The sequence below is a fragment of the Megalopta genalis genome, chromosome 2 (assembly GCF_051020955.1).
Source record: "Megalopta genalis isolate 19385.01 chromosome 2, iyMegGena1_principal, whole genome shotgun sequence".
NCBI lineage: Eukaryota > Metazoa > Arthropoda > Insecta > Hymenoptera > Halictidae > Megalopta > Megalopta genalis.
The window spans coordinates 35,314,020-35,386,108 of record NC_135014.1 but is presented as its reverse complement, the minus strand read 5'-3'; the positions used below and the strand labels follow the sequence as shown (position 1 = coordinate 35,386,108).

Below are 72,089 nucleotides of genomic sequence, written 5' to 3'. Positions count from 1 at the left end.
TCCTTTTTCTACTTATCACTTACGACTTATCTCTTCCTTGTGAACCGCTTTCCGACAGCGTATTCATATTCAGATTCTGATTCGCTCATTTTTCAATATATATTTTACTAAAATATAATGTAAAATAAAATATAATAACAATAACAATAATAATAATAATAACAATAATAGTAATAATAATAGTAATAATAATAATAATAGTAATATTCTGAAAATTAGAAATCATACCAATTGCATAAATATCCATTATTTTTGTATTTTTGTAATTTTCTTGCCAAGACAACGTTCTAAATTGTGTTTTTTTACATTAAAAAAAATTGATTTCTTTTGGCCGGCCTTTTTCAAAAAAACTGTGCATTAAGGGGTTAATAACTCTGCAAAACAAGCTGCAAAAAAGGCCACCACTTGAAGGTTAATTCTACAGTTCAAGCTCCGAACAAAGCTGCCAAACGTAAACGACCAAAAGAACCGAAACGCACAGATTACCGCTGCAATAAAAAATTACGCGACCAGCGGCCAATTAAAATAATCCACCAGTGTCGAAACGCATCGGCGTCGCGGCACGCGAGACCGCGGTTTGGTAATTAATTTCGAGACGCGGCAGGAGCGCGCCGCACGAGGGGATGACCGCAAGAAACGCATGATCAAGAGGGGTCGGGTATGGTGAACGGGAGCCGGCGAGAAGGCGGTAGGAAATGCGCGACGGAGACAGAGAGCCGCGGGGAGGAGAAGCACGAAACGCATTACTACGAGCGGAATACCTGTCGGGCGGCATCCGCCGAGCGGTTTATTTTTCTGGGGCGAAGTCTCGCGTGCCAACGGCGCCGTCGGCGTACATTGAACTCTTACCTCAGCGTCCCTCGGCTGCATCCAGTGGTGGCGATCGCCAGAGCCCGCGTTCATCCATCAACGAGACGTTACTCCTCCGGATGCATGTCCTCTGATTTCCGGTGCAGAAAGAGAGAGATAGAGAGAGAGAGATAGAGAGAGAAAGAAAGAAAGAAAGAGAGAAAGAGAGATAGAAGAGAGATCGAGAGCGATCGAGGAAGAGGGGAAGGCGTCGACTAGTTAGGAAACGGTTCGTCCAGATGGCCGTGCCTCCGAGCCGGTCCGCTGCCGATCACGCGGCAAACCGTGCTTGCTGTTTCCGCGGTCTCAAGCCACCAAAACCTCACAACACTGACCGTCGCGACCCTCGCTCACTGGGCCCGGTGTTATCTCCATTCGTGTTTGGCCTCTCCCTGCGACGCCACAGTCCCCCTCCCCGCGTAGAGTTCCCGTGGCACGACGGGACCCGTTTTCTCTCCGCTCTAATCGTAAAACCGCACGTCGCGAGCCACGGCGCACGGCAACGGCAACGGCAACGGCACCGTGAACGGCGAACGGCGCGGAAACGAACGCGGAAACGTGCGACGCCGGGTCGCGGACAGGTGTGCCGGGATTCCTCGAGCGATTCGCGCGGCAATTCGGGGTACAAAACACACGAGAGGCGAGGGAAAGCGACCGAGAAAAGGGGGGGCTGGTGCGCGTGCTACCGCTGCCGCAGTAGCGTCAGCCGGCCGACAGGACAAACCACGACAGACTGAAAACGAGGGTAGAAAACGTGGTTACCTTCGCGACGCCCTCGTGCCTCGTCGGCCGGCTCCGCCGACGCTCGTACGTCTCGGCTCAGGTTGACGCTCAGGGCCGTCGCACTCCCGTCGGCACCGGTCGGGTCACGTGGCCGGCCGAGGGGTGAACGACGCGACGAAGCGCCACGAGCTTGTGTACATTTCGACGGCGTCTGCGCAGGCCCGTGTTTCCGAGTTCTTTTTTAATGGAAGTGCGGGAACAACGAAATTCGTGTCTGCGAGCTTGCGTTTTGTTTAGCGCGGACGTTGTTTTACGGCGAGCAGATCCGATCTTGTTTCGATCATGCTTCTCACTCGGGACTTCACAGTGGAATCGCCTTCTGTCGAATAAGTATGTCACGTTTCTACGGTATTCGCCGCTTAACCTAACGAACTGTTTCTCGCGTTGTTTTCGACGGATTTTTTTCTTATTTTGTGTATGATTGATGTAGTCATACTAAGTGCGTTGTACTGAGATTACGTTTTAAGTTATATTACATTATATTACATTATATTGTAATAGCAATAGTAATACTAAGTTAGTTAGAACGTACATTACAACTGAAATTTGTACTAGAATATGTCATGTTATGTAGGAAAACTGTACGTTCATTTAGTACAGTTTTGAACATATTGTTACTGAGAATTAGTTAAAGAAATTGATATGACAACAATTCCGGAAGAAATTCCCAATAATGCTTAGATAAATACCTCTGGTGTACACGTGTGTATACCGAAGAGAAATGTGTCTGATCGTGGCTGACTGTTTCTACGCGATGCATTTTAATCTTAATTTCTCCTAAAATGTAGCCTTAAATGAAAAATCATTATTTCATGTTTCTCCTTGATTTTTTCTGAAACATTTCCTGTCTTTGTACTCAACAGAAATGAGTCTGATTATAATGGCGAGTTAAAAATTGTTTAACTCACCTTTAGCATGATTTGAAGAGAATTAATTGAATAAATTCGTTTCTTTGAACATGTATTATGATATCAATCGCTGAGAATCTGCATAAATATATAATATATATTTTTATCAAATAATATAAAAATTTGAAATATAAATAATGATAAAAATATGAAAATAATAAAAAAGTCTTTCTATTTTAGAAAATAATTCCTAATAATGCTTAGATAAATATCTCTCGTCTACACGTGTGTATATTAAAGAGAAATGTGTCTGATCATGGCTGACTGTATCCCCTTTTCCTACTGGCTCTTGATGCATTAACGCACATTAACGCATTTTGATCTTAATTTCCGCTAAAAGGAAGCCTTAAATGAAAAATCTTCTCACATTTCTGCTTTATTTTTTTACAAACATTCTCCGTGTATCTAAACGTATACTGAACATGAGTATGTCTGATTATAACTAACTGTTTCTCCTTCATTTCTACAATGCACTTCGTGCTGATTTTTCTAAAAAACGAAGACCCCCGATGAAAAATCGCTATTCGACGTTTTTGAATGAATTTCTCATGGAAATTTCTCCCGACTTAATATTATTTCTATGATTATTTAATTAGTATTAAAACAATTTCGATGTATTTGTAAACTAAATGCCCGTATTTGGCTTTCCACAATGACTCTAGGCTATAGCGCGCCTCTCGTTCTGTGGGTGCTAAAGGGAGCATTTTATTGTCCAACCCAGGAGTGGTTTAGCTTTATAAAGGTAACAGCTCGCGAAATTAGTCTATTTTCTCTATTTTATTTGCCTCTGTTCGTCGAGGGAAGATCCAAGCTCCGCTGGACCTGAGCCATAGGGTCGCCGCTACTTTGTTCAAGGACATTCTCGTAATTCCCACCATAATAACCCCATCTATTATTTCACCCTAATTGCAGCTATTGTCTACCTCGTAAAGAACGCTCTTCCTGTACCTGCACTTATTTTCCTAACATTCTATCTGTTCGTTTTTTTATCAGTACATGGCAAAATAAAAATGTTAACACTTAGCCAACCAAATGTGTAAATCTTCCCGTTTCAAATTCGGTCGATTGATGACCGAATGGATGATTAATGAAAAATTAAAAATTATTGCTTAATTTTATTAAGATTTAGAAGAGGTGAGGTGATTTGCATGAGCTGAAGAAGTAATTGATGCAATATAAGTTTGCTTCGTAATTTTTCTTTAATCGAATGAAATGTTTTAATTTTATGAACATTTTTGAGGTTTCTAGCGCGGTCGCGGAAGTGTTAACTATTCAATCGGCACTTGCTGATGACAAAATAGCAACTCGAACATCCCGAAATAAATCGATCCGGAAACGTTGCGAATTAATGACGCGTTTTCTCTCGTAAACACTTGCACGATGTAATGAAAAAATTCATCGCCCGTGTAATAAAGTCCTAACTGAACGGAACACTGGTTTAAATAAAAATCGCCCGTAAGGTCGTCACATTGCTACCCTTCGCTACGGTTATCTGGAATTTATTATTTCATCGATAAACCAGTCCCGGCCGCGGTAGTTACAGCGTCCCCTTTCGTTCCCTGGATAACCATAATTCGGGACACGTGATCCACGTAAGCCGTTTGCCACGGGCATTAATATTCGCGGTGGAATTCGTAGCCAGCGGCGGTAAATATTAACGACCCCGGGCGTCCATTCTTTCCTGCGGGGACAATGTCGTCGCTTCCCCGAAAATCATGAGTTCTAATTTAAACGACGGTAATTAATACGAAACGTTTTCCGGCACGCAACCTCGACCGCATAATTAATAACGTTACACCACGTGACAGGCTTATCCCGATATCCGAAGATTTCCCGGCGGACAGCGATGAAACCCTTGCAAGAGGACACCTGAAGGAAACTGCGCTCGTCCGAGGTCGCTTCATACGAGAAATCGAGTCGTGAGCAAGCCGACGAGTCCTCGCTGTACTCGAGTAAGCAAACCAACTTCTTTCATGAATCTTGAAACATTTTTACTGCGATGATATCGACGGCTACATCCAACCGGTGAGAGTTAATCTGTTTGACCTTCGTGGCGCTTTCACCATTAGCCGCTGGTCCCCGGCGACAGAAGGCAAGCGCGACTTGCCCTAATTGATATTTTCGCCTTCTGAAATTTTCAAAAAGGTCAGGCTGTCCTCTGGACACTCGACCAGATCCTCGCCGGATGCAGCAGATTTTTCGTCGATTCTTTTCGTTTTTGTTAGCTATCGGTTTCTTGGAGTTTCAAAAGTACAAGCCTAGGCGGAGTCGAGTTACTTTCATCAATGTTTCAGCGGTTTTATCCGAGACTGTGAAATCCAATTTACACCGTCGACTTTTCTGTGTTCACGGTGGAACGGGAAAGATCGACGTTTGTCGACGATTTAGTCCTAATTTTTCTTCCATCGACGATTTAATCGTCAGTCCAGATTAATAGGATAACAATATGTAGGTGAAGCACCGTGCGCAACCGCTAGCAAATAGGCGTGTTAGTCGAGAAGTGTGTAAGTGGCTGCGCGTGGCAACCATAAAACTGTAAAATGATACTCGTCGGTGCCATCCAGTCAACTTTGTAGTAATCGTTCCCGCTAACGGCGAGTTTGCAATTGTTAAAAGAACGCTCGCCGGAGCACCGGCGAGAGGACGACGTCGCTAATAATTAAAGAAAAAGTGTTGCACCGTCGAAGCTTGCACATCTCTCGAACGGTATCAAGTTTCGTCCGAACGACATTCTCGTCGGAACACGAGGAAGTCCCGTAAAAAGCGCTCTCCGTGAGAACGGTCCGCGAACAAATTACAAGGTGTCGTTTCCCTCGGCACAAAAACGACGGAATAACATGATGGTATGTTCGCGATTATATCTTCGGGCGAAACACGGTCCTCTAGATGATTAAAAACTTCTTATCGGCGTGCACCGTGCAATTAGGGCTTGGCCAAAGGGGTGTAAAGTGTAATTTTAATAAAATACGACAACATTTAGCCAACGAGATTAGATTGCGAAAATTAGGTTGTAAATTTATGCAGCGATTAGATTGTCGTATGACACATTCAAAATATAATTTTAATATAATTTTAATATAATTTTACATCATATTTAATGCGAGGCACAGATTTTAATGGGTCCAAGGTTGGCTTATTTAAGGGTCCCACCCCAGGACCCGTCCGCCATTTTGGCACGAAAGCTGAGACTTCTGCACGAATGTCGAAGACCCTGTCGGTGATCGTGACGCGGCTTGTTCTGACTGTGCATCGGTTCGTTGCATCCGTTTGCACCGGTTTGCACTGGTTTGCGCCCGTTTTAATCCGTTTGTATCCGTTCGTCCCCTTTTGCATCCGTTTGCACCCGTTCGCATTAGTTTGCGCCGGTCTGCACCCGTTTGTACCCGTTTCAATCCGTTTGCACCTGTTTCAATCCATTTGCATCCCTTTGCACCGGTTTGCAACCGTCTGCATTTGTTTGCACCCATTTCAATCCGTTTACACCCGTTTGCATTGGTTTGCACCCGTCTGCATTAGTTTGCACCCGTTTGCACCATTCTGCACCCGTTTGCACCATTCTGTACCCGCTTGCACCTGTCTGTGCCCGTTTGCACCAGTCTGCAGCCTGCGCTCGTCGTCATGACGACCGAAGCTCGAAGTGAACGCGAACGCCGACACATATTAACGTTACGCTTGATAGATAAGGCCACCGCGCCGTGAGCAACTGCCCCGCCAGATTGCTATCCGGTCGATCGAGAAATGAAACAACCGGCAGCACGAATGCCACAATGTTGCGTGCAGGATTGCTGCACTGCTGATTAAGGAATGTTACACGGCTATGAAGTCTACGATCGTCGATACTTCGCGTGACGTCCCCTTCCTTCCCGTCGAACTCTTCGTAGAACCGTTCGCCGAATCTTCGCGAAGTTCTGTCGCGCAACGACTCCCTGCGAAACATCGATCCGCCTGATCTTTCATTCATGCCGCGTCGTTGGTCATGCAAATCTATCATTTATTCACTCGTTTGTTCGTACGGAAATATGTCCGTCTATATAAATACGGGAAACATGCGAACACGTTACGAAAACATAAAACGTCCCGGAAAGTGCGTTAACTAAAGCAAAAGTAAAGGAGAAACGTGGATCGCCTACTTCTCCGGGCCATGTTTGCGCAAGCACCGTACCGTATGCTTCCTGAAGCTTTCGGAACGCTAACATTTCATAAATAATATACTGCGCGTTGAATAATAGAGTCGACAGTTCCGCGCTTCTTTTGTGCCATTTTGAGAACATTGGTGCAGAAACTAGTTTGACGCGTATGCAGCGTGCTTTGACACTGAACCTACCGATCCCTAATAACTCATGTTGCTTTGTTCTAATGAAAGCACTGTATTTATCTAAATCTTCCGCCATTTTTATTGTGGCGCATGCACGAATAAAGAAATTGATTCGATCGTTTCTTAAGAAAGAATCTTCGCGAATCTTTCGCGTCGGTAATGTTAACGACTGAAGAGAAATGTAGCGTTTTAATTAGTGGAACTGATTAAAATTCTGAAGGCGAACGAAAAAACAGCACGTTCAAGTAAAAAGACAATGCGAAGCCTGCAATTGCGACGCGGAAAAGGGTTCCGCTTAAGACCGCCGTCCGGCGAGAGTCCGCCGAGCGTCGGAATTTCTAAAACAAACAAAAAGATTGCTTAGCGCGAGCGTGGGTCAGCGCAACCCTTTCTGGATAAAAGGGCCGAGTGATTAACAGCGCCGTGACATTTCTGGCGAACATGTGGCGGTATCGGGGGCGCGGCGCGACGTCAGGTGTTGCAAAGTAAATGCGAAGTCGTGAAGAAAAGTCGGCGGCCCGCGAAAGTGGCACGGAAGGAGGGACGATTTATGGTCATTAAATAATGTAGAGAAATTTATTCCGCCGCTGCCATTCCGGGAACCCGCGACGCTAAATTTTCAAGGCACGAACGCGTGTCTACGGCTGCGATATTAATGGGCGGCGTGTAATAGGGATCCGATAACTGGCCGCCGGCCAACAATCGACTCCCCGCGTTTCTCCCGGCTGCGAATTCCGCGCTCGAACGCCGCCGGCCTTTCCGCGGCCGTTCCGCGTCCCGCCGGTTTCGCCGCGTGTTCCGCGGTACGTGCGGTTTTTCACGCGACCCTTCCCGGCCCCGTAGAAAACGCCGTAAACCGCCCCGATGTTTCGCTTCTTGCCGCGCCCCCGTTTCTGCCATTAACGCAGCTGCACCATTTTCCAGGAGTTCTGAAAAATTCAGCCACGCCGAGAAACTCGTTCCGCAGTTTCCCGCACACGTACCCGCACACGGACGCGCACACGCGCGCAAACACACGCTCCGAATACATTTTTCCATAGCCATTACATGGGCCACAGGGTGCAACGAATTTTCTCCTTGGAATGGGATTACCCGGCGACGATGTTTCTTTCGAATTCCCTGTCGTTAGCGACGTTCCCGTCGCACAGTGCATGCCGGTGAAAAATGATCGATTTTCCATTAAAATAGTTACGTCTCGACGCTATTATTAACATAATCATATTTATACTGAGTAAATTTGATTTTTAACGTAATTTTCTGACATCAAATAATTGAAATACGTTGACGGGTAATATAATGATTAAGAAATATGTATATTTCTTAATATATTGAAACATAAGTAAATAAGACAAAGAAAAATTAGTCTCGTTTCTTTTGGCGTGTTTCGCAAAAATAGTTCGAAAAAATCGCTCTTACTGTCAGATTCTAGAAATAAAATATCTCATTAAAAAAGAGAACTCAGGAGCAGATCAGTACACCAAATTAAAGAAAAAGAAATAGGAGAAATTAATTGCAGAAAAAAGATGAAAAAAATCGGGATGTTTCGTTTCTTGTTCATCCTCCCTGAGAGTTGAAAAGTGCAACAAAAATGTGATTCGGTATGAACAACTGCATCTCAACCATAACTATAAATACGATAACTTTCGAATAAGTATGTAACAATGAAAAGAAAACACTTTTAACTTATTTAGAAAACAGAAACAAATAACTTGTGTGTACAACAAAATTTCACTCGGAAAATATTAAGTATATGCAACGTATATTGGCTTGCATGTCTTTTCTCGATTTCCAATCGAATTGTACCTGTTATCTGTGTTGCATTGAAAGTCAATTGTTTTTTTATTCTTGACGTCGATCTTCACACTGTGCGCTGTTCCGTTTTATGTCGGCGATGAAGCGAAACGAGGGAATTTCGGTAGTGGAGTAACCGGTTAATTATTCCGATAGGAAGTTTTCTTACGAGGCCGATGCAGTTTAGGAAAAATTTAGGAAAGTGGACGATGGGGAACGCGCGGCGTTATGTACGGCTCCTGTTTTATGGACGGTACGAGCGATGGCTTTCGGCGCTGATGGTAGAAAATGGCGACAGCCAAGGAGAACGCCGCTAAAGAATTGCTTGCGTTCCGACTATAACTTTTCTGCGGAGTCCCTCTGCCTCTATGTCTTCTTTCCGTGTTGCGAGGCGGCGGGTGATATCTCATTTATGGTTCTCACACGACTCGGAAAATAAAACATTTCACCGGTTCGTTTCCTAACTAGCCCGCATCCAGTCATTTTTCAAGCCACGTGCAACCTATTGCCGCACAATGGCCTCTGATTGAAGTGCATCGGACCGTTCTTCAGACGCGAATGTACGGTCAACGCTTTGCAGCCGAGTGGCAACTTCAAAGATCACAATTAAAAATTGTTACATCGCGTTTCTAAATAATCTCAACATTACGAAATTTGTTAGTATCGTACATATCAGCTTTAATTATTTGGTGTCTGAGTACTGTCCGACTTTTTCAACGCTTTCAAGGTGTAACAGCGACATCAGCATGGCTAGGACCATGGTTCAAATAATTATTACACAATTAATACTTCTTTATATATATATATATATATATATATATATATATATATATATAAAAAGAAGTATTAATTGTGTAATAATTATTATTTATATATATATATAAAAAGAAGTATTAATTGTGTAATAATTATTATATATATATATATATATATATATATATATATATATATATATATATATCTGTACACGTTTTTGCGCGTTTCTATGTATCATACGTATCAGTTTCAAAAATTGATTTGTATTTAAAAGACTGTCAAAAGCGTGACTGTTGTATGAATCAAAAACGTCGATGTCATACGTATAAAATGCACCAGGTTATATAAAATGGTTACGAACGGAAACTATTTTGAATTTCGAATTAAAATGGCTCCGACCACGAATGGCGAATAAAGAACAGGATACGCTATCGAGCAATCAGAAAAACCTGCGTCGACTTCTCCCTTTTATTCCGTCCGCCGTTTCCAAACTGCTGAATTCGCTGTTAGGTATCGCGTATCCCTAGATATGCAATTTCGGTTTCAGCAAACACAGAAATTCAAACAGTGTCGCTGTTAATCTGACGCGCGGAACATGTTCATGCCGGATTGACGCGTATGTACTTGGCGTATAATTATCTTTGCGCCCAACTCGCAGACGGTTCGGATTTCCGGATAACCGAAGAAAATTATAGTCGTCGAACTTTCGGACAATGCATACTTCCTGAAATGTATCCTGGTCATTTTACAGTACAGTTAATGTTCGAGAAATGATTCCGGCGACTTGGTTCAGTTTTAAAATTACTGCTGCGGGGCTGGTGCGTATAAACACGGGATAACAAAGAAACTCGAAGCCTCGAAGCTTCCCAGGAGCGAGAACGGTCGAACGATCCGCTGTTTCTACCAGCGGTCGCGGGATCTTAAAACTTTAATTGGTATTTATCCGCATATTGCTATCGGGGACGGTTACCCCCGGCACGTTTCCGTTTCCCTCGGGTTCCCGATCTTATTACCGGACCGGATTGCAATAATTCCGCCATAATGCCACGCCGGTGCTTAGACCGCGGATGGGCGGTGGATTCCTGCGGAATCGCCGGCGAAATCTCGACGTTATCGTTATCGCGGAGCAGTGCCAGGGAAACTTTTCATCGGGGCGGGTCATTGGCCCGCAATCGAGAGATACTCGGCCGGATAGGGCACGCGATGCATTAAGACCGAATTTAGTCGACGTAGCCGGGGCGCGATTCGGTGCATGCATTCCCGGGGGTTGCATATGCATTCGCGCTCGCATTCGCGCTCGCATTCGCATTCGCATTCGCGTGACCCGGCCGCCAGTAATAAGTGAATTCACCGGTCGCCCACGCTCGAAGACTCTGCTGACAAACTCAGCCGACAAAATCTCGTCTAGTTTCGAGACGGTTTAACGGTTTCCCGTGGGACGACTACGTGGCCCGACCCGGCCCGACACTCGGCCCGGTTTTTCGACGAACCGCATGCAACGCGAATTACGGCCCGTTAACTATGGATCCGCTGGCTGGTTCTCCAGCCCTCTGAACTCTCGGGGCCTCGCGTGCGCTCACCCCCTACGGTCATTGATTTGCAACCTGTTTATTTAGAGTACGGTGGAACCACTGTTTTATGAACACCCGTTACGCGAACCTTCTATTATGTGAATGTGACATTATTTCAACGTTCTATTATTTGAACGTAATATTATTTGAACGTTCTGTTATATGGACGTTCTATTATATGGACGTTCTATTACATGAATGTTCTATTACATGAACGTTCTATTACACGAATGCAGTAACATCACGACAGTGTCAGCAGTGGCAAAGCCGTGCCATCTGATTTCGAAGCATTTCGAGCATTGGAAACAGTGCTTGGATGGTTATAAGCCGGAAAGCAACATAATAATGCGGGCCTACTTGTATTAATTTTAATTAAAAAACTTGTATTAATTTAATCTTAATTTCATTTCTAATTTATTTCTATATACGGATAAACACCCATCGTTACGATAAAGAGCAAACACATACGATATTAATACTGTCAGAGAATCAGCGAATTAGTTGTTCGAGTAAACAGTTTATGTAAACCCATTTGTAAATTACAGAGATTGCGTGACTTGGTTGTCACACAAATTTGCAATCCGTTAGTGTGATTTCGTTAAAACAAATATGGAGAAACGAGAAATACAGTTTCTTTTTTGATTGCGTATAATTTTTATTCATTTCATTTCATTCTGTCTCGATTATTAATTCGAATCGAGTTTATTATATCGAGTTTATATATGCTGAACGTTTATTGTTCTATTGTATGAGAAATGCTCTGATACGAACACTTTTTTGTCTCCCGATTAATTCATACAATGAAAGTTCTTCTGCCCGTTCCTCTCCCCGTCTCCGTCAGCGCGCCGTGTTTCGATTTAATATGCTCCATTTCTTTTTTTTTTTTGGATTCCAATAACTCGGAAGCGAACACGATGCATATTAGATCGGCAAATAAGTCGGCCGCCATCTTTGTCCCCCGGAATCATCAATAAATCCCCGGCTTTCCTGATTTATGACGCATGGAAATTCGTGTAACCCCGGATCGCGAAATCTCTGACGATGATTTATCGTCGCGAAAAGGTTTGCGCTTTCGGTGCATTTCGCACGGCGATACGCGATTTGTTCTTTGTCCACCGTCGCACCGCCGCCGCCGTAATTAGCCTTTAACACGTTCCGTGCCGAGCTTTTTTTACTCGAATCTTCACACTTTGATATTTTACTAAAACTTGATGTATTACGTGCAATTATTAATTCTCGTACACATAACAACGTAACAAAAACTTATCAACGCCCATTCTTGCGGTGGAAATTGATTCTTCGGTTCTAAATTTCTTGTAAACAATTTGTTCAGTTCACTAAGTAAACATGCAAGCGTGTACCATCGATGGTACACGTGGCACGGAACGTGTCAATCGGGCCGACAAAATCGGGAACCGTTATCGTCGATCGTAGGCAGCCGCGGTCATTTCGTTGCCTGAAAATCTCGCGGCGAACACCTCGCGTCGTGCGGGCGATCCGCAATTTGTTTCGCCGCGAAATTTACCTGCAGCGACGTTAATCACTTAGCAATGAACGCGATATAAAAATACAAATTGGTTCGGCGAAACGTAAATTTCTCGATGCGCCTTTCATCGCGAGAATTAATTTGGGACGATCGAGCACTGAATACCGCAGTTAGATGTGATTAATGAATTGCAACGTGTTCCGCGAATTCACGGGTGTATACGATTTTTCATCGTTACTGTTGCGGATTAACGGATATTAATGAGCGGGAAGAGTAATATACAGTGTGCTGCACTTAAACGTTCCGCGAGTGATTTATTCAAACAACGTTGTGCTCGACAAATTGCGCTGCCAATATTTTCGCAATGCCGTGCTGTATGCGAGTGCAATGAACTGGTCATCATAAATACCCCCTCGTTGGATATCAATTTATTACCGCTATGGATTTATTGAAAGGATACGTTCCCTAGCAATCAGTGGTGGGCAGCAATCGATTGTTTTGTGATTACCATTGAAATTGATTACGAAAAGTAATCATAGTGATCATAACTATTTATCGATTAATCGTTACTAGAGCAAATCATGATTGCATTTGGTAATCTGTAATCATTAATCAGTCATTTGTAATTATTAATCTTTAATCTGTGATCTGTAATCAGTAAACTGTAATATGTAATATGTAATCTATAATATGTGATCTGTAATATGTAATCTGTAATCTGTAATATGTAATCTGTAATATGTAATCTGTAATCTGTAATATGTAATCTGTAATCTGTAATCTGTAATATGTAATCTGTAATCTGTAATCTGTAATCTGTAATCTGTAATCTGTAATCTGTAATATGTAATATGTAATATGTAATATGTAATATGTAATATGTAATATGTAATATGTAATATGTAATATGTAATATGTAATATGTGATCTGTGATCTGTAATCTGTAATCAGTAATCTGTAATCTGTCATAGCAAAAGATATTTCGAGAAGAGTTACTGTTTCGTTTTTGAAGTTTTCTGCGAACGGAAGACTCGAAAGAGAATTTTGATTACACATTTTCGCGTCGCGAGTGCATGTTGCGCTTCTGTGAGACGGTTCGCTGACACCGTAGGATGTTTGGGAGCGGCGGTCGTTACGAGTTCCGTGTGGCACATTCAGCCACATCCGTTCCCTGCAGCTATACGTCAATCAAACTCGATGGATTCGTCGAAAGCATAGGATATAAGCGCGAGAGGAGAACACGAACGCGTCCATTACCCGAAATTTCTACGGAGAGGAAAAAGAAGCTGTTCGAAAAGACAGAATGGCATCGATAGCAAGGTAAAAGTTTCGCTCGGCAAGAAAATATAGAGACGCGACAGGCGCGCTCAATACCGAAAACGATAAAACTTTCCATTTGTTTCCACTGTCCGCTCTCGAGGGAGCACGCCTCCCATCCACGTGCTACATATTCCGAGGTGCTTTCTGGGCCGGTAAATATTTATGACGACGCGACAGAAATGTGGACGGTATTAATAAAAATTCGTGATATTTTCTGCCGGATCGTCGAAAATTCGGAACGCGGCTCTCCTTTCTCTCTTTCAGTCTCTCTTTTTCTCAATCTTTCGTTTTCTCTCTTTCTCTCTCCCTCTCTCTTCGCCTCTCTCTCTCTCTCTCTCTCTCTCTCTCTCTCTCTCTCTTTCTCTACGTAATTCAAACAAGGTACTAAACCAAGGCGAATTTTTTTGTACGTCTTTCATCTCTCTCTCTCTCTCTCTCTCTCTCTCTCTCTCTCGACATAATTTAAACAAGGTTCTAAACCGAGGCGAATATTTTTGAACGCCTTTCCCGACGAGACCGGTTATCGTGCCGTAAAAACTCTTTATGTATTTCGAAAGTTCTTTTTATGGTGAACATTCGAGATCGATAAACTTGTCACGCAGAGACGTGGATATACAGTCCCGGCTATAAGTACACGGGTGACCAGCAAATAGTCAAAGAATCTTAGATCGGAAAATGTTCTGGAACCATTGAAAAAAAATCGGATCTATTTCCATTCTTCAAGAACGTTCTCGCATCGTGTGTTCCGATGGGAACAGAAATGAGAATTCCAGTTAGAATTGATCAGAGTTCATGTTTCTTCATGATAATAATAATAATATTTATTTATCGGCGCGTTAAACCCTTTGTTATAGTGAGATAAAATAATAATACTATAGCAGTGGCACAAGAACGGATAGAATATAAAACCTGATAATATAAAAAACTAACATAAGCATTTACGTTAGAAAGGTTCTTCGTTATTATACCAAGTATCGGATATCAATTATTAACATTTAACATTTAACAATTTAACATTTATCAATGGACGTTCTAAAATAGTTCAACTTTGTTCCAAAGATTGTTTGATTATTTCTACTCTTGCTCCTGTTATTTATTTTTCAACGAATTATCCAAGATAGTTCCAACTTGTTCTAAGGTATTTTCCGATTGTTTCACTCGAAGTAAGTCGAACATGAACAACCAAAGGCTAAACTCCGGGTGCAAAACCAGTAGTGTCTGGACACTTACTTGCCGGGGTGTACCTGCATACTCCATAGTCTGGAAAGTTTGCGAGTGCTCCGCAATTTCCATCGTTTTTATATCTTGCAAGTATTTTCTGTGCCAGATGGCAGGAACGTCCACAGGTGTCTGTAACGTAGAAAGTATCTGCTCTTAATCCTGTAGCGCGATGATAGTGGAAGGATAACTTGATTAAAGTGTTATAAGTTCCAAATATGACTTACATTTTTACCGAGGACTCGTATCGGAATGCAATGCAATCACAGTTGTGGATGAAACTGCTTCATCTGAAGGTATTTTCAGTCGATTAGCCGAATAGTCTGCGAACTCGTATTTTCTCGTTAAATTTGATGAAAATTAACGTTTTAATTATCGGATGCGGCTGTGAATAGGTTTTTGAACGATTGAACTGTGTCGGAATAAAACCGAGTAATTTTCTTCCAAATAATAATTTTAAAAAAACTTGTTACGTTATATTAATTTAAATAATTTGACGGATTATGGATGAGATTCTTTTACTATTTTTGAACAATTTTTTGAGAAATTCTTGTCTGTCGATTTCCGATTTTAACTTTGGAGCTACCGAATCCTAAGCGCGATTTACAAATATTTTTATTCTAAGTCTATTTATTTTAGCATGGTCGCACTAACTGCAAGATCATTAGCAAATAATAGTAATATATCAAAATAATAATAATATGTATAAGATAATACATATAACATATATATATATATATATATATATATATATATATATATAAAGATTTATGTTCCAGATTATAATTAACTTATGTATATTGTTTTGTAACAATGCAAACATCGGATTTCTTTAAACTTTGTACATTTTCTACGATAATATATGTTTGAATAAAAAAGTGCACCTACAAATTTCTCACAGAAACATTCTCATAATATCAAGAATTGTACAAAAATCATTTAAATACCGGTCATTTCGACTAATGACGTAGAAAAGATGTCTTCCGTATGTCGAAAGATTTCTCACGGCTAAAAATCGACGGTCCGCGAACGAACTGAACGTCCTCGCCATAATCGTTAGTCAAACGTCTCGAAAGCGTTTAATTGTCCCCGAGACGCTACGTTTCCTGTCGGCAGTCGTAGAATCGCGGATTCCGGGCGAAGCCGGGACTCCATCTGCCGGAAAGGATGATTAGATTACTTAGAACCATCCCCTCGAGTTCAGCCGTAAAGAGGTTTATCGGGAAGGAACGGCACAAAAGAAATTGAACGCGTTGCTTCGCCGATGTCGTAAAAGTGACCGGATCGGTACGCGCCGCGCCGCGACGATGGAAACAACGAGCGCCGCCGACATTAAGAAAACTCGCGGGTTCAATAAACTTTCGAATAAAACGGTTGAGTTATTGATCTTCTCGTTACGTCACGTCGCCTCTTTTCCACCTGGCTGCCGGGAATAGAACGGTGGACTGCACTCGCGCGATTCGAACCCGATCAATAAGAAAAACCGAATCGGGCAAAATACCTGTTTCGAGTCGTCCGTGCACTTCGCTCTTAATTAGCTCTGAAAGGATCTCTGTTTCTCCTATCCTGTTCGACAGAAAATTCTGAGAAAAAAGATCGCGAGCTATCTGTCCTCTCGGATACAAGTTTAAACATTTTTCTCGGATTTTTCAAATTTCAGATTCGAGGAGCATACGAATTTCCGATAATTTTGTCATAATTCTCGAATTTCACGGAGCTTCTCCGGCGAGCGATTCCGTGAAAAAAAAGCGGAGGAAACGCGTCGCGTAAGCGCGAGAATCTCGTGTTACGGAAAGCGTGCTAACGAGCGAGCGGCAGGCGCGAGGTTCGTTGTAATCTGATTAATGCGCGAGCAACCGGTCGCGAGATTTATATTTGCCGAAAGGCTTTGAGGCGCACTCGTCGCGATACGGAAAGTGGAGCGATGAAGCAGATCTTTATGAAGGGTTCGCGCGGAGCCGGCTGGGTGCCTTTGAGGTTGAAAATTCCGGGCTATCCATATTTCATTTCCATCGAAGTCGTGGGACGCGGGATGTGCGCGCGAAAGTTTCTGCTTCTGATTTACGACCTATTTTAGGATACTTTCAAAGCGATTTGCAGCGCTGCTGAATCGTATGGTGTGCCGAATTTATGGTATACTGCCATGGTATACCTATGGTAGACCGAAATCTCGCGAGAACATTTATAACGAAGCAAACTTCGGCAGGTAGAGAAAAATTTCAACGTGATATTGGAGCAAATTGAACTGAATTTAAATTTCATTTTTCCGGTTGCCATTTATTCTGAGAAGTCGAGTATATCGCGACACGGTTGGGCAATATTCGAATTGTTTCGAACAAATATTTATTTAAATTAATTATTCGAATGAATTCTTTTTAGTCGAACATTTCATACGAATAACAATTCTTCATTATTCGTAACAAATTATTGCGTCGCTTTGTTTTCGAACAATTCCTCATCTTTCATTCGAATAAATTATCCGCGTAATTCTTTATTCGAAATTACAGAATCAGTATGTAAAATCGGCTGTAGAGAAATACTGTATTCTATAATTCCGATCCAAATCGATTACATTCCGAATGAATATCTGTCGAAATAAATTCTCATTCGAATATCAAACACGTTCTTATTGAGACGAGTTTTCATTCGAATAAAATCTGATTCGTGTAAAAATTGTCTAAATTAAGTTTTATCCGATGGGATATTTATTCGAGAATATCGAATCAAATTCGTCGCTCCTTATATCTCCCATCGGTGATCCGAGATAAAACGTTTCCGAACTCTGGATCAAGCTAAATCATCACAGCATGCCGTGTAATCGAGAAGTCGATAAATCTGTCGAACGTAGAATTCTTTTATCGTACAGAATAGATGAACGAGATACACAACAGGTGTCCAAAGAACAGGCTACAGTTACGGTTATACGTCGCTTCGCTAATACTTTTATCGTTGGCATCTCCGAGAATCGATGCCGTCGAAAGCGCTCTCGGCGTTATTAATTGAAACGTCGAATTAACATCGGCCGTTAATTATTAAAACGGCCATTAGCTGGCTGACTGGATCGCGTTATCCTGGAATTCACGGTGTGCCGAATAGGTATGGCCATTGGCCCAAAGTAGTCGCGAATCGATAATATATCTGCCGGGTGACCCAGTTCCTCATTAACGGCCATCGGGTCGTTTCACCCGCGGTTTTTCTTGGCTCGGGTGCCGATGAACGATGATTTCGGGCCTCGGCGCCGCCGTCCGTCGATCCGTCATTCAAGCGCCGAGGATGCGCTTCACCATGTACCCGGGGAACGCGTAGATCCCCACGGCGAGCAGCATGAGTAACAGCAGGATCAGGAGCGAGCAGAGGATGTGCCATTTGTAATAACGGCACACCACGTAGCGGAACGCCTTGAACGGGTTCCGGAACCACGAGAACGAAGTGTCCGGTCGGCTGCGAAATGAAAAATCATGGTGGCTCGATTCTCGATTAACTTCCCGGGAGGAATCTTCGTCGTCGTCGTCGCATATCGGCGACCGTGCCGGATCTCGTTGGATTGCTCGCCGACGCACGTTTCATTATGTAATCGCCGCCGCTATTAGGCTGCGGGATTCGGCTTAATTACAACGGGGAATCAATAATCTGATCGCCTGGGCAAACACCGCGGCTATTAATTGTTCTCCTGTTGTCCGTTAAGCGGAATTCCATGGGGCCATCGAGGAATTTTCGTCGCGGACATTTTGGAAATTTTGTTAATCGTTTCAAGTCGAGTGGCGATTACAAGACATCATTATAAATTGTTGTAACAGTAACTGATGCGTTGAATAGATATCTCAGAAATGTATCTTCATATTCTGAATAATCGTAAAACAAAAAGTTGGTCATCTGTCATTTTGGCGTGCTCCGTAAATCTGTGTTAACATTATCAAATTTATTTGTACTTAAAAAACAATAAAATGAAAATAATATGGGAAAGCTATTTTGATTTTCGAGTTAAAGTGGACTCCGACTGCGAAGGGTGAAATGGATTCCACAGAGCTGATGCAAATTAGAATATTACTTGTTAATATGCAATTTTGTTTCTACGGAATCGAGGATTTAGAAACGAAATTTTGTAGACGTAAAAACAGTTACGTAAATGTATGAAAATATAGAAAAGTATAGAAAAGTATAGAGAAGTATAGAGAAGTATAGAAAAGTATAGAAAAGTATAGAGAAGTATTATAGAAAAGAATAGAAAAGTATAGAAAAGTATAGAAAAGTATAGAAAAGTATAGAAAAGAATAGAAAAGAATAGAAAAGACTAGAAAAGTATAGAAAAGTATAGAAAAGTATAGAAAAGTATAGAAAAGTATAGAAAAGTATAGAAAAGTATAGAAGAGTATAGAAAAGTATAGAGAAGTGTAGAAAAGTATAGAAAAGTATAGAAAAGTATAGAAAAGAATAGAAAAGTATAGAAAAGTATAGAAAAGAATAGAAAAGTATAGAAAAGTATAGAAAAGTTTAGAAAAGTATATAAAAGTATATAAAAGTATACAAAGTATACAAAAGTATATAAAAGTATACAAAATATTAAATATGAAGTAAATATACGAAGTAAAAATACGAAGTACACGAAGTAAATATACGAAGTAGATACACGAATATATATACAAAATATACGAAATCTACAAAATGTACGAAATTACGAAATTAATTAATTAAACGTGCTGACGCAATTTGATTCATTTTTCACCGAGATAAGATATCCTAAATACCGTATAATAAAGGGGAAAGTTGGTTGAAAGTCCAACTTTTCTATTACGAAAGAAATGGCTCCGCGAATCCGATAGAGGAGTTTCAGAATTTCATTAAAAATATCGTTTCCGCGATACAGTCCTTCGCGGAAGAAACTTGCCCGCCCTACGACACAATGTTTCATAGTTTTTAATTAAGTTCCATCGTACTTTGGTGGCGGAAGTTCCTGAGGTGGGTCTCTCCCTCTGCCCGCGGGTTGTTCGTCGGCTTCCTCCGCTAGTAATATTGACATTTCCAGTTCGACTTTCCCCTGAACCGATACATTACACCGTGTGAGCGTCTCGCCAGGCAAGGACATTAATTAATATCTCGCGAAGCAAGAACGTTAATTAACTTTTCATGTGTTTCGGAGCACGATAACTCGCTCAAAAGCTGTTTTATATAGTTTGTTAAATAGTATGCGTTCTTTATGTATTTCGATTACGGAAAGATTTGTACTTGCAACAAAGACAATAACATGTAATTTAAGTGTTTTAAGAAGTCCGATGAAGGTAAAAGAAACTATTTAATTTGCCAAAAACTTCCGCGAAGACTTTGCGTCACTTTAATGGTCACAGAAATTTACACTCTTACCTAACGTTTTACTTTCGAGTGACATTTTCGTACGGTAATTCGTGAAAGTAAATTCTCCCTAATTGACGCTTAGATTGTACACAAAAATGGACAATTTGGAAAGAGGAGATACGATTATTCGTGCCTTGTGGCTCGTTTTTTTCAATAACTATAAAAACGAGCAAGCAAGGCTCGAATAATTGTATCTTCTCTTGCCAATTTGTCCATTCTTGTGTACAATAATTTATTTGCAATCTGAGCGTCAATTTGGGAGAATGTACTGTATTAACCGGTTTCACTATGATTCTGAGAGAGGTACAATTAACGAAACCAACCGCCTGCACATATTCTCCCGTGGCCACGCTCTTCTGGAACGGCCACCATGCCTTGATCCTGGTCACTTTGAACAGATCCATGGTGGGCAGTTTGGGATCGAGCAGCTTCAGCGTACAGTTTTTGGAATTCGGGCTTCCGCGCGGCATCCTCGACAGATCCATAACCAGGGCTCCTGGGGACGATCGATTATCTCGGTGATCTCGGTGATCTCGGTGATCTCGATGATCTCGGTTACACACGCAGAGACGATATCGGCAATTAGCTCTCTGCGATTAGAACAACGCGGCCGCGTACCAAGGAAATCGTCCGGAGAGAAATGATCGCTGTCCCAAACCTGCAGCTGCAATTTGCACGGCAATTTGTCCTCGGTCTCGCTCCTAGCCAAGACGGACACCTTTCTCCGCACGACCATAACTCGCTCGCCCTTCGAATAGGTGACGCGAAATATGAACCTCCAATTGAAGTTGCCCTCGCCGTTCAGAGAATTGTAATGGACGTCGGTCTTCTGGTAATCGTCGTAAAGGATCCAACTGGAACCGACCACGGCCCTTTCAACCTTCCAGCGAACATTACGCCCTTTTTATTGCACAGCACTTTCGGAGAACATGCTCGAACTATTCAATGGGGTGCGGGCAATTTTTCGCGCGATCTTTTCGTGCTCCGATCGATGAAACGCGAAACGATCGAGTTCCGAGTTGACGATGTGAAATGTTTTTAACAAATGAGCCATTGAGCCTTACTTACTAATCATTTTTCTAGATAATTATTAGCAGAACTTTATTCGCGAACGATCTTTATTTACGAATAATTTCATACGCGAATAATTTATTATTGCCTCATTAGTGAATAAGGTATTCACAGATTGTTTATTCGCGAATAATTTATTTGCGAATAGTTCATTCACGAATAATTTATTCGCGAGTAAAATGTTACTTGTTTGGTGAAATTTGAAATTTTTCATAGTCTTCAGTAATATATAAGCGAAATTAGAAGGATTTTTCAAAATTTTGAAAAATGAAGTATCAAGCTTTTCTCATTAAATTCATACGTCAAAATATTAATAACGTAATATCATAAAACGAGGTATCAATAATTCTCTAATTTATGTTATCGTAAAGCTATGAATATCAGTGGAAACCGCGGTGAATTGATTCTTCGGCCATTTGTCTGCCCATTTCTCTCCGTAACTACTCCGCTTATTGCCAACGGCGGAAGCATAGTCTGCGTTTCATCTCCCAATTATCGTTTCACATCAAGTTACTAATCGCGCCAGATAATGCCGCGCCATTGTTAACACATCGTTATCGGCATTAGATGGAAATTTAAGTAGCGAGCATCGAACGCTATCATTGCGAAATCCTCATTGAATTCTTCGCCTAATTCTGCGCCTATTTCTACGTACGCAATTCACCTATTAACGTACAGTTCGTCTGTTTTATTTCGTCGATTGAAAACGAATTTTGCGAGCTCACTTTTTTTCTACAACATTCGAAAAAAGTAGAACTGCATTATCACGCGATGCAGTTAGATTTTCTTCCAATCTTTTGATACAATCACTGCCAATACGGAGAAGCCTATTTCAAAGAAATGTGTTCTAGAGGCCGAGGTCTTTTTTGTAACAAATAAATAATAACAAGAAAGGAAAAAGTAATAAGCACAAAATATTAGTAACTAAAAAATAACAATAAGTACAAGATAATGATAAATAAAGGCTAATAATAATAAGTAAAAAATAATAATAAATAAAAAAAATAATAATAATAACTAAAAAAATAATAAATCCTTCCCTGTTGTTAGTAATGAAGCTTTAGCAGACGCGTCGTGGTGGGCGCCTACCACGAGATAACTCGCAGTTAGCAGTGAAATAGGTTCATTTCCAGGCTACGAAACGAAGAAGTGGGCCTCTTAAAAAGGAACAGGTTTAAACATTCGCGTTATTAAGAACTTAAATTCATGTTATTAAAATCTACGTCGTTGTCTCTGGGAGCGCCTATAGAGTCGTTCTACGTAAGAATCGTTAGCATGGCTGCAACGCCGTTAAAGCAGGGAAAAATTCTCAAAGCCGGCGAGTACCATTTCCTCGAAGTTAAATTGAAAGAATTTATGGTAATGGTGCGCCGGTTACGCAGAGAAATGTAAAAATATGTCGGCCGGGGTAATTCACGTCCGCGCGATAGAAAGCAGACGCTCGTGTCGCGAGTTTTTCCCCGGGAAATCGTGAACGAAATTCCTGTGTGGCACAAGTGCGCGCGGTGCTCTGTGCTCCGGAGATTTAAGAGGTACCATTTCATCCGCGATCGTCGTACTGAGGCGTACCCTTTCACGTAAACGTCGGAGCACTTCTCCCCGGTAAGAAATTGGCTATCGACGAGAGGCACATCCTCGGTATTCCAAACGATTATGCGAATCTCGTATTCTTGCGGTATCAGCGGCCTGATGTCCGACGCCGGTTTCAGCGGCAGCTCGCCGAATTGAAACATGTCGATCCAAAGCTCCAGCTTGCCCTGTGGAACATCGATCGCCGATGCACTGGAACCGCCATCGGAGACCCGCCATTGAATATTTACGCGGCCCGAAAAAACCTTGCAATTTTCCAGCCGCCCCCTCCCGGCCCTCCATCGTGTATCATTCGGCTAATAAATCGATCGACCCGGCTCGCCTCGCCTTGCCTCGTCTCGCCTCGCCTCGCCTCGCCTCGCGCCCGGAAAATTGCATTTCGAGCCGTTCGTCGGATCTATTTTTGATCCAAATTCGTCTAAGGGCTATTGATTAACGATACTCGTGCAGCTTTGATGCGGAACGGTTGATTTTACAACCCGAAATAGCTCGATATCGAAATCGTTTTAAAGGATAAACGAGCTCCGGCGAACTTCAGCGAAACGCCGCGCCGGTCTCGCTGAAAATGAACTTAACTATACCGACGTTCGATAAATTAAGTTTCATCGGGTTTCATAAATTATGTGGTTTCCGTAATACTTCTCCGATCGGCTATATTAATTTTTCTGCCATCCCGGCGGGAATCCCGATCTGCGATTGACGCGCGTCGGCTTTGGAAAATCCGGCTGAATTGGCGCGCCAAAGATTATTCGATTAGCTCGCAGCTGAATTCGAGCAACCGGTAGGAATTCTCAAAAGTTTTGACGGGGCCGGAACAAACGTTGCGATAGAACCGTAGACATTAATGAAAAGAAAAATTGCTTCGAAAAATTGCGATTGGTTGGCACGATGAACGAATTAAAAGATCATGCTTTTTTACCTTTCTTGTCTGAACCTGCAACGAAAATTTAAACAATGTTCATTGTGGACCTCGGTGACTTGAACACATGCTCAAAATTATATTGAAATCGATTGCGAAAGATGTAAAGATCGCCACTTTTTGGATGAAAATTATTTAAATTAAAATATCATTTACGTACTTTGTTAATCTTCACTGTACACCCTGCTTAAAAATTTCATATGCTGACCTTGACATAACCTTGGCATGACCTTGACGTGACCTTTACATAACCTTGATATGACCTTGATATGACCTTGACATAACCTTGACATATCAAGGTTATGTCAAGGTCATATCAATGTTATGTCAAGGTCATGTCAAGGTTATGTCAAGGTCAACATGTGAAATTTTTAAGCAAGATGTACAGTGAAGATTAACAAAGTACGTAAATGATATTTTAATTTAAATAATTCCGTGTCTGAACACAGTTCAAACGAATGATTCGCAAAGCTAATTTAATAAATAATAATTGTGTCAAAGGACGTAAGGGATATGTTTGTTAGAGAAATATGGAAAGGTCATATCAAGGTCAGGTCTAGGTCATGTCAAGGTTATGTCAAGGTTATGTCGAGGTCACTGTACACCTTCACAAGGAGTCATGCACACTAGAAAATTAAAACGGCCGTCACGGTTAAATTACTTACTATTTCAGGTTCGAAAAATTAGTAAATATTCTTCAGACGTTCTAAAGTAAAGGTGAACAGCGGTTTTCTTAAAAATATCACTGTTACGTAGTAAAAAAAAATACGGAAAGTTCTCGCTTCGTGATTTGTTCAATACTTCGAACGCGGCTCGAGTCCGTCCCGACCATCTGTCAAAGCCTCGTGCTGCGGGCTCTCGAACTTCGCGCCGTCATCTCTCATTGGTCAGTGTTTTCCGTTAATAACTCGTAAACAAAGCCGCAGATCGCATTTTCGCAAAGGATAAAGTTACTTCAAATGACCTCAGCTACCCCTCATTTTCGGCTGTTAAAATAATCGTGGAACACCCTGTATTTTGCTATATTTCATTATATTTCGCTGTATTTTGTCATATTCGTTATATTATAATTCTTTCATCATGCCAGCCAATTGCAATTTTTCTAAACAGGATGTTTGTCATTGTCTAGTGCCTGTGCCGCGCAAATTCCGACGACACATTTTCCCGTTTCAAAAGATCGCCATAAATCGTCCGAAAAATAACGGCGAGCCGACAGCAAGATATTAGCGCGCGTTCTGTCGAAGGGCTTTATGCGCTCCGACAAAAGGAACATTCGACGGGAAGCGAGGGTCGGCGAAATAACATTTCCTTTGGCCCCGAAATGGGCCAATCGAATCCGTTCACGCAACCTTCCGCCCTCCCGAAAGCTCCGTCGCTTTTATTCTCGCGTTCCCCCCGGCGAACAAAAAAACATTTTGTCCCCTCTCTTAATTGTACGTACAACCACTCGTATTCTATGTATATAGAACCTGTTCCAAACCGGGCTTCGCGGCATTAAAAAGCGGCCGTCGCTCGACGTGCTCTGGGACCAGGGTGCAACCGCAAACGGGGAAATCATGCCAATGATGAAGCACGTTCAGCGCCAGGCATTCTTCCCGATCTGAATAAAAACCATCGATCACCGATCAAATCGAATCCCTTTACCTTTTCATGCGCGATAGATTAAGACAGACGTTTCCGTTCCCTTTGGCGTGGAGTTTCGATTTCTTTGGCATTTCGGATTCATACGATGAAAGGCGTGTCTAAAATGCAGTGCTTCAATTCAACCGTTATTTAACCACTGGATTTGCGGAACCCGTCGAAATAACGGGTCACTAATTCTCTCATTTACGATTATTCAGACCGTCAAGATACATTTGTGAGTTATTTATTCAATGTACAGAGTGTGTGTGTGTTTCGTCTAACGTATTTAGTCGTAATACAAATAGAAAAGTTTATAGGCTGATTTAAATAGATCAAGTTGACCTTGAGATATCCTCCACCATCTTATGAACGAAAAAAAATGGTTAATACTACGTAAAACAGTTTTTTATACTGAACAGTAAAAATTATGAAAATTGGTGAACGCGTAAATCTTCGAGCCTAAGATTTAGAGATATAATAAATTCTTCTTAATTTTCTTTCAGCTTGTAAACATAAATGGACCATTTGGGAAGAGGAAATAATTTTTATAATTATTGACAATCGGCAACTATAAAAATGAGCCGCAAGGCTCGAATAATCTCTTCCAAAATTGTCCATTTCTGTGTACAAGCTGAGGGTCGATTAGGGAGAATTTGGAACTCTGAGAATTCCACTGCTAAAAAAATCGTTCTTCCTCTTCCCAAATTGCCCATTTTTGTGTACAAGCTGAGGGTCAATTAGGGAGAATTTAGAACTCTGAGAATATTCCACTGCTAAGAAAAATCGTTCTTCCTCTTCCCAAATTGCCCATTTTTGTATACAAGCTGAGCGTCAATTAGGGAGAATTAGAACTTGCCATGCTCGAATTGTTCGTACGTACCAGCCTCCGTCAATTCGACATCGACACAGGGAAATTTTCTGCGACCGATTTTCACGTCGTCCTTTCTATATTCTGGCAAAGGTAGGTTGTTCCTCTTGCAAAGACTGTGCAAGATCTGCGTCGGTTTCTCGCGATCTCTCCAGGCATTGTAGCCGGACGAATTGTATCTTTGCGACAGTCCGCAGGTCGCTCGGTGCCTACTGTAGAATCGATTCTCCAGGTCGATCTTCGTCTCGCCGATCAGATCGTCCGAGGAGGTCGCGTCGTAGTCCCAGACTTGGATCACCATCAGATAGTCTTGAGGAAAGGAGGCCTCGATCTCGAAAAGCCTGCAAGCACTTTTTGCTAATTGTTCTTCAAAACTTCTTATCTCGGATCGCAGCCAGAGATCTCATTAAGGTATGAAAAATGAATCGAAAGCTATTAAACGAACGACTACGATAAAGATGGCAAGATACCGCGACGTTAACCCTCATCCGTCCCTCGTTTCTACGGCACAATCTATCCTTTGATAGCAAGTTGACGCAATGATAACGAATGAATCAGATGGAACATTAAGTAAATACATTTCGTGAATTCTTCCTTTAACCCTTGACTACTACACCTATGAAAACTTACGTAACCGCTGTTAGATCGCATGTCACAGATCGCTAATGTTTACTGCAAAATGATGTTTATTATGATGCTTCTGTGATGATTGTTAGAACGTTTCTACGATGTTTATTATAACGTATAATGTTGCTGAAAAATAAAAATGTTGCGCATCGATTGCAATGAACAGGAAATTCATAGACATTTGTGCATGTTTCGAATGATTTTAATAAGCTATAAATAATATAATCAAATTGTTCAATTCTCCTAACAGTGTCACTGTTTTCTGTTTCGCCTACTCATTTTTGTTATAAGTGCATGAAATCCACAGTCTAATAAAAGCGTTAAATAAAAAATCAAAATCAGTTATCCTTACTTTGTTGATTCAGTAGAAGCAAGCGCATTAAAAACGTTCCTTTTTTTTAGGATCTTTCGTACAATAATATTGTTACTCCAGATGAATAAGTAACTCAATAGTATTTGATTGTTCGATAAATAAAGTTAGTATTATATATATAATATAATATTATAGAATTATATAAATATATTATATAATATTATATTATATAAATATATTATAGAATTTATATATATATATATATATATATATATATATATATATATATATATATATATAAAGTCCGTCCTGTCGATAAGTAAATTTCCTACTATTATTAATATTATATTACATTTTAAGACATAAGTAAAAATCTTCTAAGATGCGACTTACCCCATTATGCGCCTGGATTACAACAATAAATTCATATTATACCGATATTGTTAAGAATGAAAGCCTAAGACAACATGTGACAAGTTTTAACGTCGATTATTCGCGTTGTTCAGGGCTAATAAAATGATTTATGGACCGGACTGTTTCTCCAGAGTCCGTGAAGGTGCTGTGCGAAATCGACACGAGGGACGGACGAGGGTTAAATCGTTTCGGGAGCTTATCCTTATTCGAGGAGCAGTCCAAACATACATGGCCAAAGCCCGACTCGTCGGATCGGATCATCGACAGCGGGGAAAAAAAAGGTTGAAGATGTAATCGTATATTAAACCGTCAGTTTACCTCCCGAAGGTGGGATTCAGCTGGTTGGGTATATAATTCTTCTTGTCGTTGATGAACGTTTTTCCGAGGCCGACGCAGAGATACGGGTCGGACTTCCCGCTTAGGGGATCGTTAGGCTGTAAGTTGATGCCTGGCGGAGAGGATCGATCCGTTCCCATCAGTTGGTCGCGCGGGTCGATGAAGAAGTGTCGTTCACTAGCTACTCACCCTTCACTACGTACAGTCTAACCAGAAGTCTGACGACCTCTGGCGACGGATAGTCGTCGCATATTCCGTCGACGACGTTCCTCCCGGTTTTCGTTTTACAGGTCGCACCGTCCGGATGAGGCCACCGGTACACGCAGATCTTGCCCTGAAAACCAATCCTTTCGTTACTCGTTCTCATCGAGCAAATAATCTTTTTACCTTTAAATTCAATATTCTATAGTTCTAAATAGTGCAGGAGATTTTTGGGCATTCATTACACAATTTTGATAAAACAGTATTATGCATTTATTATGCAATTGATCACGTAACATTTTAAACGGTAAAAAGATAAAAATATTTAAGGCTAGAATTAGGATCATTTTTGAGCTATTAAAATTATTAACGAACGGGAGAAATTTCGATGTATCTTGCATAGAAAACCGCAGTCTAGTTATTATTTATAGCTTATTAAATAGCTATAGTTTATTATTTATAGCTGAGGCGATGTTTTTAACTGAAATTATCGCAGCGTGTTTAATATTTTAATATTTAATATTATAATTAATATTTTCGCATTGGTCTACGCGTGTACAAATATTTGAGAATTTTATTCAGAATGAAATAAGATAAGAATCTCACGTGATTCTATTAATAATTGATAGTTTTGCAGTTCGGTTATAGATTTCTTTCATTTATATTTTTCAACGCTATATTTAGAAGTCTAGCAATTCTTTCTTATTAACATCGCGCTCTTCCCACCGATTGAATTTAATAACGATTGCTGGCAAACGAGTATCGACTGGAACAAATAAATGATAGGGAATTTTGCAAAGTAACGGAACAATTAAGGAGAATTATATAACGAACGACGAGGAACGGGAAGATTCTATTCCCGTTGATGGAAGTATAGCGGCGGAACGTAGTCGTTGAATCGTGAAAATTATCTTCTAATTGTTCACCGGAAAGCAGATACTCCTTGCTTGGCGACGCTCCAGGTTCGTTAATGGTGGCTGATTAAACAGACTTTTAACGTGTTATTTAAAGGCGGCGAGTGGCTTCGAGTATTTTTAACTCTAAGTGACACGTTTTCTTAAATAGTGTTTTCTGTTTACGCAGGCAACACGCCGGAGGAGAGTTTATTTCTCAAAGAAACCCGGTATCTTGCAAGCAACGGCTGGTATTTGGCGTCTTAAATGAACGGTATTCGGCGGAGAATACGGGAACTTGTAAACGTTAAGATGTTCTAATAAAGCGCTCGAAAATTTTCATTTATTATTTCAATTTTCTCGTGAATTTATACAGAACGACGTTCAAATATATGACTGGAATTTTTATAACCGCTTTCGTATGCTCTATCTGTTATTTATTGCATTATCTGTCCTACTGTTTCGAGTTGGGGTCACAATTGAGGCAATGTTTCGTGATAGGTGCTTTTACGTCAGAGTTGTGCAGAATTATAATTGAATTAATCAAGGAATTATAATTACGAAATAATTAAATTACAATTAATTCAACTATACATTGTATTTGAATTACACTCGGCATTAAAATAATTAGTAAACGAATTAACTGTAAGGTTTGTATTACGCGTATTTGTATTACAATGTAATTGAAATACAATATAATTTAATTACATATAATTGAAATACAATGTAGTTTAATTACATGTAATTGAAATATAATATAGTTGAATTACATGTAATTGAAATACAATATAGTTTAATTACATGTAACTGAAATGCAATATAGTTTAATTACATGTAATTGAAATGCAATATAGCTAAATTACATGTAATTGAAATGTAATATAGTATAATTACATGTAATTGAAATGCAATATAGTTTAATTACATGTAATTGAAATACAATATAGTTGAATTACATGTAATTGATATACAATATAGTTTAATTACATGTAATTGAAATACAATATAGTTTAATTACATGTAACTGAAATGCAATATAGTTTAATTACATGTAATTGAAATGCAATATAGCTAAATTACATGTAATTGAAATGTAATATAGTTTGATTACATGTAATTGAAATGCAATATAGTTTAATTACATGTAATTGAAATACAATGTAGTTTAATTAAATGTAATTGAAATAAAATATAGTTTAATAACATGTAATTGAAATACAATATAGTTTAATTACATGTAACTGAAATGCAATATAGTTTAATTACATGTAATTGAAATGCAATATAGCTAAATTACATGTAATTGAAATGTAATATAGTTTAATTACATGTAATTGAAATGCAATATAGTTTAATTACATGTAATTGAAATACAATGTAGTTTAATTAAATGTAATTGAAATAAAATATAGTTTAATAACATGTAATTGGAATACAATATAGTTGAATTACATGTAATTGAAATACAATATAGTTTAATTACGTAATTCAATTTAGCACTACTCTGTTTCACCTAATCAGTTTGAATTTCACTTGGTCAGTGTTCTCGTTCGACATTTTTCGCACTCGCCCGCAAACGAACTATAACGTCGTTCGTAATATTAGACGTTACGATAGCAACGCGGAGGATCGAAGACCGCCCACGAAACCGACATTCGAGACGAAACAATGCATTTCGATATCGCGTTTCACATCAGTCCCAATCGCGCTGCCCATTAATTATCGGCGCAAGTTTCAAGCAAACCTTGAATTTGCCGACGTAATTATCGCTGTCGTAATCAGGATTTTCGCTTCTGCTGCCCATCCACAGCTCGAACGTCCTCAGACGGTCCTGAAACCCGGCGAACTGCGGTTGCACCTCCAATTCCCCGTCGTATACCTGTTTGCCGTCGAATCAGACAGGTGAGCCGCTGTAAACGCGCTAAATCGTAGTACCTTGAACGTCGCGACGCGTTCGGGACCACGAGCGGCTAAGATTCCGAGCTCCCTGTGCCGCTCCTCCTGAAAAACAGCAAGCTTCGCTGCTGAATCCGCGCGACGATTTCAATGTACGGTAATTTCTCCCGGAAATGTCAAATTTCGAGTTGCTGCGAATTTCCCTGTGCTAGCGCTACGCCTATGTAATTTATTGCTACGTCGGTGCTAAGGGTCGACGGAGTTCTTGGAAGACAATACAAATCGAATCGTGCCATGTGGCCTCCGAATTGCCTTCGAATCGTGGCATGTGACCTCCGAATTGCCTTCGAATCGTGGCATGTGACCTCCGAATTGCCTTCGAATCGTATCATGTGACCTCCAAATTGCCTTCGAATCGTGCGAAAAAAATTAGAAATAAAAAATCGTTTTTATTCTAGCATCACTATATATACATATTAATGTACACCGCTGCCTTTTTTGCCGACTGCTCCGAGTTTCATTTCATTTCTTTTTACATTTCTGGGAGAAATTACTGTAAAGTGCATTTAAGTTTATCCAATGAATACCGTTACTGGGCCGACGCTTTTATCATGGCAGCTACAAGTTCGTGATCAAAGAATAATTTATAATTCCGACAAGAAGAGAATTAGACTTTGTTACATTATTTAGCGTTGCAAGTACAAAGGCGTTCTGCGGATCAAAGTAGAATCAAGAGCATCAACTACGAATTTGAGAAGAACGAAGAGTTCACAAACGGAATGGCAGAAATCTATTGGCATAAAAATTGTACAGCGTTGCAAGACAATAAACTGCGCCCCTGAAAACAACGGAGCGAACGTCTTCAGAATTCCGTCGATTCGATTCGATATTGGAATATATTCGATTGGCTAGTCGAAATAATAAGAAAACAATGTATTCCGAATACTCCGCAGTTGAATCTTGAATGGCTAATAGCCAAACGATGTTCGTCATCAACGCAAGCAAGCAACTGTCTAATCGCGAGCGCGACGAGTGTTCAACGAAAATAGCTCGCTCGAATGAATTCGTTCGGTACAAATTGACCGGATAAACTCGAGAAATGCCAAGGATTCCAGAGAGCATCCAAGGAACGTTTCCGTTTAGTTTCGGCAAGAAGCTGTCCGAAAAGCAATCAGATTCTACCAGGGCCGGCGATAGGGACATTAACTCTATCGGATTGTTCGCTTACCTCTAGGGAAGCGAAATATTTGCTCCACCAATCGAGCGACTCGTCCTCCTCCTTCGCACGTTCCGCCCTTTTCCGCTTCTTCTTCCTGGCCCCCGTGTTCAGCAAACGCGCGAACAGCTTCTTCACTGACCGCAGGATCCCGAGAATCCTCAGAGGGGAATCCTCGCCGGCCATCTTCTTGTACGGGATCAAGCCTTTGTTCTCGTCCCTCGTCGAGTCGTAGTCGATCGGCAATGGCACTTGATAAGAAATCGAGTGTCATGCTCGAGGAACGATAACATCGTGTGTTTTGACGGCGGCTCGTCGGACCACGAGCGAAAATATTCCATCCCCTATTTCTTATAAGCGATCGATCACCGCTGTTTCTACCACCCGGAAAATTTTACTCGAAATACGATTACGTTATAAAAAGAAGTATCGATTTTTTGATTTGTTTTCCATTGCTCGCGTCACCGTGCGCCGTCGGGTAAATGAACACGCTAGCCGGGTAATTCTCGCCCCCTGACCGGGCCGGTTAATGTTTTCGACATTCCATCGCCGACAAAAAACGCTCAGCTTCGCGCCGAAGCGGATAAATGCTCGGACGCGAACTTTAATTAACAAAGTTTTCCGTTGCGTGCGGGTGAGAACAGGATTTTCCACGGCGTTATTAACTCACGGAGGGAAAGTTTCGAATCAATGCCGCGTCCCGGTGTTCAACGAGCCAGCTCAAATATTTAATAAGCAGTTGCGATGCGGGGAAACGTTCGGTATGTTTAAACATCCGACCAGCCCCCGTTATTCATCATCGGACAAACACCGGGGCGGAATGGAATTGTTATTCCGTTTTGTCATAGCCGGTATTTGTTCATTAGTTTATTGTGTTTGCGGTGCGGCCGAGAATATTTCTAGCACGCGAAAATCTCTGAATAATTAGTTCGTGTTCGAGATTTTTTACTTCGGGACCGGTTCATGTAAATTGTCAAATGTGTTTGCTCGGTCGGAATTTATTTTGTCAGGATTTATTCTTTCAGAATTTGTTTTGTAAGAATTTATTCTGCATAGAATTTATTGTGTCAGAATTTATTCTGTATAGAATTTATTCTATCAGAATTTATTCTGTATAGAATTTATTCTATCAGAATTTATATTATCAGAATTTATTCTATCAGAATTTATATTATCAGAATTTATTCTATCAGAATTTATATTATCAGAATTTATTCTATCAGAATTTATATTATCAGAATTTATTTTGTATAGAATTTATTCTATCAGAATTTATATTATCAGAATTTATTCTATCAGAATTTATATTATCAGAATTTATTCTATCAGAATTTATATTATCAGAATTTATTCTATCAGAATTTATATTATCAGAATTTATTCTATCAGAATTTATATTATCAGAATTTATTCTATCAGAATTTATATTATCAGAATTTATTCTATCAGAATTTATATTATCAGAATTTATTTTGTATAGAATTTATTCTATCAGAATTTATATTATCAGAAATTATTTTGTATAGAAATTATTCTATCAGAATTTATTCTGCATAAAATTTATTTTGTCAGAATTTTTTCTGTATAAGATTTATTCTGCATAAAATTTATTTTATAAGAAGTTACTCTGCATAGAATTTATTCTGTCAGAATTTACTCTGCATAGAATTTCTTTTGATTTCGCGGTAAGCGTTCGTTTTCCGTGCAACGATTTTACAAATAAAGTTTGAATTAGTCGCAAGAAGTTCTGAAAATTAGTTTTGAAAATCCGATAGCGAATGAGATAGTTCATAGGTCGGCGCTTCTCGCGTCTGAAAACTAACGAATGACGGATTGCTTCTTCGTCCAAAGAGACTTCAATTTCGTCTGGTATATCTGCGCATCGTAATCCTCTTCCGTTATTAATTGCTCCAGGAAGACGTGAACGCTCGGTACGATGCATATACCGGCGTACTTAAAGCAGCCAAATCCACGCGAGTCGTAAGCTTTTATGGTGACAGAGGGATAGTAGACTTCCAGCTCAGGCATTTCCTTCGCCAAAATTTGCAACCGTGAACGTTAAACCGCGATAGCTTTCGAAATGTCAATAAATATCGGTATCGTTCGAGAGTCCCAGGCTATAAATATTAAATAACGATCAAGAAGGAACGCAGAGTCGTAATCCATTTCGAATTCGATTGGTCCCAAAGGAAATTTTCGAACCGTTCGTCTGCGAATTCCTCTGCAGAATTTGTCCATTTTAACCTACGATTACACCGTAAATCGTAATTTTAATTCAATTACTTAGTGTTCTGTAATTTCAATTCAATTGCTCAGCATTTTGTTATCGCATTCCAATTGCAATTACGAATTACATTGTAATTTGATTGAGTGAATTTTCTTGAATTATAATGCAGTCGAATTACTTTGTAATCATAGTTCTCCGGGTAAATAAATTGTAATTCCGCTGAACTCTGATTTTGAGGGCTCTGCGTTCGTCTCGAATTCATCAGGTTCGCTGGGATTCTGAACGACGAAACGGTGAAATGAAGAAAAAAGTTGTCGAAGGCACTCGTTACCAAGTCGACGACGATACGAGGTTCCTCGAAATTACTAAATTTCTTCGCGTTCTCCATCACCTCGGACTTGACGTCGACCCCGGCGCACTCTATAATAATCCGTGGCCTCAGAACCGGCACGTAATTTATCTTCTTCATGTCCCGAACGCCCCAAAATATTACTTCGAGCCGGTAGCTCGCCATTTTCGGTCTGATGTCTTCCGGTATGCTGTATACAATCTCCTGTTTCGCGCCGCTTATCGGCTCGTCCGTCGCCCCGTCTTCCCCGACCTAAGTGGCGCACAGAGATTTCGACGGGGAACATCTGTATTCGGCGAGCCAACGAAATCGTTTAACTTCAGGCCACGGAAGGAACCGTACGCTTCGCGCAAAGTGTCACGAAACTGGCGAATCCGCCGAACTACCCTCCATTTGCGTCTGGTAAACTAACTTCGCTCGCTAAATAGAACTCCGCTATCAATTCTTCCCGAAACTATCCGATCCCGTCCCCCTTCGACAGTTCTCGGACCAAGTGCGCTCGAAAATTTAGTTCGCTTCGTACATTCTTCGTTCACACGCAAAATTGTTATTTCGCAGTCGAACCTCATCGCGGAATAATTTCGCGAAAAATATCCACGGTTATGAATATGACAGATGGTTGTTCCCGCGAGCGTGTGACATTTTTGAAAATATTTCCCGGCCCTCGAAATGTATTTTACCTTTCGCATCAATCCTTTATCAAATTCGTGAAACTATCAAAACGCTGGAGCTCGGACATGTCATTGTCTCAAACAAGTCAAACTTGGATTATTCTTCTCAGACTTTTTTTTTGAAGCGAAACATTATTTCGCCGTTCTCGAATAAAGTTGATTGTTGGAACTTTTATGCAACGTCAGAATTAGCCGGCTTGAAAGTAAATTGATTAATTCGTTCGAAACTGTGTCGAGATATTCTAGAAAATTCAACTGAAATTTTCACGTTATTAATGTTTCCTTAAATCTCAATCTGAAACCACAATTATTTATTTAAAAGTAAATGGATAAAATAGAAATGTCCGCGTAGTATTTTCGACGTTCCATCGGAGAGAAAATTCGACTAAAATTTTCATTAAAGTTTCCCTAAATCTCTATTCGAAACCACAATTATTTATCTAAAATTAAATAGATCAAATAGAAATGTTCCGCGTATTATGTTCGACGTTCCATCAGAGAGAAAATTCAACTAAAATTTTCATATCGTTAAAGTTTCCCTAAATCTCTATTCGAAACCACAATAATTTATCTAAAACTAAATAGGTCAAATAGAAATGTTCCGCGTATTTAATAAAATTCGACTAAAATTTTCATATCGTTAAAGTTTCCCTAAATCTCTATTCGAAACCACAATTATTTATCTAAAATTAAGTACAATAGATAAAATAAAAATATTCCACGTAGTATTTTCGACGTTCCATCGGAGAGAAAAATCAACTAAAATTTTCACGTTATTAAAGTTTGCCTAAATCTCTATCCGAAACCCCAATTATTTACTTAAAATTGAGTTTATCAAATATAAATGTTCCGCGTATTCCCGACGTTCCATCAAAGCGAAAATTCACCTAAAATCCTCACATCATTAAAAATGTCTTTAACATCTATCAAAGACCATAATTATCAATCCAAAACTGAGTGGATCAAATGAAAATGTTCCGTCGAAATCGTTCCAGCGGGCAGAGTGTAATCCGTGGCGAAATTAAATTGCGAGAAGGGTGCCAGAGAAATCCTGGAGGCCCGCAGAAGCCCTCGTCTCGCGACTATCGATCAGTATCGCCTCGCTCACCTCTATCAGCTCGAAGGCAGCGAGCACGGAGCCGGTGGAGTCCCTTTGCGATTTAAATTTGTACCACTCAAGTTTCGGTGGGAAATCAGGTGGCGAGTAAGTTTCCTCCGCGAGTTTAACTAATGGGATGGCTGTGCATCTTCCGCAGAACTCCTTGATGCCCTGCGAATTCCGATTCGCCTGTGTTACACAGCTCGAACTAGTTCCCCGGTCGCGGTGCCGCGCCGCCATTTAATTAAACGGGTCCGTCGCGCGAAAATTATGAAACACTCACGCATATGTCCTGATCGTACACCTCCACCAGCACGCTCGGAGGGTGCTTCTTGATCGAGTCCTTCGTTCCGTAAATGGTTCGAGGCGGCAGGATCAGCGTTTGATCCCAGAAGGGATCCAGAGTCTGCTTGATCGCCTGGGAAACGCCAAAAATTGTTTCGACAATTTCTTAACCTTTTAGGCACGACGCGCCACTATAGTGGCTTCCGCGGATGTCATCTCTCTGAACGACGCGCCACTATAGTGGCTTACTCTAGTAGCTCACTCGGGCATCGTTTGAATCAAATAATCGTCTTCATATGCATTGTTTCACACTTCTGTTGTCTTCACATCGATTTACAATATACAGACTTATCTTAACAATATAACTGTATCTTAACAATATACAGACAGAATGTACAGACACTCTGTATAGTTACATATCAGACTCTGCCGTCCAGAGAAATAGCCTCGCGCAGAATTCAGCCGTACCTAAAAGGTTAAGAACAATGTTGTTGCTTCAGTTAATTTTGTTACTATGCGAGCGTGCGATAGCGGCGTAAGTCACATTTTTCTCGCTGTGAGAAATAAGGAGCGTTATCCTTCAGTTTGCGTGAACTAGCAACGTAATTTCTTTATTTATACAATAATCCTTTTAACGAGTCAATAATCATTTTAGATACACATAGATCTATTGACGCTTACATCGCGTTTAGTTCCCTTTGCTAACGGTAACACGGAATCCCCCTGAGCAATGGTACACGAAGTTGCGAATTTAGGTGTGCATATCGATTCGACGCTCTCTCTGCCAGATGCAGCGCTTTGCTACTTTCCGCTGCCACTGATATTGGATGCGCGGAAGCTACTATTAAATCGTCCCGTAATTTCGCAGCGAGCCTGAACCCGAACATGTTTATCAACCGGCCTGCAAGTTAGTTTTCACGATTTCTGGCTGCACGGTATCTTCCGACGGCGATTAACCCACGGACGGCGGATAATTCGGCAATTTTTCGAAACACATTTTTCAAGATATTTCCTGCGGAACCTCTCCGTTGCTTCCGATGGGAGCAATTTATTTTATTTAATAGTCAAAAATTGAATAATTATTCAGTGAAAATTGACCCAGCCGCCGTTCTTGCGAGGGTTAAAACTGCTTTACGAAACCTGGATATTTCGAAGGCTGCATCGCGAAGAAGGCTCTTCAAAAATATTTTCAATGGACAGGATTTTTAAATTGATTTCACGCTACTTTCGCGCGACCTTATGCGCAGAAATCCCGGGTTTTCGGCGAAGAAGCAATTAAGAAGATGGTGGCAGAGGAAAAGCGTGTCGGATAGGCTCGGGACTATGCGAGGAGCCGGATAAAGGCCGAAAATTGGGTGCGCGTCGCTGACAGAGACCGCGGGAATCCATTTACCGACAGCGGGGCCGTGTCTGTTCACAAAAGAAGGCTTCGGGCTTGTGATAATAACGCGACTCCCGCCCACTTGTCACCGAGACCGGGTGAATTCTATATCGACCTAGAAAACTTACTCTGGTGGCGGCTGAGTAACCATGAAACGCAACACGTACGAGTGGATCCAATAAGCCGGATGCGTCCATCCCGGGATCAAAGCGACCTTGGAATATGTGAGCGCGTAATTGGAATACCTGCAATGCAAGACACGATGACGGAACGGCTGAGCTTATTCCGTTCGAGCCGCACTGTTTTCAAAAAGACGAACGCTCCAGACGTTCTCAACACAAACAGAGACGTCTCGGCGAAAACTGTGCGATTCTCGAATACTCTGGTAAAAATGGATTTTGTTTGCTGCATCGAACACCTAATCTGTCAAGCAGATATAATTTTATTTTATAGTATATATAGTATATAGTATATAGTATATAGTATATAGTATATAGTATATAGTATATAGTATATAGTATATAGTATATAGTATATAGTATATAGTATATAGTATATAGTATATAGTATATAGTATATAGTATATAGTATATAGTATATAGTATATAGTATATAGTATATAGTATATAGTATATATATTTTATTAGTATAATATCGTCTCGTAAAATAGCGAGAAGATCCAATTTATTTAGATTTCGAACGCTTTTTACTGCAATAGTTGCTTTAATAGTAAAATAGTTGCTCTAATAATTTCGCATGAAAGCGTCTTTACGATTTTTACAGTTGCAAAATATTAACATAAAAATTGACATAACCGATCATACGACCATAGTAGATCTAGTGTCAACAGTTCCATCGAATCCTAAATTAATCCTCAATCAGTTTTAAATCATTCCTCGTACTTGAAATTCATCGACTCGAATTAACCCTTTGCGCTACGATTTTTTTCACAAGCATGTTAATTAGCACTTCCTCGTCCGTAACAATTTTCCTGATGGAACGAGGCAATTTTTCTTTCTTTCATGTCTTCATTTACTTTCGTTCCTACACTTCGATAACATAAAAATCACATTTTTACTACGAAAGCATAGTCACGTGTCCGACTCGTCGTAGTGCAAGGGGTTAAACGAGATTTGAAAAATACGAACGACTTTTTAAGTCGTGCGGCATTGTCGAAGATTAAAGTTTTCGTGAAAGCACGAATTTTCGATCGGAAAAGGGGAACTGAAATTTCGATTTATCGCGGCAATGAAAGGTCGCGACGATTCTAATTGTTTCTTTACGAGCGTTCTACCGTCACAAAAGACGCGGCGGCAGTTAAATGGCTGGTGCGATTAATTGGAGCGAATGGGAAAGAGGTTCAACGCTTAAAACGTCCATTCAATTGCATTTAAAAAGGCGTGTTCGCCTGGGGACTACTTTGCAGCCTCGGGAAGCTTCAAATTACATTTTACATTACTGTTATGACGGTCAGATGCGTCGGACACGTCCTCTGTATAATTCCTATATCCCGTTTTATTACTCGTATTTTCCGCGTCTTATTTTATTTTGTTGCACTGTCCCACTCACGAATGCCCATTCAATACGATCAATTGATCAATGAGACAAAATGCACATTTTAAAGGAATTCAAAATGGAATAAATACACGCAGGTGACACTCATTGACACTGAGCATTGTTATAACAAAAGAACTGATCTCTACAATTAAATTGTACTATAGCGTGTAGGATTTACGTGTCATGATTAAAAAATGATACCTTTCGAAACACTTGGGAGAACTACCGCGAATGAGATACTTTTGTTTAGGACAAGATAACAAAAAAAGACTGAACGACATATCTAATAACAATAAATTAATATAACGCAATAACTTAAATTGAAATCTTGAAATTATGATTCGCGGCGTTTTTCCTTATAGCCATAGAATAATAGTTCGCGGATGTTTGACTACGTAAAACAGGATTTTTTAATGCTTCACGAATGTCTGCGAGTTCGGAAGAAAAGAGCTTCAAAATGTGTAAAAGCGCTCGCTGAGCTTTACGAATTTTCTAGCAATCTCAAGGAACACCTATAAAATCCATCTCTGGATGGGTGTACCGCCTTGAGCCGAAAAAGGCACGAACTAAATCTATAACGAGCTCCGCCTGCCAACAAAGAACAACGCTCGAAAGAAAACAACCCTCGTTTCCGCTCGGCGTCGCTCGGCATCGCGCTCGTTTGATGATTAATTAAAACAGTGCGGGACGACTGCTTGACCTTGCCCGAAATTTCAGAAAGGAATTCATTGTACCGAGGAGCGAATGTACTCCACGTATTTCGGGAACGAGTCGACGTTCCTCTCGTGTTCCACGTTGTACCCCGACGGAACCGTCGACCAGGACGCGTTTACGTGCTCCGTCGTTCCCAGCCAGAGGTAGACCTCGATCTTGCAGGCAGCGTAATCGGCCTCGCCGCTCTCCGACGGATTTCTCATGAACACGTCGATCTTTCGGCCGCATTTGTGGCCTCTCTCGGCCGCGTCCTCCGAGTAGATCAATTCCTCCGCCGGAAGCCGCGTGCAGGCGACGCGCTTCGATCCGGATATCATCCAGATGAAAACGTCCGGGAGACTGTGCTGCGGCTGATCAAATTGTCAGATCCCATTAACACGTTCCGTGCCGAGCTTTTTTTACTCGAATCTTCACACTTTGATATTTTACTAAAACTTGATATATTACGTGCAATTATTAATTCTCGTACACATAACAACGTAACAAAAACTTATCAACGCCCATTCTTGCGGTGGAAATTGATTCTTCGGTTCTAAATTTCTTGTAAACAATTTGTTCAGTTCACTAAGTAAACAACATGCAAGCGTGTACCATCGATGGTACACGTGGCACGGAACGTGTTAATTACCCAGCGGTCGCGAGCTTCGATCGACCGCGACTTTTATCGCGAAGCCGCGAATCAATTCGTGCACCCACCAACAATTCAACGCGTTAAAATCATAGTCACTGTACATTCGTCACCTTTGGATACGCGTGACCTCTGAACCAACGTGTTCCGCACGTTAAAATTTACATTCTCAGCGGTTTCTTGTAAATATCTATGTAAATATACCATAGAAAATCGAGAAATTTTGGTCCCCTAAAGAAAACTTTAAATAATCTGAATAATAAATTTGGTCAGTAAACAATGCGCATTTTAGTAAACAATAACACTTCTTTCTGAAAACGAGAAAAATTTGCGCCACTATGATTCTAACCCTCTGAATTGTTTTCTCGAGAAAATGGCCGCTCCGTCGGGGATTCCGATCCCCGAAAAATGCTCTGCGACTCGAACGCTTAAGAAATTCACAATTTCCGTGAGCAAGAATGAAGTTTAGAAACCGCTGCGGCTGCGGATCGATGCACCGAACAACAGCACACCGAGAACAATAATTCCTTCGCCGAACGAAACCAAATTGACAAGTGGAAATTCAAGCCTAGCTATTGGAACAGAAAAGGCGAGCATTACTTGAAAAAAAAGAATATCGAGACCACCCTCTCGTTCGACGTTATCCACCCGCACGCGAACTTCCCATTCGTTTTATTCGTCGCCGCCATCCGGCGAAGGGTTGAGCATTTTATTGGCCCGTATCCTCGTTCCAGCCCTTGCGTATTACTCTCCGAGGAAAGAAGAAAGGGAAGCTCGCGTGCGAGCCGGGCATAAAAGTCGACTCACATCTTCCCGTAACTTCTTCACCTTTTTCAGGTACTGGTACCCGTGCGCCATCGCGATCCTGAGGTAGCGGTTGTTCGGCAGTTCCCCGTTGATCTTGATCCTCCGTAGGATGCTCTCGATCTCTTTACGGCAAAGGTTCACGCGATGTCGATCGAGCCTGGTTGTTCCGCCGTGCTCGTACCACCGGCCCGAGTCCAGCCTATGCAAATACCGGCTGAAATAGTCCTGTAGACTGCGGATCGTTTCGTTGTAGAGTTTGTAGGCTTCCGGGTCCTCTAACGCTGCCATTCCGCCAAGTGTCTCCAACTTCTGCCCCTGTTGTGGCAAATTATTTGGCCAGCGTAACGAAATTCGGAACTAGTTTCCATAAATTGTTTTGCCTAATCTGCGGATACGCTGGTTCTCTGCCAGTCTTAATGTGATATGTTTTTGTTCCGTATTGTAGTTAGTTAGTTGGTCTAATTTTGTTTAGGTAGACAAGATATTAATTAGACCGAGAAATGGGTGTTTACCCGCGTATTTATATGAATTAAATGAATTACGTAAATTACAGATATTAAAGAAGTTAAAGAAGTTGGAGAAATTGAAGAAATTGAAGAAATTGAAGAAATTGAAGAAATTATAGAAATTATAGAAATTAAAGAAATTATAGAAATTTAAGAAAATAAAGAAGTTGATGAAAGTAAATAAATTAAAGAAATTGAAGAAATTGAAGAAATTAAAGGAATTGAAGAAATTAAAGGAATTGAAAAAATTAAAGAATTAAAGAAATTAAAGAAATTATAGAAATTAAAGAAATTAAAGAGATTAAAGAAATTAAAGGAATTAAAGAAATTAAAGAAATTATAGAAATTAAGAAAATTAAAGAAATAGGAGACTTTCTACCCCCTCGTGACAAAAATCAGTGCTTTTCCAAGAAATGGTTTAGGCATTAACTTATTAAAAAGTAAACGAAATAAAAGAATAAAAATGAAATTAATTGCATTCAAAAACAAAGCAAAGGCACAGCAATTGGTCAGCCCACAAGTAACCGGCGCCTAGCCGTTCCACCCTAATCCTCTAACAACATAAATGAAAATTCAGATTATTTTCGAAGTTATCGACTCTCGATGCAGCATTTTCACAGCTGGTTAACGCGATTGCAGAGTATTTGCTGACCTGATCATCTGAAAATATTAACAGACTGTGGATAAACGGAAAAGTGAGGGATACGCCCATGATCCGACGGCATTAAACCAAATTGTTCCCGAGGAAATCGGCGATCCAGTTCGTGCCCTGGAAACTTGCCTCGTTCACCGTGGGAACCCGGCTCCGGGATCTATGAAATATTTCTTCGACACGTCCCGGAAGTTTGCCGGGCCGGCCTTCGGGTCAGTGACGCACTGCGATCTTAATGCGCCCGGCGTCAATAGATTTAAACGCGAAAGTTGCCCGGCGAAATTATGGCTGGCCGATCCCGGCCCGATTCTCTCGTGCCGTCGCGTCCACGGGAAAAGAAACGATGGAAAGTTTGCACAGATTCGGGACAAAGTGGTGTGCAATTATACGATCGATAGAGTGCGGTGCAACGAACTGCTTCCCGATATAGACACCGAATGTCTATGTGAGAAAACCCGCGAAAATATCATCGAACGATATCCGATAAAAAGAAGTCTACTGTGAATATACCGCGGATAAAAAGCGTACCGATTTCGACGAATAAGGAAGATAAAATTCGAGACGCGGCGCGCAATCTAGATAAACGAAAATCCTACTCGACAGCGATGCTATTTACGCTAACTTCTATGTGGCCGATATAAACGCGAGACTTGAAACTACCATTTTTCCCATTGATTTCAACCGCAAACAAAAATTTTGCTAATGCTAAAATTAGTTTCGATTCGATGACGGAAACTGCGCATCGATTTGATCGACGATTTCGTCGATATGGAGTTTCGACATGAAAAAGTAACGAAGCTGATAAAGAGAAGTCTACTGTGAATATACCGCGGATAAAAAGCGTACTGATTTTGACGAACAAGGAAGATAAAATTCGAGACGCGGCGCGCAATCTAGATAAACGAAAATCCTACTCGACAGCGATGCTATTTATGCTAACTTCTATGTGGCCGATATAAACGCGAGACTTCAAACTATCATTTTTCCCATTGATTTCAACAGCAAATAAAAATTTTGCTAATGCTAAAATTAGTTTCGATTCGATGACGGAAACTGCGCGTCGATTTGATCGACGATTCCGTCGATGTATAGTTTCGACATGAAAAAATAACGAAGCTGATAAAAAGAAGTCTACTGTGAATATACCGCGGATAAAAAGCGTACTGATTTTGACGAACAAGGAAGATAAAATTCGAGACGCGGCGCGCAATCTAGATAAACGAAAATCCTACTCGACAGCGATGCTATTTATGCTAACTTCTATGTGGCCGATATAAACGCGAGACTTCAAACTACCATTTCCCATTGATTTTAACCGCAAACAAAAATTTTGCAATTGCTAAAATTAGTTTCGATTCGATGACGGAAACTGCACATCGATTTGATCGACGATTCCGTCGATGTGGAGTTTCGACATGAAAAAGTAACGAAGCTGATAAAGAGAAGTCTACTGTGAATATACGGCGGATAAAAAGCGTACCGATTTCGACGAATAAGGAAGATAAAATTCGAGACGCGGCGCGCAATCTAGATGAACGAAAATCCTACTCGACAGCGATGCTATTTACGCTAACTTCTATGTGGCCGATATAAACGCGAGACTTGAAACTACCATTTTTTTCCCATTGATTTTAACCGCAAACAAAAATTTTGCAATTGCTAAAATTAGTTCCGATTCGATGGCGAAAACTGCGCATCGATTTGATCGACGATTCCGCCGATGTGGAGTTTCGACATGAAAAAATAACGAAGCTGGATAAAGATAGCAGAAGAATCGCTCACTAGGAAATCGGCGACACGGCCCAGGCTGTTGCTATTGTGCATCCTCCACTCGAGGTCAGGCCACCAGGACTTGACGTACAAGCACGGTTTTCGCGAGCCAAGAGGCAGATAATTATATTTGCCATCCAGCGAACCAGTCAGTCGTGGAACGGTGCCGCTCTCGAAGTCCGGTCTCCGCTCTGGCATCCGGTTTCCTGTTGATAATTAATCACATTTTACGGTGAACCTATCCTGCATCCGAACGCAAACTCTCGACCGTATTAACGAGCAATCTGCGGGCCGGCGTGCGATTAGGCCGAGCGAACGAGAACGCCGCGACCGATACGGTTCCATCGATGCCACACCGATTTCACAGCCGATCCCGCAAAGAGATGTCAAGAATGAAGCCTCGATAACTCGATACCGTCGTAGTTGTCCTCGGAGCATTGGCTGTGCGCGAATTGCCTGTTCCCCGCGTTCCCGAGACTAATTTCGAAGCTTATCGGCTTCAGCCGGAATTTTCGCCGGTCGATCATGCTCGCGTCGTAGAGGATCGCGAGGAGGACGTACTCTTCCGTTTCCCATAAACGGTTCTGCAAAACGCGAAGAAACTCGTTCGGGACAATTGAGACGCATAGATGAAGCTGGAATATATTTGAACGATCCCTTCGGAGATTGAAAGTTGGCTTGTACGCCAATGAATGATATTTTATTCGAATAATCTTTCGAATAAATTCGTCGATTCAAATTTTACTCGGATAATGTGTCGAAGAGATTCTTCGAACAAAATTTTATTCTTATAACAATTCGAATAAATTCTTTGAATTAAATTCTGTTTGAAAAATAATTCGATCAAAATTTTAGTCTTATAACATTTCGAATAAATTCTTTGAATTAAATTTTATTCGAGAAATAATTCGAACAAAATTTTATACTTATAACAATTCGAATAAATTCTTTGAATTAGATTCTGTTTGAAAAATAATTCGATCAAAATTTTATTCTTATAACATTTCGAATAAATTCTTTGAATTAAATTTTATTCGAGAAATAATTCGATCAAAATTGTATTCTTATAACAATTCAAATAAATTCTTTGAATTAAATTCTATTCGAGAAATAATTCGAGCAAAATTGTATTCTTATAACAATTCAAATAAATTCTTTGAATTAAATTCTATTCGAGAAATAATTCGATCAAAATTGTATTCTTATAATATTTCGAATAAATTCTTTGAATCAAATTTTATTCGAGAAATAATTCGATCAAAATTGTATTCTTATAATATTCCGAATAAATTCTTGGAATCAAATTTTATTCCAGAAATAATTCGATCAAAATTGTATTCTTATAATATTCCGAATAAATTCTTGGAATCAAATTTTATTCCAGAAATAATTCGATCAAAATTGTATTCTTATAATATTCCGAGTAAATTCTTTGAATCGAATTTTACTCAAAAAATAATTCGAACAAAATTCTATTCTTATAATATTTCAAATAAATTCTTCGAATTAAATTTTATTCCAGAAATAATTCGAACAATCTTATTCTTATAATATTTCGAATTAAATTTTAAATTTGAATGAAATTTTATTCGAGAAATATATATATTTCGAGTAAAATTAAGTATAATCTTTCGAATAAAATATGTCCAACTATAATCGATTTTCTGAAAGTTCCAAACAACAGTACCCCGTTAAGAATCCTTACGATGTTTTACAATAGTTTCGACATTCTTCAGGATTTACTTTGAAAGTCCAGTCTAAGCTAGCGTTGCACGTCCAAAGTAGAACCATCGATGGACTCCGAATGGCAAGAACGGAGAACAGCGAAATAACAATTAAGAAAGAGAATGGCAACGTGGGGGTTTTATTGTTGGACGGATGAGCGAGTAAAGAGAAAGAAATCGACGAGGTCTCGTTGGGAAGGGAAGCGGATAGGACACGTACCTCGATGATGGGAGCCGTGGGCTCTGTTTCGGTGCCGATTCCGGTCGACGCTTCTGGGTCATCCATTTCCGTTTTTAGGGATAGAAGAACTCTGCCACGGTAGAAGGGAAGGGCTGTCAGGCACTTGCCGAAACAGCTGCTGCTTTCTGCGGCGCCGGAGCCGGAGCCGTAAAAGTGGAGGAACGACGGTCCGAAAGTCGGCAGGAAACCTTATAAAGGTGACAAGCCGGTACGTCAAGGATACTTTATGTTTCTCTTGGCTACGTCGCCTACGTTCATATTGCACGGCGTCGTTCTATTCGACCGCGAAATGGTTATCCACTTTCCTAGAAAAATCTCTGACGGTTATCGAATCGTTTTTTTTTTCCGCGAGACAGTTGCATCGCTACGCCCATGTAAACTGCATGGGAAACTCTAGATGAGATATCCGGGAGAGTTTGCTCGTCCGAAATTTGATTGTGACACGGCTGAATCGTCAGTGTTGAATGAATTCGTGAACTTTGGTAATGGGAAACTGTGCTCCGAAATGAAGATACGGTTAATTTGAACTGTTCAGAAAATCTCGGTTTCGCCGAGCATCGATTGATAGAGCAGTCGCGCTGGACTATGATGATGAGATTGCGGATTTTATGCATTTATGGCGAAGAAGAGTAAGCATAATTTAAAACAGTGCAAAGATTAAAACGAACTAAGAGTGTCGATGCATTTTATGCATTTATGGCGAAGAAGAGTAAGCATAATTTAAAGCAGTGCAAAGATTAAAAAGACTAAAAATGTCGATGCATTTTATGCATTTATGGCGAAGAAAAATCAGCGTAATTTAAAACAGTACAAAGATTAAAATGAACTAAGAGTGTCGATGCATTCTATGCATTTATGGCGAAGAAGAGTAAGCATAATTTAAAGCAGTGCAAAGATTAAAAAAAGACTAAGAATGTCGATGCATTTTATGCATTTATGGCGAAGAAGAGAAAGTATAATTTAAAGCAGTGCAAAGATTAAACAAAAACTAAGAATGTCGATGCATTTTATGCATTCATGGCAAAGAATAGTAAGCATAATTTAAAACATTATAAAGACTAAAACAAACTAAGAATGTCGATGCATTTTATACATTTATTGCAAATAGTAAGCATAATTGAAGACAGAGCAGAGATTAAAACAAACTAAGAATGCATTAATTTGACCTTATTAAAATGATTAAAGAGAGAAAAACACTTGTGCTCCTGCAATTGATGCAGACAATTTTCATTTGGCATAAAAATCCGCAATCTAATTAAGATGAAGTATGTGACCATCCAATGTAAAGAAAGCCGATCGAAAACGATCGATATTTTATATTGTTACGTCGAATCAATTTCTCACGAATGGCGTACCGTAAAGTCGCGCTTAAATTTAGCAGTCTTTAAAAGATTTGCACGTTGCGCTTTCTGAGTTGTCGAACTTTTGGAACGTCGGAAACCGTGGCGTAGCTTAAAGAAAGCTTACGTTCTGATGACGCTTAAACGGAGATTACGCTAACCGTATTCCCCGGAGTGCGACAACTTCTGCAAGTTGAGAATGTGAGACGCGACAACACAAGTTTGACAGCTATTAACGCGGTGCTTTATGGCGATCCTCGCGCGTTGGCAGAGCGAGGGAAACATTTCCCTGAAGATAATTTTCTCGTTAAACCTGGGCCCGTAAGTCTGCCATGCCTCGCTGGTCGTCCCCTGCACAAATTGTTATTATACGCGTAATAATTCGGAATTCGCCCGGCCGCTGTACCGTTTAATCCAATTAGGGGAAAGTTGACAAATGCGTACGGATCAGCCGGGTCGCGGCCCGCGAATTAATTCGAGAGCTTATCGTACCTTCATCCCAGCGAAAGATATTTGCACGTACGGATTGATATACTCGAAATCGGTTTTTGAACACACGCTGCTCATGTCCGGCAGCCCATCCGCCCGGTAAATTGCAAAAATATAGCGCGCGTGGCTCCTGTACGCCAGTGTCATGCCATCAAACGGCAGCAATAGGTTCCTGCAATTATCGTTTCCGATTAACCCTCGAATATCGTCGATCAACGTTGACGGGGGCTGCTATCGAACCGATTCCACCCCTGTCCAATTTTTTTTTTTACACAAAATTCAAACGCGAAGAAATCAGTACGAATTTGTTCTTTAGAACATGAATAATAGTATTGGGTTGGCAGCTAAGTAATTGCCGATTTCAGTTATAGATGTCTCTCACTCCCATTTTTATAATATCCGTTAATGTTATATTATAAAATTATTATTATTATTATTATTATGTTATTTTTTATTATCCGTGAACGTTAGCAACTGGACAAATTGAATGCAGCGGTCAAGGAAAAGCGACCAGAATTGGTCAATCGTAAAGGTGTCATTTTCCAGCAGGACAATGCTAGGCCGCACATGTCTTTGTCCACTCGGCAAAAATTGATGGATATTGGTTGGGAATTGATGTTACACCCACCATATAGTCCTGATCTCGCGCCATCGGATTACCACTTATTTCGATCCCTGGACAACTCCCTTCGTGGTAAAACTTTTAATGATGACGACGCTGTAAAATCTCACTTAACTCAGTTTTTGGCCGAAAAGGATCAGATTTTCTACGAGCGTGGAATTTTCAAGTTGTCAGAGAGATGGCAAAAGGTCATCGAACAAAATGGAAAATACATTACAGACTAAACTTCATTCCAAGTAAAAAAAATTTTTTATTTCATTGAACAAATCGGCAATTATTTAGTTGCCAACCCAGTAAATTGTAGATAATTAATGAAAATTCTGCGACACTCCAAAGAATTGATGAAACAGAATTTAGGGCTCGGAAATCTGTAGATTGATTATGATGAAAATAAAATTTACAGTTCGCTGAGCGACTGTTCCTTAATTTTTTTATTAGGATTTTCTTCGTATCGAGAAAATGGAAAACAAGTTGCAAAACTTATATTTACAGCCGAATGAATTCTAGAAGCTCTCGTACATGAGGATTATGACAAAAACGAGTCAATAACTGCATATTCACGTTTTAAATTGTTTATGTAAAGTAGAGTGTAATGTCGATGTTTCCAAGAAAAATGTGTCTTATATAGGAGTTCGAATATTTAATGTCAGCTTTAGAAAACAATAATAAAAGACATTATCAAATGCAACAGTCAAAAATATTACATGCTGCGCCATCTAGTCACGAGACTGCCAAACTGGTCGGCTGGCTACATGCTTGGCGGTTTCTTTGGTAGATGGCGCTTTATTCGAATTTAATCATTCCAGCTAATATCGCAAATGAAGTATAGGATTTTATACCACGTACATGCGAATACTTATCGTATGAATAAAAACGTATACCGGTTGAAATGAAATTAAAAATCGATGAGTATACTTCTAACTCGTGATACGAATTTGTCAAAATTACCCTTCAATGTCATCCTCACCGTCCGTCTCCGGATGCACCTTCATCTTCTCCCCTTTTACATTTATCGTAATGTTACATTTAACGTAACCCATCGATCCGGAAGCTAAGTCCTTCGGGTTCGTCAACATCGCCCATTTGTGATAGAATTGACGGTCTGCCCGATCGTATGTCCAATTTTATTTTATTTATCATAATATTCGTGAAAATTTGTCAGTTGTATTTACTAAGTCATTATACGATTACCAAGAACAAATGGTAAAAAAAATAAACAAATCGAAAATAATGAAATTAGAGAAAAATGATTCAACACCTGGTTGTTCCCACACAATGGCCACTTCGAAACTCGCGCTTCCGTGAAATTTCAAGCGCAGATAATGTTTAATATAAACAGCTATAACGATCCTGCTACTCAACAGCTCTTCCAAGTCGCAGGACAAGTCGAACACGAAGTACTAAATCAGGTAAAAAAAGGTGTAAAATTGGCAAGATATTAATAACCTTCTAGAACCATCGATTTGCAAATTTACTTCATTGTAAACTGGCTCGTCGGTTTTCTCGCGAACCACCGTCTTCCTCTTCTGCTTGCCGACTTTAACAACCACCAAAGGACTCGCATTCTGCGGCAAGTGCCTCGCCTCCAAAATTGTAACGCACACTTGATAAGGGTGCCGTCGAAATTTGCGGTTTCCCATTGCGATTCGATTGAATCGAACGCTGCGTAAAATCTGCAATGTACTTCGCGTTAAATGTTAGTTAAGTGTTAGCTAAGCATACAAGTGATCGATAATTGTTTAATTATTATCGAATGCTTGTAACAATTTATTTTGCAAAAAAGTTATCGAGTGCTCGTGTTATGATCTAAATTGTTTATAAAACCAACGAGATTCAAAGAACAGGAGAATTTTAATATTTCGATTACACAATCGAAATTAATAATATATAATTAATATCGATGCTTAAATGTTAGTTAAGCATACAAGTGATCGATAATTATTTAATTATTATCTAATGCTTGCTTTTGAAATTATTTTGCAAGAAAGTTATCGAGCGCTCGGAAGTCTGCTTTATCATCTAAATTTTACATGAAAAATACCAACGAGATTCAAAGAACAGGAGAATTTTAACATTTCGGCTGCACAAATCGATCGATGGTTTATCAAATCGGACACCTTTCATTAATCAATTTATTATTTCTAGCTATTTAATAATTATAAAAATTTCTTTTCCTAATGATATATCTTCTAGCACTCTCTTGTCTGTTTTACAATCTAACGTTTAAATAAAAATTGTTAACAGAACTCGAGATACCGAAAAACTTCTGAACCACAAATATTTCGAGAAATGAATTATAAAGTATGACTTTGTGTGTGTGTGGCTTCCAAATCGTAAAACCTGCTCTAATACAAATGAGGTGTACGTAATACTCGATTCTCGCTAAGAATTTTCAATTTCTGAAATATCGGTAACGTTGATCGAGACAAGGAAATAGTGATGGAGTTTCTGAAAGCTCATTATTGGATGACAAAAGTTTACATTGGATGCTAAATCTCTGCTCCTATACCTCATCTGTGGTAATAATACCTCTTTGGTGCACAGATGTCGACATCGTACAAATACCAGAAAATCATTCTCCATTGATAACTGATCAACAGAAGGTCATCGACCTAGCAATTTTCCTTTGAACAATCGATTGCTCGCATGTCACGTTATACAATGTCGGAAAAGTTGCAGTTGCGACTGAACAAGCCGAAAAAATTGCACATTACAATTACAAATTATATAAAAGTGCTAGAAGGTATCGTTAGGAAAATGATTCTAATAATTACAGAACAGCTAGAAATAGTAAATTTATTAATTTGATTAATAATATAATTTGAATAATAAAATTAAAATAAATTGAACAATAAAATTTATTAATTTGATTATTAATTAATATTTGATAAACCATCGATCGATTTGTGCAATCGAAATATTAAAATTCTCCTGTTCTACGAATCTCGTTGCTACGTCTAATAAAAAATTTAGATGATAAAGTAGACTTGCGAGCACTCGATAATTATTCAATTCGTTTTTGCGATTTCTGACGACGTATTGATAACGTAGATAAAAAAGTTCCATGCCATGAGACCTTTTTAAGAACCGTAACTTTATGGTGTCTATAATAGAATCGTAAAATAGTATCCTGCTCTACAGTAGTATCTTTTTAATAGCATCTCTCCCTTTTTACACCGACTGGCGTAAAAAAGAAACTCTACTAAAATTTGTGCAATTAAAAAAAAGGTGGGGGGGACATTTGACGTAAATGATCAAAGTCGAGCCAGAAAAGGGGGTGAAGCGAATTTCGTCGCAATCACATTCGTCGCCGAAAATCTGAGCCGAAAATGGTTCCAGCGAACCGTCCGACTGTAATCGGAAATCTGCAGAATTGCACCATCAACGGGTGTTCAATGCGGCCGGATTTAACGCTGACTTCTCGAATATGATTTTTCCGATTTATTGAGCCGGATAACCGAATGAATCCAATTAAATTTGCCCTGTGAAGTTTCCACGAAACGTTCTACCCACCGCAGCCCCCGGTACACAGGGAGAATATGTTGGGCCGAAACACAAAATATCCGAAAAAAGATTACTATGGAACTATGATCGGTAGCAGCGTCGCGGTATTTAGCCGAAAATAAAAGAACCTTTGTCCCTGTCGTTCTTTGTGTCATAGAAAGACGAACGTTACATTCAGCGGATCGCATAAGCAGATCCCTGGTTAAACAGACACGTCGGATTTCCAATTTTCATCCATGATTTCTTCCTTTCGCCACCGGCAGAGCCGGTGTAGTGGCTTTTTCAACCCCTTCGCGTCACCAGCCTCGAAGGCCCGGCTGTCAGACACAAGTGTGCACTTCACACGTCAATTTGCGTGGCGGCGTGTAAATAAAAAAAGAAAGAAAAGAGAAAAAAGAGGGAGGAACGCCGCGCGATGACGCGTTTCAACTCATTTCCCGATTGCGACAACAACGAGCATCGATCGAATCGCCGGAATTAGTCCACGAACTACACCGCCACGAATTACACTCGCCCCCTCGGGGTCCACCGCGTAGCCGAATTCATAATTCATCGCGCGAAAATTGATTTTCCGGGACTTTCGTTCCGCGCGAGCTCCGTTCGACGGTGAAACTAGCAACATAAACGTGGATAAGGGACGATTAAAGGTTAAAGAATTCTTTCTGCCTCGTCTAGAATAAAGCTACGGTAATTAGAATCGCGGAGTAAAATCAATATTGTTGCGCCTGATAATTTATATTTGATTATAAAACGTGCACAAATTTTCTTGCGTCGAATACAAAATTTCTTGTATTCTTTGAATCGACGAAATATTTAAAAAATAGGCGAGAGAATGAAATAAAGTATAAAATCTAAAATAAAAAATAGACCTGAGAAGGGTTGGAAAAATGATTACTAGACTGCGGATTTTATGCACTTACGACAAAAGTGAATAGGTCAAATGCAAAGCTAGAAAGACATTGGAAGAATTTAAGGACGTCGCGACATTGTTATCGACTGATTACGATTGTCCAAATGGGAAGGATATTTTCATCTAATTTATATTTCTTACAATCGACTCGGATCATTTTTTATTCTTCACAAGGACCCGTCGACTAATGATTGCAAGCTTAAACGCAGGGGAAAAAATTGTTCGTGCAAAAGTTCGTCCGGAAAGTTCGTGCCGATTTTCGGTAGGTAGCGTGAGAGACCTGACTGAATATATCACAATTATTGAAAACAAATGACATGTGTACATATTCTAAAAGAGATAACTTCAGCCATATTTGGAAAGAAGTTTGGTTACGATTCGTTAATTTGTATCAGTTTTGTACGCCTTAGAATATGGTGGCAAATAAAGTGCATTGCAGGCATTCAATGCTTTTCTTTTTCCGAAAGGACAAAAATGCCACACAAGCGGCAAATAAGATATGCGTTGTTTACGGCGAGTATGCTGGAGCCGAAAGAACTGTGCGGAAGTGGTTTGCTCGGTTTAAAGCTGGAAATTTCGACCTTGAAGATCAAGAACGCACAGGTAGGCCGTCCACCACGGACGAAGATATGATTAGAACAGAAATCGAGAAGAACCCACGCTCAACATTACGTCTCAATTAGCAGGAATGCTAAATAAATCAAAATCAACCATCCACGATCATACTGTGAAGCTTGGCTATGTAAAATCGGCACGAACTTTCCGGACAACCCAATATATTCAGTCTCGACTCTGCTTCGAAAACGCAGTTTTGGAACTCCGATGACTCTTGGAACTCTGATTTGCGATTGGATCTCGCGCGAAGGATCTCGTAAAAGTTTCGCGGAAGTGGCTTGTCGAAACGCGTCGTCGCTAATCGCTCGGGATGGTGTGACAATCGATCGCCGTTAAGCATGAAGTAATCCGCGGCACGAGAGCTTTCCGTGATATCGTCAGGAATCACGGTATCGGTGACACACCGCGTAGATATCGCGTTCAGATAAAAACGTCACACTACGCCCCGGCCAGAGAGAGGCCTCTCTCTTTCTACGGGGCGTGCACGCAACAGACGGGCCAGAATAGCGAAGGGCGTGCGCGCAATTCAGAAGCTATTATAGGCACGCGGTTTATCCCGACACGTGTCCTTACGGGCCTCAAATTGCTGTCGTTTGGTATCCTAAGTACGGACTTCCGACGCGCCGCTGCGAATCGTGTCGCCCGCGTATTTTCGCTAATTGTCCCCGGTGATTTATCGGCGAGGCTCGCCGATATTTTTCGGGACGTGGATCGCGCAGCACATCGTTCGAATCGGTCACTCGAATCGCGCGAGTTCACATGCGGACAGAGTCGAAATTAGTTAAAAAATCTCTGGGGATATTTATTCGCTATGGGGTAGCAGAGCCGGTTACCGTGATCAATTGCTGTACTTTTGCTTCGTTGTCGGGCATAATTAAAAAATTATTATAAATTTATAATATATATATTTATATAAATATTATAAATTTCATATATATATCATATATATATATATATATATATATATATATATATATATATATATATATATATATATATTTCATATATATATATAAATATATAATTATATTATATATTTCATATATATTATAATTTTATAATATATATATTTATATAAATATTATAAATTTCTTTTATATCTACTTTTGAATAAAATGTCTTATAAATACAAGACTTTCTTCTTCTTCGTGACAAGAATCAGTGTTTTCGCGAAAACTGTACGACGTTCGGCGTTTTCCCTTACAGCCGCAGAAATGATCTCGTATAATTAACCCTTTGTGCCCAGAGAATTTTCTCAGATCACCTACAAAAACACAAACGTATTCATTTGGCAAGACAGTAAGCAACATTTTAAAGAAAATATAAAACGACAAAACGTTGGAAACAATTAATCTAAATAAATAGAATTAGATAAAAGATTCTACTGAAATAGATCTTACGAAACAAAAATAGTTAATTTTGAAAGTACAACAACTGTCAGCAGTTTTATCTTGTCCGCCGAGAGAGAACGTTCGAGTGCAAAGGCTTAACAATTAACAAAAAAAAATCAGATAATGCTGAATGAACTGTAAAGTCCTAAACTCCACCGAATCAGAGTCCGACGAGAATGACTACAGGCTGTATTCAAAACAAATGAACGCGCCAAGAAGCAAGCGAACGTGATAGAAAGGTATCAATATCGAGAATCGAAGCGACGAGAATAGAAGTAGTTCTCGTGAAAAGATCGAGTCGCAAGCGAGCCCGGAGAATCGAGGATGTTGCATCAGCGTGCGAAACCAGCAAGAATATAATAAACGGGGAGCAGAGCGGGTCCTGGAAGCGATTACCATTAAACGATCATTCGGACCGGTAACAACGTATCGGAGCCAAGAAGAAAAAAAATACAGCTCCGAAAGAAAAGGAGAAAGGAGAGAAGGTAGCTGCAGCCGGGGGTCGCAGGGAAAAAAAATCATGTTCTAGCACGTATTAGCGGTGAGGCTTGTAAGTTAACCCCGCTAACTGTCGTAGGACACGAGCGCGGAGCGTGCCCCCTGTGGGGGTTACGCCATTGGGGGTGTTCGTTATATTCCGAGTCCTTTTGAAAGGGTCACGTGCCCGCGGCAGCCCCCTCGAGCCGATATCGTATTTGTACAACACGCATCCATTATTGCAATCCGGCTGTTTGTGTGTTTTGCGCGCTCTTTGTGCGGACGATCCTCCGCGCTTATGCTAGCTCGTGCGCTCTCCTTCTCTCTCTCACTCTCACTATCGCTCTTGCGAGCTCTCTCTCTCTCTCTCTCTCTCTCTCTTTCCCTCGACTCGCCCTCCCCCGTTCCGCCTTTCGTTTTTCTTTCCCTGGGACGGAACGGCGCCCTCTCGGCTTTTCGCACACTTGTCCCGGCTCTGCGAGCGAGACGCGGGCCCATTATTGTGCCCGTGAAACAATGAGCACTCGCGATCGCCCAGCCACTCGACGCAACAGAGGAAACCAGCTCTCTTTCGTTTCGCCGGATCACGTGGGAAAACGTCGTCGTCGTCGCCGTCGTCGTCGCCGCCGCCGCCGCCGCAGTTCTTTCTGCCCGATGAAAGGGAGAATATCGATGGGAGTGCTCGACTGTACGTGGCCGCACTCGCGCGCACGTGTGCGAGAAGTCAGGTCTGCCTTTTCGTTTTTGTCGCTCTCTCTTTTTCTGTTTCCATTATTTCGACGACCTTCGGCGAACGATCGCGGAGGTGAGACACTCGCGGGGAATTCTTTGGAAACGCCGTAAAACCATCGCCGTCGAACCAAAGTGCGCAGTGTACCAATTACCCAATAATAGGTACCTGGTCGTCATTCTCGTGAAAGCATCGGTTCACGGTGTATGTACCGCGAGATTCGAGGCCTCCGGAAAACAAAGCTGCTTGGCCAACCAGCTTCCGATCTGGCTACAATATCATCGGAATTTTATGACTCGCTATGAAGCAAAGATCGACGGGTATTGGTCAATAAAAAATGAAATGCGGTCTTCGGCCTTGGGAAACGTTGGTGTAATAGATACCGTTGGAGAGATGAAACGTGGATAATCAGCTTCAAACAGGATTGAACAGTGTTCACCGATTCGAATCAGAGGAAAGAGCAACCTGAACAGATTGGACAACAGTTCAATCCTGAACAAACGTCTTCAAACATGTTTCTAAAATCCAAACCTCGCCCATTCGAACGGAACCAAAGATCAACGAATACCATTCTCTAATGTATCATCTCTCAACAGATAAATGAACGCCTCGATCCTGAACAAACATTTTCAAACAGGCCACGACAATCCAAACATCACCGATTCGAACTAAAGCGTAGACCAACGAATGCCGTCTTCTAATGAATTATCTCTGAACTGATAAAACATAAAACAACGTCTCGATCGTGAGCAAATATCTTCAATCAGGTCTCGACAATCCAAACCTCACTGATTCGAACCGAAGCAAAGATCAATGAATACCATCTTCTAATGCGTCATCTTTTAACAAATAAAACAACGTCTCGATCCTGTGCAAACATCTTCGAACAGGTCTCGACAAAATCCAAACCTCAGCGAATCAAACTGAAGCATAGACCAACGAATATCATCCTCTAATGATTCGTCTCTGATCAGATAAACGAACGTCTCGATCCTGAGCAAACATCTTCAAACAAATCTCGACAAAATCCAAACTTCAGCGATTCGAAGTGAAGCCTAAACCAACGAATATCATTCTCTAATGTATCATATCTGAACAGATAAACGAACGGCTCAATCCTGAGTAAACATCTTCAAACAGGCCATGACAACCCAAATCTCAGCAATTCGAATCAAAGCAAAAATCAACGAATAACATCCTCTAATGAATCATCTTTTAACAGATAAAACAACGTCTCGATGTTGAGCAAACATCTTCGAACAGATCCCAACAATCCAAACCTCAGCAATTCGAATTATAGCATAGACCAACGAATGCCATCCTCTAATGAATCATCTTTTAACAGATAAAACAACGTCTCGATCCTGAGCAAACATCTTCGAACAGATCCCAACAATCCAAACCTTACCAATTCGAATTATAGCATAGACCAACGAATGCCGTCCTCAAATGATTCGCCTCTGAACTGATAAAACAACGTCTCGATCCTGTGCAAACATCTTCAAACAGGTCTCGACAAAATCCAAACCACAGCGAATCAAACTGAAGCATAGACCAACGAATATCATCCTCTAACGATTCGTCTCTGAACAGATAAACGAACGCCTCGATCCTGAGCAAACATCTTCAAACAGGTCCCAACAATCCAAACCTCAGCAATTCGAATGAAAGCAAATATCAACGAATACCATTCCCCAATACAGCATCTCTAAGCAGATAAAACATCTCGATCTTGGCCAAACGTCTTCAAACAGTTCTCGACAGTGCGAAGGGCATCATGGACCAACGAATACGAGCCTCTGAAGAAGCGGCTCCAAAAACAAAGTCGAATGCTCCAGCAGGCCGAAGCAAGGCCCAATGTTTCAGCAGATCGGAACAAGTGTAAACGGTCTGAAAGCTGGACGATTGGAACTGGAGCAGGAACCCGGCATCGGAAGGGTTCCCGTCGAGGTCTCCATGGGTGGCTGCGGGTATTCCGTGGCGAGTCTGCAGTCTGCACCGTCTAAATAGCGGAACATTATCCTATCTCCCGCGGTGGAGGACGCGCTCGCGCGGCCGGCTGGTTCGTGTGTACCTGCTCGTCCATCGGATATCATCTTCCCTCGTGCGGAGGATGGCTGCGCCGGTGTCGTGTCCAGGTTCGGAGCGTAGATGATGGGATGACGGACCGCGGGCGTGTCCGAGTAGCCGATACCGGGCGCGTGATCGGGAGACCTCCCGGGGCCGACCACCCTCGAGGGGCCACGAGGGTCGACTTGTTAGCCAGACACAACGGACTCTCCGGCTCTCTCTCCGGCTCTCTCGCCGGCTCTCTCGGCGAGCTAACGGAGCGCTCCGCCGAGAGCCGACGACAGCTCCGAGAGAGCCGACAATGTTTCTGCGAGAGAGGCCCCTCGGTACCAACCGGCGAGAACGCTTTGCATCGGGCCGCATGAGTATCCCTTCGTATTCCACGGGCTCGTGACTCTCAAGATCGACGATTCGGTCTCGAATCGTATTGGAGCACCGGAATCACCCGTCCGCACGGCTCGCTGTCCCGCAGCTTCGTTTCGCCACCGAGGATCGTGGGTGGTGATCTGAGGACATCTCGGACGAGCTCTAGCCTCCGGGATGTCCACACCGCTACCTGCCGGAAAGATATTCGGTTGGCCAATAAGTCGTTTCGTTTTCTTCCTCTCCGTAAATGAAACGCAAATCCTCCGTGGAAACAGAACCTTCGATCGATGACATAATTTCGTTCGATCGCATTTTGCCATCTTCCAGGCAACTTCTCTTTATCGAATACCATGAAATCCTATACAGAATTATTAGCAACGCGCTAATTAGCTCCCAATACATTCTAGATATGATAACTGAATTAGGACCTTGTGCTTATTTCTGGCTAATTTTCTTTGTAACTAGTTCGCGATATTTTTCAGTCGTTCGAGCATTCACTGCATTTCTTGTCGTATAAAGCTTCGTGATATTTCGTTCGATGTTGCAAAATGAATATTTTGGTGATAATTGTACCGAAGGGTCGAAGGAGTTCGAGGAATGCGAGCCAGGTTACCGTTTTATGGAACACAAATGAACGCTGTTCGATCATCGGGATGATTGTTGCGCTGCCGTTTTTCGAGTGGCGGAATTATTTCTTCAATTAATTTTTCCGATGATACGTCGAGTGCGCGATAATTTGCTCGCGTGCTGCGAGAGGAGATGGACAGTAATTAAAATCGTAAATCTTGACTACTCTGTTGCTGTTTTGTTAAATGTATTGCTCCGATGTTGTCTGGCATTTGGAGCCGCTAACTCGACCGAGGATCTTTATCGTTATAGTTCTTAGCGCAATTCTAATCTGTCTTTTAAAAAATTGTGTTAAGATCCACCGCATAATTACGCAATTTTTAAGGAGACAAATAAGAATTGCAATAAGTACTATTGGGTTGGGGAACAAGTTCGTAGCGTTTTTATCAAGCAATTTGAAGGCGACTTTCTTTGTTGTTTTCGTTAAGCTCGTGAGGCACCCAGGCTCCCAATTTTTCAGCAAATCTCATTGAATGAAGATGATTGAGAATCGTTTTATGATCGCAGTTCATTTTTTCGGCCAAATCACGACTTCTTTGGTGACCGTCCTCCTTCGAAAGTGCTTTGAGGCGCTTTTCGTCGAATTCAGGTCTTCCGCTGCGGGGCGTGTCGTCAACGTCAAAATCGCCATTTTTGAACTTCGCAAATCATTTCCGTGCTGCAGACTCGCTTATGACACCTTCTCCGTATACGTTGCAAATGTCCCGGGCTGCTTCAGCAGCTTTCTGGCCTGGCTGAAAAGCGAAGAAGAGAAGGTGTCGAAAATGCTGCTTTTTACCTGCTGGATATTCCATTTCTAAGCCTCGAAAGTAATAACAACTTAAATTACTCAAAAAGACGATTAGCATAGTTTCGTAGAGCAGAAAGAGCTCTATCGAATAAATATTATACACTTTGTCAAACAACAAAAATTCGTTGTAAAATAAAAGAAAATATATAAACCGTACGAACTTATTCCGCAACCTAATATAATGACAATGATCTGCTGCATAATAGCGACGCTGCAAAGATAAGGTCCTCGAGGGAAAGTAAATATTTCAAGAACGTGTGGAACTGTGTATGTGTTCGTAATTTTTAATATAATTGAGAGCAAGCAATTTGCGAGGGAGCGTCGCCGCGGGTGAACGAAGAGTTCCGGAAATAGTTTCGCGAGTGCTGGTTAGCGGCGGACGTATAATTCGTCGAATAGGCACCAGAAGCGGTCGGTGAAATCCGATGGAGAGCCCTAAAGTCTGTGGACGTATTATTCGGTGGTAGGCCCGAATTGATCGGCCGCACTATTTCAAAGGGGTCGGCGTCGTTAAACAAATTTTTAAGGTATCCCCGCGTGGCCCGCCTAGGACTCGGACGAAAAAATGTTATTATTGGACGGTTTCGACCGAAAGCGAAACCGTGTTCGTCGAACCTCGCCTTAATGAAGGTACATTCTTCGCTCGCCCTCCGATCAAGATATCCTCCCGTATAAATTGAATGCTTTTCACCGAAGCTCAATCAAGCCGTGCGGTAGTCGAAAAAATACTACGGAGTACGATCTCGATTAGAGCGGTGGCCGGGGACGGACGGTCGTGCCGCACTGAACTTTGTCTTTTCCAGCGATTATCTTAAAAACGGGACGAGTCGCAGCTGTGCGCCCTGCGACCGGCTACGATCGAATTTGTTGGGAGCACCGTGTTCTTGTTTTCTTTATTTAATTGCCGATCCGGTGCTCGAGGACGAAGTCGTACGATCTACCGTTGCCGATCCTTTTTAGACCCGCGCCACTCTTATTTCGATTTTTACTCGGCTCCCGGTATACAGGCTTCGGATTTCTCCGCATTTCTGCCAGGTGTATGCTTGTACTATCTGCAGAAAGAAACTTCGTTTATTCCGGCTTTTATGAGATAATCGCAGAATTGCGTGGAATCGCTACTGGTTATCTCTAGACTTATTTTTAGGATAATTGTTTACGGGTCTTTTATTCGCCGAGATTACGTACTCGCTTGTATTTTAAAGAGCATCGATGGTTTCTTTGCATTGGGTTTCACGAGAAAATGACAAACGATTTTTTAACGTTTCGTGTAAATATTATTCAATGATTTATTGCTCCGTAACTTTTATACGATTTCTTAATGTTTAGGATAAATATTATTTAATGATTTATTATTCTATAACTTTTATATGATTTTTTAATGTTTCGAGTAAACATTATTTAATGATTTATTGTTCTGTAACTTTTATATGATTTTTTAATGTTTCGAGTTAATATTATTTAACGATTTATTGTTTTATAACTTTTATATGATTTCTTAATGTTTAAGGTAAATATTATTCAATAATTTATTATTCTATAACTTTTATATAATTTTTTAATGTTTCAAGTAAACATTATTTAATGATTTATTGTTCTATAACTTTTACACGATTTCTTAATGTTTAGGGTAAATATTATTTAATGATTTATATATTATTCTATAGTTGTTGGCACCCTCGCGAAACGAAATTTGTTCGAAGAACGAAATTACTCTTCGAACAAGCCGACGCATTTAATAATTGCACGGCGATGCTCCGAAAGCCGATTGCATTGGCATAAATAAAGAAGTTCGTAATACGAACATAAACAGTTTGACATACGATTCGATTTCGTAGGTGCAAACACGACATTCTGGTTGAAAATCTCGGCAAGGAGGAAAGTACACGGGAGGAAGGAGGACAGAGGCGGACAAGATTCAGTTTAGTCCCCGAATACCAACCGAAATGTCTTAAGACACCGCCCACGGGCATGCTAACGAAGCCTAAGGTCGTTATACTCCTTTTAATTAATGGCCACTCTCGTCTTCTTCCGCCCGTCCTTACTCTCGCTCTCTGTTGCTCGCGATGCCAATCTCAATCGTCCGTCTCTCTCGCGCCAATGCACGGTAGCGTAAGCGCTAACCGCTATCTGGTAAACATTCATCTCCGAACCATTTGTTTTCGGGACGCATACACTTTTTCATTCGAGCTATCATTGGTACACGTTTTACCAGTGCGCCATCGTGAAATCGCATGGAAAGACGATTTTTTAGAATTTTAATGGTAAATTGATAAAAATTGAAGAACTTTGGGAAGACGTGGCGAAATTAAAATAAAGCTATTTGTTCGTTGGAAAGTGATTTTGTTTTTTTATGAGAAAATAGCAAACGATTTTTTAACGTGTTGGGTAAATATTATTCAATAATTTATTGTTCTATAACTTTTTTATACGATTTCTTGATGTTTCGAGTAAATATTATTCAATGATATATTGTTTTATAACTTTTATATGATTTTTTAATGTTTGGGGTAAATATTATTCAATGATATATTGTTTTATAACTTTAATACGATTTCTTGATGTTACGAGTAAATATTATTTAATGATTTATTGTTTTATAACTTTTATATGATTTTTTAATGTTAGGGTAAATATTATTCGATGATTTATTGTTCTATAACTTTTATACGATTCCTTGATGTTTCGAGTAAATATTATTCAATGATATATTGTTCTATAACTTTTATACGATTTTTTGATGTTTCGAGTAAATATTATTCAATGATATATTGTTCTATAACTCATATGATTTTTTAATGTTAGGGTAAATATTATTCGATGATTTATTGTTCTATAACTTTTATACGATTTCTTGATGTTACGAGTAAATATTATTCAATGATATATTGTTCTATAACTTTTATACGATTTCTTAATGTTTAGGCTAAATATTATTCAATGATTTATTGTTCTATAATGTTTGGAAATCTGGTAATTTATCGGCAAAATGCTGAATCAAGTATGTCAACTCACCTACAACGATGCCCGATGGCTTTTTATATATTGCGTGTAGGGAAACGTGATAAATTACTGATTATAGAAAGAAAAAATAGATTCTACCACCTTTCATTATGGCAGTATTAGCAGTAATCAAAAGTTAAATAAATCAATGGAAGTGAAGTGCTGTAGATGCTGGTATGGATCATGCGGGACACAGCCACCGGCCGCTATGGTCCGTCATGCGAGGATTAATAATTAGGTTTAAGTAAATCGCCATCTGGCGATAATATATAATGATATTCCAATCTACTTCTCCTGTGGTATGAAAACTGGCACGTGCTAATATATTAACACAGTATATGCGGTAGAGGTATTTAATATCATTTTTTAAAAATTTGACTTTTAAAAATTTCGTTATATATTTTAAAGAATCCCTCTACTAAGTCCTAAAAGTTCTCGTTATATGCTTGTTATCAAAATCTTATCTACAGTTTTGCAAATTTTTGCAATATTTAAATCTTGCCCACCTCCCCCAGCGTGTTAAATTGTTCCAAAGAGCATTTTCTATCCGTGTTATTTTACATTTTTAAACATCCCGAAGAAAAATATTCCAACACTATCGGACCAGCCAATTTTTCAGAAATCACGAATCGTGAACAAAATAGAAACAAGGGTTTGGATAAATCTCTTGGAAAAAACGCAAGTCATAATTTCAACAAATTTAAGTTAATGAATTAATTGAAATATGGCACACAAGATTTACGTATTTATCAGAAAAAAAGAACATCGTGAAACCAAATTCTGTACACTGAAGAAAATTATATAATTTGAAAAACTACACTTAGGGTGTAGGAAAAATAGTATCATCATTAAATATACGCGTCCATTAAAAACAATATACACATTTACTAACCTAAAGTTACGTTGATCGCTAGAAACTACAGCCAACTTAAAACAAGAATATCCGAATAATAACAAAAATGCCGAGAAACGCTGCCACAACCGGCACATCGCCCTCAACTGCAAGAATCCGAGTTTCAGAAAAATGAAGATGCTCCAACGGAATTCTCCGGCGCGACTCTTTGTTAGCCAAAGGGTAAAAGAACCGTGGCAGCAGCCCTCGAGCAATCAGTTCCCGTTGCGAGGGCACAAACGAGCTGCGGAGAAGGTGCAAAGTGATGCGAGCCGATCGAAAAACCTGCCGGCCGTCCGGCGTCGACGTCGGGGCAGGCCCTATTTCAGGAGGGTCGAATCGGTGTTCGCGTAATCAGCGCAACCAGGCAAATTAAAGTCTTGGTCGGGCTCGACCTCCCTTCGCGCGTCCCACTGACCTGATTTCGTTTCCACGGGAAAAAAGGAAGCAGAGGCCGGCAGAGCAGCTGCAGGTCCGCGGTCGGTGCGACGCGACGGTCGTTTGAAAATAGGAAGAAGAAGAACAAGACGGGGAAGAAGAGGAAGAAGCGAAGAAGGAAGACGAGAAAGAAGGAGAACAAGGAATACGGGGAAGAAGAAGAAGAAGCAGAGCAAGAGGAGCTACGGCGGAGGGAGGAAGCGAGAGGAATCGTGGAGAAAGATGAGAAAAGGGGGAAAGGAGGCCGGAGAAAGGATGAAGGAGGAAGATGCCGACGAAGAAGACGAAGAAGAAGAAGATGATGATGAGCGCCAGGAAGGGAAGGAAGAAGGAGCTCGAATCTGGCTAGGGGAGAAGGATAGGGAGGAGAGTAGGAGGGGTAGAGAGTGTTTAAAGGAGGAAGATGGAGAGAAGCCTCGGCAACCGGCGCGACGCCGCGGCGGTGGCGAGAGACGGAAAGAGAGACAGTGAGAGAGCGAAAGAGAGAGAGAAAGATGGAGAGAGACAGAGAGAAAGGCTGAGAAAGAGAGAGAGGGAAAGAGAGAAAAAAGGGTCAAACTCGTTTTCGTTTTCGTCGCTAATTAGACTCGTTAACCGCCTCTTCTGGCGTAGCAGGCGTAGCCATAACCGGGCGACTTCTCTTCGGCTGCTCTGAGAGGCCGCCGAGAAGAGCGAACGGAACGGTCACCAATGCTCGGAGGCTAGTTTGTTCTCGTCGCCCAGTCCTCCAGGGTGCGTTTGCCTTGATCGCCCCTCTTGGCTATTCGACATGCGTGCAGCACGCGAAATTGCAGCTGCACCCGGCCGGAGGGAGAGGCTCTCCTCTCTCCCCCTATTCCTGGCTGGCATCCTCCTTCGGGAGGCCGCGGTTGACCGATACCCCCGGTTTTCTGCGTGCATGTGTGACAGGGAAAAGCTTCGCGTCCCGAGGATCGACGCGACAACGGCCGGACACGCTGCCCGCGGGCTGGTGGTAGTGCCGGTTCCATCGTGGAGATATGGCGGCGGCAGTGGTCGTGCTCTCGTGCTCTTGCTCTTGCCCGTGCTCTCGTGCTCGCTCGTAGTGGTGGTTGCCGGTGGTGGTGGTGGTGGTAGTGGTCTTGCCAGTGGTGGTGGAGTTCACGCGGGACGCACGATTATCATGGAACGCGACGACGACGACGACACCCCCAGGACTCTCTGCCGGCCGACCTGTTACTCCGAAATTACGCGCACGCTCTGCGTTCCCAGGTGGCCGGGCCACGATCCGACACTTTGCGGCCATTACGTCGCGGACGAGCCGATTGCTCGTCCCCCGGACAACCCTGATTGCATCGGAACTCGCGCTCGGCCGAGCCGAGCCGAGCCGTTCGTTCCCCGTTGACGTTGACACCGGCGAAAATGAGGACGACAACTGGTGGTGCCGGGACGATTCGACATCTGGTCGCGCACGGTTCACGTGGTAGCGAGACTCCGATCGCTTTAGGTAGCTCAGGGTCCGGTCGGGGAGCCGAGGTTTCGAACTTACAGCCGCGCGATCTCGCAGCGGGAACGAACGAGCAGCTTGGAGACAATAGAAATTGCATCGGAATCGATCCGGATGCGCGGCGCGGCGTCGCCGGCTCGAACCGCCTGGAAAGAGTCGATTTTCAAGGGAACACGCGTTTTCCAGTTCGAAAGTAACGATCGCGAGAGCTTGTTACTGAGATCGGGGGCCGATCTCTTGAAAGATGTAACTCGACCGGTGCGCGCGGCTGGATTGTCTCTTTCGACGCAACATCGTGTCGCAACCGCGCGTTCCGCGCTTCTTGCCGCGGGGACGGCGGATTCCATGGAAAACTGAATCTCGTTGGCCGCGATCGGCAGCGGTTTCGTCGTAGAAGGCGCGAGTAGAAAATAATAATGATGGATCACGTGAAATCGCGTGTCCATCGGCGGGGACCCGAACCAGTCCGCTTGGTCCCGTGGAAAAAGGATCGGTCGCCGGGCAAGTAGCAACGCTTCCACCGTGAAAATAATTAATCATGTCACCGATAAGAACGTCGATGCTGACAGACGCGGATTGGTTTCACGAGGGATCGCGGCGAGATCGCCGCTCGGGGAACGGTTATGCCCGGCGATCGGCATGCCATCAGGAATATTCGAGACTAATGGTGGCTACCTGACGACGAAAACGAAGAAGCGGAAACCCCGTGGCCCGGGGAATCGGCGTTACCGATCTGGAAAAGTGACGGGTCACGCGTCCGCGATCTCCTCGCTCTCCTCGCTCTTTCTCTCCTCTCGCTCTCTCACTCTCCTCTCCTCTCCTCTCTCTGTCCTCTCCCGCCCGGATTCCTCTCTTTCCCGCCAGCAGAGGGATCTCCGGCGTTCGAGAGGCAGATTGAGACACTCGCGGCTACCTGATCGCCGATAGAGGAATGGTAAAATGAACACCGGTGCACCGAGAGGCCAACCAGCTAGATAAGAATCATTTTTCAAAGCGTTACACGGACGGGCCCGTTGCGAGCCCGGCTACTCCGGCATGATAAACGAGCGCGCCACCGATTTTCCAACGGGGACGTCCTCCCGACGATCGCCGGATATGAAAAATGAACGGCACGCATCGCTACCGAGGATATTGAACGGACGCATTTTTGCCCGGAAACAGAGAGGTAAGACACCCCTTTATCTCGCATACGATCATCTCCCGGGGTAGATTGCGTTACCGTTCATCGGCCGGATGATGTACTGCAAATGGGATCCCGGTCTCGCATTGAGTCGTCCCGTTTTTTTCACGGCCGAGGAAATTGTCCACGCGCCCCCGAGTGCCTTGGAATTGGACGTCGGCGTCGCACGACGAGGTTCGTTATTTATGGTCGAATCTAGTTCGCGATGATTATCCTAGACGGTCTTGCTTCAGGCTAGGATCACGGCGGAGCCGTTTTTCGGACGTCGGGCGTACGCGCGCGATGGTTAGCGAAGCACGTATGCGTGTAAATTCGGCCGAAGTCGTCGGTGAACGCGGTCGAGCGACGCGGCATTTGTTCTGAAACCGCGGAAAAGATTTATTTCGTAGAAATATCGCCGTAATGAAAAATTTGTTCGCTAATATTCAATTGAACGCATTGGTTATGTATGATTCACTGGGATTTTTTCTTTCATTTGTTCATTTTTGATATAATTACACAGCTACAAAATGACTCGTCTACAAATCACTCGAATCTGATCATATTGTTTGTAATTGTTTTATTTATCTCGATCAAATAATGAGTGACAGAAATTGATATACTTAGTATGTAGGTACATACTTGAATTATGGCAGATCACACTTTTCTATTAACCATATTTTTGTAGTTCTATTTAAATATGTTTTATTTCATGTTTTCATTGCGAGTGCTGCGAGTTGCAGTGTTCATTTTGCAGGGTTCCAGTGTTTCTATTTTTCTTTTAATAATAAAATTAGCTGCCACCAGGTGCTATTGGAATAGTTGGAGGGATTGTTGTAATTATTGACGTGCGAAATCGTCAAGCAGCAATTTTTCATAATTTTCTAATTATTTGCTGTGCATTAATTCCTAAGTCGTTATTCAAGAGTTGTTCAAAACATACCGACTTCATAATTATATTCTTATTTGCAAGTGTTAAGAAATAGATTTTGCAACTTACTCAATATAGGTATATTTTACCATAAAATATCAGAAAGTTAGACACAAATGTATGACAAAATATTTTTTTACCGCTTTCGGGTGCACCTGATCCCACTGTGCGTTGTTTTCGCACACGTCTAGGTGCTAATAAATATTTCCTGTAAAAACGTGGACTGCATGAACTATTCTCCGGATGCCCAAAATATAGTCAAGAGTTCTCGAATCTCGAGGTTCGATTGCAACGAGGAGATTTAATGCTAAATCAGCCGCAGTCAAAATGAACGTCTTCTTGTTTTGCAATTCTGCAAACTTTGGAGTCTTTTTCACGGAAAATGCTTCAATAAATTACATTACTGGATCAAGTCTCATAATAAAAACTTTAAAAAGTCTATCAAATAAATTTGATCATCTCACTTCCATGAAACAATTCACGTCAGTTACTATAGCTGCTTGGTAGGTTTAGCGTCAAGTAGACAATCGACCATTCTAGGAGGACAGGGGTGACGTGGACGATCGAAAAGTCTTGTCAACCAGAGATCCAGAGCATTCTCAAGGCGAGCATCTCCCGTTCGAGCATCGTGGTCGTGGTAGGACTATAATTTCTGTGTCCGTCGCTGTCCTTGGCGCGGTGCGCGCGCGCTGTTTGCGGCCGTTGATGCACGATATACCGTATTTCTTACATAAAGCGGACATTGACGTCCGCCATAGGGTCTAATACTCGCGGTGGGCGGCCATATTGGATCGTGATATGGGCCCGCAATTAAGGCCGAGTAGGCCACCCGGACGGGGGAGCGCGATAAGGTGAGGTTCAGCGTCTCAGGGCTAAGCTTGACCTTCTTGGCCCCCCTTCTTCGCTCGATGCGCTTCCCAAAGCGGTCCGCGCTGGAGGTTAGGTCACGATTAACCACTGATTGGGTGGGCCTAATAACCGGGGACCGTGCTGTATGCAGAACTTTCATCGAGGGAACGTCGCTGCTCTCCGATGGATTAAAAGAATGATTTCACGTGCGCGAGGCCTTCGACAGGGCCGGGCATACTCTTCGAGATTATGCTCGCTTCTCACCCGAACGCGCGACGCTGCGTCCTCCGCGCTGGGTCTCGCCTGTTCCAAAATTTCACAGCACTTCTCCGATATGCTTCGTCCTCTCTGGTTCATCGTTCTTACGGTATTTGTCTTCCAGACATGACATCGAATCCGAGAATGCAGATTCTCAGCGAAGTCTGCGTTATCGCGTCTCGCAAACGGAATCACAGGCACTCGATCATTTCGTAAACAATGTACTGTGGTACTTGTACTTGTACTTTCAGGTCAATTTTTCATTTTGATCTACCGCCTTCAACTCTCCGCTGCCAGAATGGGTCGAAACGTTCCATTTTATTTGAGAGAGTGAAATTAATAATCGAATCAATTGACAGTGAGATATCGAGTTCTAATAAAGGAGGCCATGTTCTGGAATGTTCGAATTATATTCTAGATCTTTTTGTCGTCATTAGGATAGCTAGTTTTTGAGCGACAATTGTTCGAAAACTGTACAACGTATGTGCTTCGTATAGGAAGTGTAACGGTGAAGGATTAAGGGATGCGAAGTCTGAATAGATCATAATTGAATCTCAGACCAATCAGTTGCTCTTAATGACACAATTTAGTAATTTGTTTTGAAGCCGTCCCATGAAGGAAAATCAGTGTTTAAGAATTAAGAGATTTAAGTTTAAGAAATTACTAATGATGCCCCAATAAGAAGTGACATTTATTGATAATAATATCTAAGTATCTATATATGTATATACAGGATGGACCACGCAACGTGATCAGCTGATTTTATTCTGTGATTCGATTGATATTATTTTCTGCCGAAATAACATGGTTTAAGGAGAGTTTCAAAGTGCTAAATTCTTAACCCTGTATTTTTCTACTCAGTTGACGCAATCCTTCGAAACTAAGCTATTCAGCGAATCGATACCCTAAACATTGACGAAGTCCCTCGCAGAGGACAGCTCGCGATCCGAACAATAAGATGGGGCCAAGAAGGAGGTAGGGGCAGGAACGATGAAGAAGCTGGCTTCTTCAACTGTTGTCGCTGGCCAGGATCAGATAAACGAGCGAGCTTGTGGTATGCAAATCCTAAACGAACTAATGAAGATTAAGAATGCCCCGGATAAAGGAGTTCGCCTCATTTCTAAAACATCGTTGCGTCAGGGCCCGGCGGTCGAGCGAGTGCTGGATTCCCGCGGAACGGACCATTGTCTGGTATCGTTTTAATAGTGTCAACCGGGCCCGGACCTCCTACGGCGATATTTCAGCGACTATGAGGTAAAATCTATCGGCCGGTAACACAGGGGCCCCCGTCATCCCGGGGACCGAAGGAGGGTCCGGTAGCCGGCCGAGATTATCATCTTGAACGGTAGCGGCGCTATGAGGGATTCCCTCTTAATAGCTCCTTGAATTTTTCGTACTCGCGTCCCTCGGATGCTCCGCGTCCCTTCGTGGAACCGGCGGATCCGATCATTTTGTAATATTTCACCGGCGCGGGATCCACGGAGACCCTAATTTGGTTGCCGTTCGGGCGCGAATAAGGACGTTCGTGGGGCCAGCTTCGGGGCGGCCGTACGCGCGCCGCTTTTCTGAGCTAACGAGCGTGTCAGCGGTCGCTCTACGCGCCGAAATATGGGAAGTTGAGACGTCGCCGAAACCGTCGAACGAACAGCCGAGACGGTCGGTGTTCGATCAAATGCTGGGATCGGAATCTCCCGGCCACCGGCAGTCCCTCCCTTCTTTCGCTATAATTGCAATTTCTGGAGAATCCACTAATGGGCCTTAAATACCATCGGGCATTTTTCAGTGACCTCTTCCGCCTCGGCGTGGTCGCCTTTGTGCCGAACGAGGAACGAGGGCATCGCCGACCTTTTCTCCGCTCCGGCCGTACTCTCGAAATCTCGCCGGTAATTGAGAGATACCGCGGGACGCGATCAACGTGGACAAATGATCGTGCTTCGACACCGGATTAAGGGGGAATCAATTTTCCGAACGAGTTCTAGCTTTGATTTATGGAGCATAATTTACGGCGATGCGTGTCCGCGAATGCAGCTTTCCATTTATTCTCGGCTCGCCGCGGAGCGGAACGATTCTCCGACGCATCGTCGTCGATTCTATTTCGAATAACGGGCTTTAGCCTGGAACTCCTAAGGGGGTCCTCGAATCCACGAATCAGAAAACACTAAAAAGATTGGATTTTTTTCCATTGTGATATCCGCAAGTTCGCGTCGCTGTGTGTTAAAACGCTAAGAAAAGCAAACGACA

General features: G+C 41.5%; 2 protein-coding genes across 6 annotated transcripts in view; both read right to left on the bottom strand.

Moving 5' to 3' along the window:
* The window catches only part of SK (small conductance calcium-activated potassium channel), a 391,518-nt gene extending 389,938 nt beyond the window's left edge, over nucleotides 1-1,580 (bottom strand). For 2 of the 5 annotated variants that reach the window (XM_033478722.2, XM_033478723.2), the window contains exon 1: nucleotides 850-1,577. The gene's annotated coding sequence lies outside the window, so the exon portion shown is untranslated. Of the gene's footprint in view, nucleotides 1-849 lie in introns of all 5 variants that reach the window. The other 3 variants (XM_076519251.1, XM_076519250.1, XM_033478719.2) reach the window with 3 other exon arrangements.
* Nucleotides 1,581-18,258: 16,678 nt separating this feature from the next.
* Nucleotides 18,259-51,016, bottom strand: LOC117225322 (otoferlin). The gene is made up of 27 exons (XM_076519444.1): nucleotides 50,852-51,016; nucleotides 50,635-50,776; nucleotides 50,325-50,478; nucleotides 48,758-48,926; nucleotides 48,427-48,616; nucleotides 46,905-47,113; nucleotides 45,376-45,544; nucleotides 44,973-45,166; nucleotides 42,033-42,347; nucleotides 40,618-40,947; nucleotides 38,455-38,571; nucleotides 36,944-37,078; nucleotides 36,670-36,831; nucleotides 34,873-35,142; nucleotides 34,138-34,345; nucleotides 32,327-32,565; nucleotides 31,138-31,203; nucleotides 30,947-31,081; nucleotides 28,298-28,442; nucleotides 28,091-28,220; nucleotides 26,431-26,759; nucleotides 25,397-25,527; nucleotides 22,988-23,175; nucleotides 20,966-21,201; nucleotides 20,671-20,843; nucleotides 19,933-20,033; nucleotides 18,259-18,439 (listed from the first exon to the last, which is right to left on the bottom strand). Exons 1-27 carry the CDS (start codon nucleotides 51,014-51,016, stop codon nucleotides 18,259-18,261), a joined length of 4,983 nt encoding a protein of 1,660 aa, XP_076375559.1.
* Between the last annotated feature and the right edge of the window lie 21,073 nt (nucleotides 51,017-72,089).

Excerpts from the sequence above, each read along its gene's own strand:
- LOC117225322 (XM_076519444.1), bottom strand. The coding sequence starts at position 51,016 with ATGGGAAACCGCAAATTTCGACGGCACCCTTATCAAGTGTGCGTTACA. Across the intron at positions 50,777-50,851 it reads ACGAGCCAGTTTACAATGAA|TACTTCGTGTTCGACTTGTC; the intron begins GTAAATTTGCAA and ends TACCTGATTTAG. Across the intron at positions 20,844-20,965 it reads CTCTCCGGACGATTTCCTTG|GAGCCCTGGTTATGGATCTG; the intron begins GTACGCGGCCGC and ends GATCGTCCCCAG.